At 51.6% G+C, this 62,116-nt stretch overlaps 1 protein-coding gene across 4 annotated transcripts; it reads right to left on the bottom strand.

Moving 5' to 3' along the window:
* Positions 1 to 9,031: 9,031 nt before the first annotated feature.
* On the bottom strand, positions 9,032 to 41,762 carry SYNGR1 (synaptogyrin 1). Of its 4 annotated transcripts, none has more exons than XM_033233906.1 (4): positions 41,552 to 41,762; positions 20,083 to 20,320; positions 18,475 to 18,620; positions 9,032 to 12,900 (listed from the first exon to the last, which is right to left on the bottom strand). In XM_033233906.1, exons 1-4 carry the CDS (start codon positions 41,648 to 41,650, stop codon positions 12,679 to 12,681), a joined length of 705 nt encoding a protein of 234 aa, XP_033089797.1. In that variant the 5' UTR covers positions 41,651 to 41,762; the 3' UTR covers positions 9,032 to 12,678. The 4 variants fall into 4 exon arrangements, with proteins under 4 accessions (XP_033089797.1, XP_033089798.1, XP_033089799.1 ...); XM_033233907.1 differs by having other exon boundaries at positions 9,032 to 12,834; positions 41,552 to 41,759; XM_033233908.1 differs by lacking the exon at positions 9,032 to 12,900 and adding an exon at positions 16,289 to 17,100 and having other exon boundaries at positions 41,552 to 41,756.
* Positions 41,763 to 62,116: the final 20,354 nt, after the last annotated feature.

The following is a 62,116-nucleotide window of genomic DNA, read 5'->3' on the forward strand; positions in this document are numbered from 1 at the left end:
GAGGCAGGAGATTTGTTTGAACCTGGGAGGTGGAGGTTGCAGTGAGCTGAGACTGCGCTACTGCACTCCAGCCTGGATTGCGCCATTGTACTCCAGCCTGGGTGACAGAGTGAGACTCTGTCTCAAAAAAACAATAAAAAAAAAAAAGAGAGAAAAGAAAAAAGAAAAGAAGTCAACTAGACAATGCTTTACAAAGTACACAGCATAGCTCGGGCCCATAGTCAAGTGTAGCTATCTAATTGACAAGGAGACTAAAAGGAGAAGAAAAAAGAGTCAGAATAAAATAAAGAGGAGATGGAGAGGAGCCAGAATTAGTGTGCTGAGCAGGACTGCACTCATGGGCGTGGGACCCGTGCAGTCGCACAGCGCCCTGCTCTCAGAATAGGCCTAGCGTTTGGTTGAATGCGCTGCATTAATTTCTGTTTGAATTTCGCCACCTTGAAATTCTTCATCATTTTATATTTGAACTTGTGTTTTATAAAGGAAGTCCAGTGAGACAAAGAAGTATATGTGCCAGCAGGCTCAGACCGGCAAGGATGACAGGCGGTGGGCAGCAGAGTTGCCTAGCAATTGGCCTGGCCACCCTGTGTGCACCCAAATGGCTGGACAGTTTGCGACACTGTGGCGCTGTGTGGGGACAGCGGGGGCCAGGATCTGTGCCCAGATTGGTGGCAGCAGCAGAAGAAACTGGTGGGGGTGTCACGGCTCCATGCCATCACGGGCTCCATGGTGGGAGAACAGAGTCCACATGGAACAGCCCGTGCCTGTAACATCTGCACAAATATAGCTCACAGCCTAAATGCTGGGACAAGTACTGCCAGCAGTCAGGCAGTAAACCTTGTCAGTGAGTTATTACAACATGGAAACATACACATGGACGTTGCATTAAAGCATGTCAGGGAGCTGTTAGGATTCTTCAAAGAGTTTAGAATTTTTGGTTTTCGCCCTGGCATCCATGGGGATGCTAGCAAAAAAAAAAAAAAAAAAAAAAGAATCTGTGGTTTTGAAAATTGCTGCACGCCGGGCACAGTGGCTCATGCCTGTAATCCCAGTACTTGGGAGGCTGAGAGATGACAGTTGCTTAAACCTGGGAAGTGGAGGTTACATGGAGGCGAGATCACATGACTTCACTCTAGCCTGGACAACAGAGCAAGATTCAGTCTCAACAAACAAACAAACAAACAAACAAAGACAAACAAACAAAAAAGCCTGCTACAATATTGCAAATATCCAGTCTTATAAATAGAAATTAAATGTATAGCTATCATATTCTACAGAAGACAATTCTATTTTATGTGAAGCTTACTCTGAAGACAGTTTTAAAATAAGTTTTCCTTTTAATCGAAGACCCAGCAATCAAATGTATAAACAGATCATTAAAAGTATATAGAAATAATAAAGTAACTTTCAGCTTCTTGTACAATCTTCACAAGTTATAGAAAATGTCAAAGAAAACATTAAAATATCGTTCTGTAAGTTTACATTTACAATTAAATCAGACACATATGAAACTGATTTATATGAATAGTTAAATCTTTTTTTTTTGAAACGGAGTCTCACTCTGTCGCCCAGGCTGGAGTGCAGTGGCACGATCTTGGCTCACTGCAACCTCTGCCTCCTGGGTTCAATCAATTCTCCTGCCTCAGTCTCCTGAGTAGCTGGGATCACAGGTGCGCACCACCATGGCTGGGTAATTTTTGTATTTTTAGCAGAGATGGGGTTTCACCTTGTTGGCCAGGCTGATCTGGAACTCCTGGTCTTAGGTGATCCGCCTGCCCCGGTTTCCTAAAGTGCTGGGATTACAGGTGCGAGCCACCGCACCTGGCCAATATGAAGAGTTAAATATTTTTTAAAAATTCTTTAAAATCATGAATTTTTTCTACTGTGACAGCATATAATACTCTCAGCAGCTACAGCAACAATCGCCTTGGCAGAAGGAGCCTTCCCAAAATAAAAAGTATAAAAAATTATTTGCAATCTTGCCTTTGCCAAAAGTGGCTGTTGTAGCTTTTAGTGGAAAATGAAGTTGTCCTAAGTATAAATTTCAATAACCTAATAAATGAACTCACAAAAAGAATGAGCCAAAAAAAATCACACGACCAATCAAGAAATCATATTAGTAAGGCATTATTTTTTGTATTATATAAAATGACACCAAAATATTATTATTATTATTATATATTTTGAGACGGAGTCTCGCCCTGTCACCCAGGCTGGAGTGCAGTGGTGCAATCTTGGCTCACTGCAACCTCCACCTCCTTGGTTCAAGCAATTCTCCTGCTTCAGCCTCCCAAGTAGCTGGGATTACAGGCGCATGCCACCAAGCTCAGCTAAAGTTTTTTTTTTTTTTTTTTTTGAGGCAGAGTCTCGCTCTGTCACCGGGACTGGAGTGCAGTGGCCGGATCTCAGCTCACTGCAAGCTCCGCCTCCCGGGTTCACACCATTCTCCTGCCTCAGCCTCCCGAGTAGCTGGGACTACAGGCGCCGCCACCTTGCCCGGCTAGATTTTGTATTTTTAGTAGAGACGGGGTTTCACCGTGTTAGCCAGGATGGTCTCGATCTCCTGACCTCGTGATCCGCCCGTCTCGGCCTCCCAAAGTGCTGGGATTACAGGCTTGAGCCACCGCGCCCGGCCAGTTTTTTTGTATTTTTAGCAGAGAGGAGGTTTCACCACGTTGGCCAGGCTGGTCTCGAACTCCTGACAATCCGCCCACCTCGGACTCCCAAAATGCTGGGATTACAGGCATGGCCACCATGCCCAGCCTATTATTATTATTATTATTATTATTATTTTTTTTTTTGAGTGGGAATCTCGCTTTTGTCGCCCAAGCTGGAGTGCAATGGCATGATCTTGGTTTCACTGCAACCTCTGCCTCCCAGGTTCAAGCGATTCTCCTGCCTCACCCTCCCGAGTAGCTGGGATTACAGGTGACTGCCACCACACCCGGCTGATTTTTATAATTTTAGTAGAGAAGGGGTTTCACTATGTTGGTCAGGCTTGTCTTGAACTCCTGACCTCAGGTGATCCGCTTGTCTCAGCCTCCCAAAGTGCTGGGATTACAGGTATGAGCCACCTCGCCCAGCCCCAAAATATCTTTTATAATCTTAAATTTATGCTGTTACTCATGTGTTAGTCTTACTCCTATTATATTTTATATGTAATATTTTGAAAGTAAAACGTTTTATATTTTAGTATTTTTATTTCTATTTCTATTTATTATTATTATTTTTTTGAGGCAGAGTCTCTCTCTGTCACCCAGGCTGGAGTACAGTAGTGTGATCTTGGCTCACTGCAACCTCCGCACCCCGGGTCTAAGCAATTCTCCTGCCTCAACCTCCCAAGTAGCTGGAATTATAGGCATGTGCCACCATGCCCTGCTAATTTTTTTTTTTTTTTTTTTTGGTATTTTTAGTAGAAATGGATTTGTGTCATGTTGGCCAGGCTCGTCTCAAACTCTGGGTCTCAAGTGATCTGCCCTCCGCAGTCTCCCAGAGTAGTGGGATTACAGGCGAGAGCCACTGCGCCCAGTCAAAAATTGTACTTTTTTTTTTTTGAGACAGAGTCTCGCTCTGTCGCCCAGGTTGGAGTGCAGTGGCATGATCTCGGCTCACTGCAAGCTCCGCCTCCCAGGTTCACACCATTCTCCTGCCTCAGTCTCCCGAGTAGCTGAGACTACAGGCGCCCGCCACCACGACCGGCTAACTTTTTGTACATATATATATATATATATATTTTTTTTTTTTAATTAGAGATGGGGTTTCACCGTGTTAGCCAGGATGGGCTCGATCTCCTGATCTCGTGATCTGCCCACCTCGGCCCTCCAAAGTGCTGGGATTACAGGTGTGAGCCACCGCACCTGACCAAATTACACTATTTTTTAACATTGCTTTTTGAACAAGAGGCCCTGAACTTTCATTTTGTACTGGGTCCTGCAAATCATGCAGCAGCCCTGATTCTGAAACCTAGTATTTCTTTGAAATAGTTTTCATATTTCTCCAAATTGTCCTGACTTAGTTAAAACCCTTTCAGGGTTTAATGACTTCCCTTAAGTCCAGTGAAGGCCATTCCATTACAACTTTTTTTTTTTTTTTTTTTTTTTTTGAGAAAGGGTCTTACTCTGTCACCCAGGCTGGATTGCAGTGGTGGTGATGATCACGGCTCACTACACCCTCAACTTCCTGGGCTCAGGAGATCCTCTCCACTCAGCCTCCCAAGTAGCTGGGACCACAGGCTCAGGTGTATTTTTAGTAAAGACGTTGTTCTCAAACTTCTAGCCTCATGTGATCCACCCACTTTGGCCTCCCAAAGTGCTGGGATTACAGGTGTGAGCCACCGTGCCCGGCCCTAACTTATTTATTAATTTATTTTTAGATGGAGTCTCGCTCCAGGCTGAGTGACTGCTCAGCCTGTCGCCCAGGCTGGAGTGCAGTGGCACCCTCTCTGCTCACTGCAACCTCCACCTCCTGGGTTCAAGCAATTCTCCTGCCTCAGACTCCCGAGTAGCTAGGAGAGCTGGGATTACAGGCACCTGACACCACGCCCAGCTAATTTTTTTTTTTTTTTTTTTTTTTTTTTTGAGACGGAGTCTCGCTCTGTCGCCCAGGCTGGAGTCCAGTGGCCGGATCTCAGCTCACTGCAAGCTCCGCCTCCCGGGTTTACGCCATTCTCCTGCCTCAGCCTCCCGAGTAGCTGGGACTACAGGCGCCGGCCACCTCGCCCGGCTAGTTTTTTGTATTTTTTAGTAGAGACGGGGTTTCACCGTGTTAGCCAGGATGGTCTCCATCTCCTGACCTCGTGATCCGCCCGTCTCGGCTTCCCAAAGTGCTGGGATTACAGGCTTGAGCCACCGCGCCCGGCCCAATTTTTGTATTTTTAGTAGAGATGCTGTTCTCAAGCTTTGGACTCTCAAAGTGTTGGGATTACAGGCATGAGCCACCGTGGTCGGCCCTAATTTCTCTCTCTCTTTTTTTTTTTTTTTTTTTTTTTGAGATGGAGTCTCTCTCTGTCACCCAGGCTGGAGTGCAGTGGTGTTCGATCTCCGCTCACTGCAATCTCCGCCTCCTGGGTTCAAGCAATTCTCCTACCTCAGACTCCTGAGTAGCTGGGATTACAGGCGCCTGCTACCATGCCCGGCTAATTTTTGTATTTTTAGTAGAGTCGGGATTTTACCATGTTGGCCAGGCTGGTCTCGAACTCCTGACTTCAGGTTATCCCCCCGCCTAGGCTCCCAAAGTACTTGGATTACAGGCGTGAGCCGCAGTGCCTAGCCCTAACTTCTTAAGGACCACATCGCAGCGTGGAGCGGGTCGCTGACATGCTCCACGGGACCGACTCCCCAGTCCATCCCCCATCCCTTTTGAGGTGCTGTTCTCTCCACCTGGGAGTGGTTCTTCAGCGTCGACAGGCGGCAAGTGCAGGTCCTTCGGATGAGTTTCGGTGTTTGGGGTGTCTGGGCAGGGGAGGCACGTGACGGGCCTGTGGTGCCGCAGAGTGGATCGAACACCTGAACCGCGACGGGAAGTGGACAGGGAGGCGGGCGTGGCCGCTAAGGGATGACAGCTACTCCGCACACACGGCCTGCCCTCTGCGGACCACAGTGACGTTTCGCCTCTTTGAGGACTGGGGAGGGGAATCATCAGGTGAGAGGGGTTAAGCAGGGCGGGCGGCCTGATCAGCCCCAGCAGCCCAGCTTGGAACCCGACCCCGCTGTCCCCCAAGGGTCGGCTCCTCTCGCTGGGCAGCGGCCTCGGGGTCGGCCTTCAGAGTCGCTCGGGCTCATCGGGTTGCAGGCAGCCACGGCCCTCCGGCCCTCCTAAAGGGGGGCCTCCTGGGTGTCCTGGAACGGACCCCGGAATCCCTCACCCGCCCCGCGGCGCTCCTTCCCCTCGGAACCCGCTGCTCCTTGGACCTCCTGCTGACTCCGCCCACCCCGATGACCACAATCCGATTGGCTTAGCATCTCTCTCTCCCGCCCCTCTCCAGGGCGTGGGCAGAGCCAGTACCTTGACCGACGGGCCATGTCGAGGCCACGCCCACTTGCTCCTCCCACCGGGCCTGGGCTCCAGAGCCTTTTCTCGTGGGATTTTTTTTTTTTTTTTTTTGGAGACAGAGCCTCTCTCTGTTGCAGGCTGGAGTGCAGTGGCGCGATCTCGGCTCACCGCAACCTCTTCCTCCTGGGTTCAAGCGATTCTTCTGTCTCGGCCTTCCGAGTACCTGGGACTCTAGGCGCCCACCACCACACCTGGCTAATTTTTTTTTTTTTTTTGAGACAGAGTTTCGCCCTTGTTGTCCAGCCTGGAGTGCAATGGCGCCATCTCGGCTTACCGCAACCTCCACCTCCCGGGTTCAAGCTATTCTCCTGCCTCAGCCTCCCGAGTAGCTGGGATTACAGGCATGCACGACCACGCCCGGCTAATTTTTGTATTTTTAGTAGAGACAGGGTTTCTCCATGTTGATCAGGCTGGTCTCGAACTCCTGACCTCAGGTGATCCACCTGCCTCAGCCTCCCAAAGTATTAAGATTATGGGCGTCAGCCACCGCGCCTGGCCTCCGTTCATTTTCAGATTTGTGCCTTCATCAAATACATCTGGACTTCTCCATTCTCCCACAGTCATGGTGACCTTTCTGTCTCTTGACTGCCATCTGACCAGCAGAGTGGCCTTTTGAGAGCACGCACTGTTGTGGTCACCCACCCTTCGTGGCTTTACAGAGGCCTCCAGGCCCTACACTGTGGGATCCATGAGTACCTTCTGGCCTGTCCTTCCTCATTCACCTCTCCCTTCTGTGCATGCACTACACCTGCCTTCCACTACTTCCAAGCTCTTTCTCAGCCGAGGACCCCTGAGTCCCATGTCCTACCTGCAGAACTCACCAGCTTGGGTAACTCACCAGCCTGCCTGCTCACCTCCAACCACTGCTCATGGAGAGTGCTCGAGTCGAGGGTCACCTGCTCGACCGGTGATGGTCAATTTAGTCGGGGTGGTCTAAATTACATCTCATAATCTCTCCAATCCACTCTAGCACTTAGCACAATTGATATTCTTGCTTGCATGTTTAGTTGACACCATTTCCCCCACTGTGTGATCATCTCCAGGAGGGCACTGCCTACCTCCTTTGGTGTTGGACTCCCAGTGCCTAGCAAGTTTCTGGTACTTTACAGGCTCCGGGTAAATTTTTTGCCAGCTCAGGGCCACTTTATTTATTTATTTATTTATTTATTTATTTATTTATTTATTTATTTTTTGAGACGGAGTCTTACTCTGTTGCCAGGCTGGAGTGCAGTGGTGTGATCTTGGCTCACTGCAACTTCTGCCTCTCGAGTTCAAATGATTCTCCTGCCTCAGCCTCTCCTGAGTAACTGGGACTAGAGGTGCTGGCCACCACACCCAGCTAATTTTTTTTTTTTTTTGAGATAGAGTTTCGCTCTTGTTGCCTAGGCCTGGAGTGCAATGGCATGATCTCGGCTCACCACAACCTCCGCCTCCTGGGTTCAAGCAATTCTCCTGGCTCAGTCTCCCAAGTAGCTGGGATCACAGGCGTGTACCACACAGCTGGCTAATTTTGTATTTTTAGTAGAGACGAGATTTTACCATGTTGGCCAAGATGGTCTCCATCTCTTGATCTCGTGATCTACCCACCTCGGCTGCCCAAAGTGCTGGGATTATATGCATGAGCCACTGTGCCCGGGTTAATTTTTTGTTTTGTTTTGTTTAGACATGGGGGTCTCACTATGTTGACCAGGCTAGTCTCGAACTCCTAGGCTCAAGCAACCCTCCCACCTTGGCCTCCCAAAGTGCTGGGATTACAGGTGTGAGCCATGACAGCCAGCTGAAGGCCAGTAAATTTAAAAACCATATCTTGTAAAACATGTGTATGTAAAAGTATGGAAATAAGTTTGGAAGGAATGAGGCCAATCACCTAATCCTGTTTACTTCTGGGGGGTTCGGGAAGGAACCAGGATAGGAAATGGTGATGGGGCATGTATGTGGACATGTGCACACGTAAGGTTGCAAGCTCCGCCTCCTGGGTTCACGCCATTCTCCTGTCTCAGCCTCCCGAGTAGCTGGGACTACAGGCGCCCGCCACCACACTCGGCTAATTTTTTTTGTTATTTTTTTTGTATTTTTAGTAGAGACGGGGTTTCACCGTGTTAGCCAGGATGGTCTCGATCGCCTGACCTCGTGATCCACCCGCCTCGGCCTCCCAAAGTGCTGGGATTACAGGCGTGAGCCACCGCACCCGGCCTCCTTTTTTTTTTTCAAGACAGATTTTTGCTCTTGATGCCCAGGCTGGAGTGCAATGGCGCGATCTCGGCTCACTGCAACCTCTGCCTCCTGGGTTCAAGTGATTCTCCTTCCTCAGCCTCCCAAGTAGCTGGAATTACAGGCATCCGCCACCAATGCCCGGCTAATTTTTTTTTTTTTTTTTGAGACGGAGTCTGGCTCTGTCTCCCAGGCTGGAGTGCAGTGGCCGGATCTCAGCTCACTGCAAGCTCCGCCTCCCGGGTTTACACCATTCTCCTGCCTCAGCCTCCGGAGTAGCTGGGACTACAGGTGCCCGCCATCTCGCCCGGCTAGTTTTTTGTATTTTTAGTAGAGACGGGGTTTCACCGTGTTAGCCAGGATGGTCTCGATCTCCTGACCTCGTGATCCGCCCATCTCGGCCTCCCAAAGTGTTGGGATTACAGGCTTGAGCCACCGTGCCCGGCCCTTTTTTTTTTTTTTGTATTTTTAGTAGAGACAGGTTTTCACCATGCCTGTCAGGCTGGTCTCGAACTCCTAATCTCAGGTGATCCACCGGGGTAGGAGTTCCCTGGGCCTCCCAAAGTGTTGGGATTACAGGCATGAGCCACAGCACCCGGCCAATTTTACTTTTTAAAAAGATAATACATTCACAGGTTCATTGTATAATGAAAACTTAACAAACAATAATAACTAAGTAAGACATGGCCTGTCTGGGGAGACAAACGGGATGGATCATCCAAGCCAAACGCAGAATGAAGAACAAAGAAACACGGTGACACGCTGGCAATCACTGGTGGGTTCTGAGTCTTCACTTTATTACTATGTCACCAGAAGTCACCACCTTCACTTGGTTCACCACAGATGGATGGATGTCATAAAGGAGGGTGCCACGGGGCCACTGGATTCACTCGAGACTTAACCAGGTGGTGGGGGGGCCTAGAGTGGGGGCCCAGGATGGGGGCCGCCCTTCACCGCACACACACGCACACACACACACAGATATATTTATGGAGCCTTATATTATACATCTTATATATAGAAAATATATATATTTATACTATACACAGGCAGTAACGCTGCGGGAGGGGCCAGGGCACCGACAAGGGCTGTGCGCACCAGGGCATGGGGAGTGTCAGGTCAAGTGCATCGCTAGGAGGCAGCCGGCCCAGTCCCTTCTCCCATAAACTCTTGGGAGGGGCATTCCCCCTTTCGTGCTCCTTAGAGAATCAAAGGGGTCTTGGGCCAAGGTTAGGGGTCCCCCAGGGCTAACAGGCAGGGGCTCTTGGTTACATGGGGAAACCTGGGATCCCCGAGGCTTCGAAGATCAAGAATCACCAGGGAAGGATGGAGTGGGGAACTAACGTCAGTCCCCTGGGAATTAGCCCCTCAACTGCAATACCCCAGGTGGATCAGGAGCCGTGCAGGCAGGACAGTCTGTGACTGCCCAGGATGAGCCAACTCAGAAGGCAGAAGACCTGGCTCCTGAACCTCTCCCTCTGTGCTTGACCTTGGACGAGTCGCTGTCTCCCTATCCCAGACTCTGCCAACTCTAAGGGTCCTTGCGACTCTACACTTACGCGAAACCTTTTTTTCCTGGGCCCTCTCTTGTGCTTGATGGGGAGGAGGGAGCCACCCTGCAGGGTCCAGCTGCAGCAGGGCCCTTCTCCAAGGAAAGCTTTGGGAGCAAGGGAGAAGCAGGGGAGGGCAGCTGGGAAGAAAAGGGATACCAGACAGAGTCGGGCCTGGGGTCCCCCAGGGGCTGTCCTCTGCCAACAGAAGGAGCGAGCTTCCCCATGAACCTTCCAGGGCAGAGTCAGGAGCCCTGGGTCCCATCCAGATCCCACCCTCCATCTCTCACCCTCTCTCATCTCCATCCTGGGCAGGTCCCTGTCAGAGTCCAGCCTGATGGGGAAGATCATGCCTGGGAGTGCTTCTGGGCTGAACCCAGGAAGAGTGAGGGATTCTTCGTGAGATGACTCAGCAACCCCCATTCTTGGCAGGAGTCTTGACAACTTTTCCTGCCTAGGGTGGCAGGCAGGGCCTGTAACAAACACCCAGGATGGAGTTAAGCTTACCTGGTACCCTGCCCTCCAGCTGAGGATCACCAGCAGCTGGCTGGCACCCAAGGAGAAACAGATGGGCAGCACCCTGAGGTCTCCTAGTGCCCATCAGCAGGGGAGGGTCAGAACATCTCACAGCCTCTTGTGGTGGGCACAGAACTTCACTCTGCCATAAACACTCCTGCACTCACTTACACCCTCGCCTATGGCCTGGTATAGGGTTCACTCTTCAGGCCAGCAGATAACCTGCCCCCATGCTTGTCCCATTTGGGCCACCTGGCAGGGGGGACTGTGGACAGAGCCCCTTCCCCAGATTAGAAAATGAAGTCAGCAACAACTAGCTGTCACTCAGCTGCCTGGGGTCCTCTCCATCACTGCTGTCCCTTGGGAGGACTTGGACAGACCTGAGTTTAGATCTGTGTTCCACTGCCAACTTGCCTATACTTGCCGAGCCTCAGTTTCCCTTCTGTTAAATGGGGACAATGGTACTACTTCTCTGCTTAGGACTTCCTCCTCTTTCCCTTAACTCTGGCCAGGCTTTAGGGCCATTGAAGCAGGGACCACCCGTGCCCTTGGTATCGCCAGCACAGGGGCTGGATAACTGCTGAATGAGTAAGCAGGTGAGGGATCGCCTGCCTCTTAGGATTCTTGGAGGGGGGATGGGGGGATGGTGGTGGAAACACCCAGCTCTGGGCCCGTCCACCACCTGCTCTACTCTGCTCCCTGAGGGATGGGCCAGTGGACACTGGGTGGACAGGGGGATGGGCCCCCAGTGCTCTCCTACACCTCCCTGTCCCTTACAGCTCAGTGAGGAGCCCACCTTGTTCAAGAATCGACCTGCCCCCACTCAGAAGAGATTATGACCTCCTCAGACCTCACAGCCCTTTTTTTGCCTTTGGGTCACCTGCCACCCTCTCCCCCACAGCCCGTGGTCTTCCCTGGGCCTCCCATGCCTCAGGGGCTCTTGCCTGTGTCATCCTGGGGGCAGTGTCTCTTCACAGCTGCAGCCCAGGAGCTGACTTGGCTGATTCCAAAACCACTGTCCTTGCTGCTCTGCCTCCCATAGGGAAGCTGGCTCTGCAGTGGGCCTTCTGGAAGGCCAAGGAAACACCTCTCATGCCCTTGGCTGCTACAGCCCCTGAACCCTGACTGACGCCAGATGAGAGGAGAGGTGACATAGCATCCCAGATCAGTTCTGTTTCCTGGGAGGTCATAAGGGCAGGGAATTGAGGCACCTGCTGGGCAGCTGGGGCCAAGAAACCCAGGCATTAGGCCCAGCTTTGCCACTCACTCACCGTGACCTTGGGCCAGTCACACCCTCATCTGTGCCTTGTTGACCACCCAGCCCGAGGTAAGGGCTTAGTGAGCCCTCCTAGAGGCAAGGACAGTGATCAGTCCTCTGAGAGACCACGAAGGGGTTTGCTGGAGCCCCCTGGAACAAGCGTCTGTGGGACATGCAGAGCACAGAGCAGCACCTGGGGCGAGCCCTCTCGGAGGAGGCCAAGGGCCAGGGGTAGTACCAGGGGGATGTGGGCGGAGGGACCTGGAGGTGGGGCTGTCCCCAGGGGAGGAGGAACAGCTGGGGCAGAATGGGCCCTTGACTTGCAGCAGAATCAGGGTGTCTCAAGGGGCTGAGGGCCCAAAGGCCTCCCAGAATGACAGTAACACTGAGCAGGGAAGCCCCAAGCGTGGGGATGGGGGGAGGTGGGTGGCCAGGGAAGAGCATGTGGTCTGCAGGTGGGCAGCCTGGCCTTGGCCCCACCTCTATCACTAGCTGCCTGAGTGACTCTGGGCAAGTAATCTTGACCTCTCTAGACTTCAGTTTCCTCAACCATAAAATGGAGACAGCCCTGACACTCTTAGTAGGGCTGCCAGAGCAGGGTGACAGCCCCCAGTGTCCTGTGGTTGTTCACACTCACCCTATGACCAAGCCACGGTGTAGCCACACTTCCCAGCATTATCTGGGTCTGTCTTTCCCACCATTCTGGCCTCTGGTACCACCAGGGCTTCCTCCACAGCTCACTGCTCCCTTTTCCAGAGGCCGTTTTGGTTAATTTCACCACCCATGCCCAGCACAGGCCGGATGCCCAGCAGGTGCTCAAGGAATGCTTGATGACACAATGTATGAATGCAAATACCCCGGCCCCCACCCTCTAGGCCCCTGGGGGGCACATGCCCTGGGATATACTTGCACACATGTAGACAGTCCCCAACACTGGACTGCCCCAGCCCTGCCCTGAGCTACCCTGGACCTCAGTGGGACACGGCAGAGGCTGATGAGGTGCTGGGCAGGGCAGCTTGGGAGGGAGCAGGGGCTGGCTGTGGAGGGAGCGGACAGATGGGAGAGGGGGCGGGGGCAGGTGGTCACTGTGGCTCAGTAGCCCTGCGACTGGTAGCCCTGGGGCTCGGTGTCGAAGGCGTTGGCCGGCTGCTGGTAGGTGCCGCCCATACCGGCGGGATCCGGCCCAGTGTTGGGCTCCACGTAGGGTGCGTAAGGCATGCTGGAGTCCTGGCTGGGGTCCATGTAGTCCTGGGAGAAGAGGGCCGAGTCGGCGCCAATCTGGTACCGCTGGAAGGCCAGCATGGCCTGGCCCGCCTAGGGACGAAGGCCGGCGGGGACAAGGACAGGCGGGAGGGGGTGGTTAGGGGAGAGACAGACAAGGGCACTGGGTTAGTGGTGGTTAGTTCACAGGACACAGGAAGGAGAGGATTAAAGATCTTCAAAGCACCAAACATGAGACCAAGCTTGGCTGTGGAGAAAGAAGGCTGTTCTCACAGCCATCCCCGGAAATGCCCAAAACCATATCGTCCAGCCAGAAAGTACCCCAGAAGTCACCTGCCCCTGTCTCCCAATCCCAGAGGTCTGTCTGGGCTACCAAAAGTTCTAGATCTCCATTATGGAGTGTTAAGATGGCTCAAAGGCTCACAACAGCCTCCTTAAAAAAAGCTTCTCAGCGGGACAAAGGACTGTTGGCATCTCCTAAGAGCCATTCTTTTGTCTCTCTTGCAGCTAGGCATGGCCATGTGACTACGTTTTGGCCAATGGGATACCCTCATGTTCTTTGTCCCACCCTCTGACCTGATGCCTGGAATGCAGATGTGATGGCTGTAACTCTAGTTGCTAAAAGGGACCACAAAGACCATGCACCAAGCCTGTAGGAATGAAAGATGCCTGGGGGCCAGGCACTGCGGCTCATGCCTGTAATCCCACAACTTTGACAGGCCAAGGTGGGAGGATCGCTTGAGGCCAGGCGATCAAGACCAGCCTGGGCTAAAATATGCATCTCTGGCATATTGACTATGTTGAGTTAAAGGCACTTGAAAAACAGCAGGCACAATAACAATCTGACCTCCTTCTTGAAAGCAGGAGAGGCCAGGCGCGAAGGCTCATGCCTGCAATCCCAGCACTTTGGGAGGCTGAGGTGGGTGGATCACTTGAGGTCAGGAGTTCGAGACCAGCCTGGCTAACATGGTGAAACCCCATCTCTACTAAAAATTAAAAAATGAGCCCGGTATGGTGGTGAGTGCCTGTAATCCCAGCTACTCGGGAGATGAGGCAGGAGAATGACTTGAACCCAGGAGGCGGAGATTGCAGTGTCCTGAGACAGCACCACTGCACTCCAGCCTGGGCGACAGAGTGAGACTTTCTCTCAAAAAAAAAAAAAAAAGAAAAAAAAAAGACCAGCTTGGGCAACATAGCAAGACCCCATCTCTACCAAAAAAATCCACAAAAAACAAATTAGCCGGGCATAGTGGTGCTCGCCTGTAGTCCCAGCTACTCAGGAGGCTGAGGTGGGAGGATTGCCTGAGCCTATGGGTTTGAGGCTGCAGTGAGCTATGATCCAGCCTGGGCAACAGAGTGAGACCCTGTCTCTGAAAAAAATAGGAAAGATGCCTGCGTCACTGAAGACCTCTGGAGCCACTATGCCAGCCTTGGGCCCCTTCCACAGTCTTGGACTTGGTTGAAATCACTGTTGTTTGGGATTTCTGTCACCTGCTGTTAAACCTAATTCTAAGTGAGAAACTGAGTTAAATAGAGTGAAACATGTTTCAGGATCATCCGACTTGGCAGAGCCCTGACTATTCAATGTGACTGCGCCTGGCCTGAAGCTCTCCCCGCCCCCTTTTTTTTGTCTCCACAGATCTCAGATTGGGAGAGACTTGTCTACAGCACACATGCATGGTTAGGAAGTTATTTTTCAATGAAAGCAATTAGGTTGTTATTAAGGACAATGACACTGACCACACTGAGCTAAGTCAAAGTTTAAGTAAATCAAACTTGTCATTAGAAAACCAGCTTAGAGGTTTATTGCAAAAGCCTTCTCCAGAAACTTTCCCGGCCCAGGGAATCTGCTTGTAATGGGAATGTGCTGATACTCTCCAGACCCCTGGAGGGCTGGGAAGATTGAGGCCTAGAAAAGGAAGCGTCGTGGCAGAGTTACTGCTAGAACCCATCCCTAAACATGGGGTCCTACCGCTTCCCCTTCCCAGGTCAGGGCACCCTCACCTCCTTCCCTTTGATTGGCCCCTGACAAGGAACTAAGTCAACCAACAACCTAAAAGAGTCACTTAGTGAAGAGGTAGAGAGTGAACATACCTAGTGTTTTATTCCACAAAGTTCCAGAAACCCAGTGACTGGGCATTTCCTTTTCTTTTCTTTCTTTTTTTTTTTTTTTTGAGACGGAGTCTCGCTCTGTCACCCAGGCTGGGGTGCAATGGCGCAATCTCGGCTCACTGCAACCTCTGCCTCCTGGGTTCAAGTGATTCTCCTACCTCAGCCTCCCGAATAGCTGGGATTACAGGCGCCCACCCACCACCCCAAGCTAATTTTTGTATTTTTAGTAGAGACGGGGTTTTGTCATGTTGGCCAGGCTGGTCTCGAACTCCTGACCTCAGGTGATCTGCCCGCCTTGGCCACCCAAAGTGCTGGGATCACAGGCATGAGCCACCACACCCAGCTAGGACATTACCTTTTGATTGTACTCATTGACCAAAGTTCTGAGGGGCAGCCCTTTCTGGGAGGTGGGTTTTTAAAGCAAAGTGCCAGTGCCTTGGGAAAGGCAGACCAGGTCTAAAGAAATTAGGCTAAGGTGCGGCCCTCTGGGGTTTCCCACTATGTTGGTATGAGGTCCTGGCTGCTGGGGGCTCAGATGCCAGAGCCTGAAGAAGCAGGGGAGGTGAAGAGCCCCCTGAGGGTACACTTGAGCCCTGGCCAGCCCACTGGGACAGAATGAATGAACCTTGAGAGCAATGTCTGTAGACTCGGTTCTTCCCGAGCTCCCTGGCTCTACTGTCCAGGCTGGTTTCCTGTACAGAGGCAGAGGGCTGGAGCAGATAACCCCTACTGACCCTTCTAGCGAGAAGCCTCTGGCCGTAGACACTCATACTGTCTCTGTGGTCAGCTCTCCGCCCTCACTAAGTCACAGCTTCATTTGGGCAACCAGTTTACGGGGCCACAAGACAGCAGCAAAGGAGAGGCCTGGGCCCCCGCTGGCCTGGGCTGCAGAGGGAGGATGGGAGTTCTGATGAGCCCAGGGACCTCATGGTCCCCTGGCCCCACTTTCTCAGTGCAGGTGCCCTCTCTGCAGCATCTCCAGTGTGCAACAGGCAGTTTGCGTCTGCACTGGGATGCCTCCAGTGCCAGGAAGCTCACTCTCGGTGTGCTCAGGCCCTGGCAGGGTTGAGGCATTGCTTTGGGGAACTGTCTGTGCTCCACCAACCTCCTCAACTCCTGCAGAGAGCGGAGGAATGGGTGAGCTCCTGCCCAGGCAGCCGGGGGCCCCCAGGAGGAAACCTGTGTAGAACCAGAAACCAAAATCCTTTGGAGGAACAAGGATTCATCACCTGAGAATTACTCTCAAAGTAGAGATTCTGGAGGTGCCCCTGACTCTCTGGAGAGAAGAATGAATGAATGAATGAACGAATGAATGAATGAATGAGTGAGTGAATGAATGAGTGAGTGAATGAATGAATGAGTGAATGAATGAACGAAAGAGCTTACATTTATTGAGCATGCTTGCCCTGTGCTGGCCTTTGTTTCGTTGGCACAACAGCCTTGAGAGGTTTGTCCATTATCACCCCTCATTTCAGGTAAGTGGACTAAGGCTTAGAAAGGGGCAGGGGTTTGTCAGGGTCACACAGCACATGAGGACAGAGCCAGACCAGGAGTCCTCTGACATCCTCGGCCAGGCCGCTCACCCTGAGGACAGTGAGGTCACTCTTCACACCACTGTGAAGGGAGAGGCTATTGCTCTGCACCCACAGCTCAGCAACGGAGGCCATGAATGCCTCCGGGTAGCCCACGTATGGGGCCACCGCCAACCTGGTAAATGCCCACGGCTGTCCACTTGGAAGAGATTTTGATGTGTTTGTTTTCTCCTCCCCAGCCTGTGGGCTCCTGGAGCCAAGGACCCCACCTAATTCATCACTAGGCACAAAACAGCTGCTCAATAAATGTTTACTGAATGAAAGAACGCATGAAGAATAAACGAAGGAGGCCGTGAAGGAATGAATGAGTCAGTGAAGAACCTGAATCCGTTCCTCAAGCCAGCCTTCCACTGCCCTGCATGCCCTGGCATCTTGGACATTTCTGGCACTAGGTTGCTCCTGCCACCTCACCGCCAGGGGTGATACAGGGATGCCGGCCTCTGCAAGCCAGGGAGGCCTACGGCTGTGCCGAGGCAGGGAACAGTGTGCTGTACTCCTCCTGGAAGCTTAGGTCCTTGAATCTCCGCACGGCCAGGGCTGCGGTCAGGCTCTGCCAGGAGAGAGCAGGGGTGAGGCCGGTGGGGAAGAGCTGGAGAGGTACCAAGGAGGGAGGGCTGGCTTCAGGGGGCCGGGCAGGCACCTGTCAGTCAGGTACTTCAGACCCATGGCTAGAAATCATCCACTACTCCTCTGTGAGGCCCGCCCCTAAGCTCCTCCCGTAGGCTGGGTGGTCCCCACTCCTGGGGCACCTTCTCTGGACTGAGATCCCCTGGGGTCACCAGGTTCTTCCTACCCAGTCCTGAGGACACCGAGGGCTGGAGCAGCCAAGGCTGGCCCACTAGGGCCTGAACCACGGGTCTCCTCCTCCAAACGCTTTTAATATTGTGGGGGAGATGGGTATACCCCCAAAACATGGATATCCAGGGGCCCTCAAAAAGAAAAAGAAGTCACCCCAGGGCAAGCCCAGGAGGATGGGGGAAACAGGGAGGGCTGGCGGCTTGTATGTAGCCTCCAGGGTCTCCTTGCAGGAGGCTGGGCCCAGAACTGCTGGCCAGCCCAGAGGGGAGGCAGCTGTGGGTTATGGGGAGGGCTCTTGGGATGGGACTATGGAGTTGAGGTGACCCTAGATCTCTGCAGAAGGGTGATTAGGAGAGAAGAAACAGAGATGAGCCAGACCAGCAGGAAAGAGGGGCCGGCCGAGCTGTTGTGCTGCCTGGCCTCCAGTCGGCCAGCCCACGGCCTGCTGGGCCTAGAGACATGCTTAGTTTGACACACACAATATATTGTTTAAACCTGAATAAATTTCCAACACTTCAAGATCAGATTTCATGTAAAAATTCAGACTTCTGCCTTGTCTATGTCCCTATTCCTGCTTGGCAGCCGAGCAGAGGTACCCTCTTAGAACAGGCACGCATGTGTCACCTGGCCCGCTCATGGCTCTCAGGTCCTGCCTGGCCCATGTGCATCTGATATCGACACCTGTTTTCCCCAAATCCTACCCCCTCGTTTTACGGACGGGAAGACAGAAGCTAGGAAAAATTAGAGGCAGCCCCAATGGGAACCTCCTAATTCCTAGGCAGGGCTTCCCTAGCCTCAAACCCTGCAAGCCTCACCTTCATGTCTAGGCCTCTGCTTTCTCATCTGTGAAAGGGGATAATAAACAACTCATCCACCCAGAGTGGTTTTGAGCGGGGGTGGTCCATGACTCCCAGGAAGGCTGCTCTGCACCACAGTGAGGGTCTGCCATCTCCAGTGACTGTGCTGCCCCCAAGGGCTGCAGCCTCCTTGCTGAGGGAGGCAGCACCACTGTGGGCGCCGCAGAGACAGGCAGGCAGAAGAGGGAGCGAGGGTGGTGTGGGTTCCCGGAGGCAGAGCGGGCTCGGGGCTAGCAAAAGGCCACCAGTCCAGGGGCTCAGTGGGGAAAGGGGGCGAGTGTGGGCTGGTGGGCGGTGGCTGTACTCACCCAGGTGAAGATGGAGAAAAAGGAGAAGGCGATGGCGGCCCGGGCTGCGTCCGTCCCTTCGTTCAGCGGATTGTCCTTGGGCTTGGAGACCTGCCACTGGTTGGCCAGGTAGCAGAAGCCCACGAACCAGAGGAAAGCCCAGAAGGCTGGGGGAGTCCCAGTGCCGGGCAGAACGGGCAGTGCCATACATGGGGTAGAGGGTGAGTGGGGAGAAAATGGGGAAGCCGAGGAACACGGGGACATTCAAGAGCGCATCTCCCATGCTCCCCCACCCCCAAAGGGAGAGGCAAGGGGGGCAGGGGAAGAAAGAGGGGAGCCAAGAGAAGATGCAGGCGAGAAGAGGGAAGCCAGCCAGATACAGTGGGGAGGAGGCCACAGACAGGGCAGGGTCAGGGCCAGACAGAGGAGAGCCACGGGCAGTGAGAGGGGAGGATGGAGGGAGAGACAGAGAGAGAAGGCAATCAACTCAGGCCGCATTTCTGCAGCCTCTGCCAAACCCCCATCTCCAGTCATACCCCTGATATGGGTCCCCCTGGTCCACCCCTGATGCCTGCAGCTCTGCAGGTAGGAAGACCCCAACCCCCAGGCTGCCAGACAAATGAGGTGTGGGGAGGAGGACGAGGCTGGGGCAAGGATGGCAGCTTGGCTGGGTGGGCTTCGACTTCTAACGTGCTAAGACCCGACAGAGCCCCAGGTTTAGTGAGGGGTCCACTGAGAGCCGAGCCTGGGGGCGTCAGCAGTGGGAGCCTCACGGCCACACAATCTCCTGTGAGTGCCCAGGTCTCCCCAGAGAAGCCCAGACCTGCTCAGGACAAGGGGTGCATCTGCCAAGCAGGTGGGGTACCCACCTGGGGCCCAGCCCACCTCCCAGAGGCACTGCCAGGGAACCCTGAGGCTCTGCGGAAGTTTGAGAACCATTCATTCAATTCTAGTTCCTTCTAAAACTAGGCCTCATGACCTGCCTTCAGCCTGGCTTATCCTGAGAGCTCCAGGCTTAGAACTAGGGCTTGGTCCCAGTCCAGAGACCCAAGCCTCAGAACAGCGAGGCTGAAGCCTGGGGTTCTGACCCCTGAAAGCATCCACCAATCAGATTCCTGGAACACACGGGGCAGAGGTCAGGGTGCCTCTGCCAAAGGCTGCTTCTGAAGGGCAAAGGGCAGCAGGTCAGGGTGGCTCTACAGGTCCAGGCCCTGGTCCTGCCAAGGTCGGGCTGGGAGGGGTGGGGAGGCTGAGGCTCCCCAGTCACCGCCTTGCTTAGTCCTCATGAGGCTGCCCCAGGGAGGTGGCACAGAAGAGGCCACTGAAACACGGGCCAAGCCAGGGGGGCTGGGACATTACAGTGGCATCCATGGGTCCCTTAGACTAGAAGGAACTAGAACCCCACCCACGCTCCCCTGCCTGTGGCAGCATGGGTTATTCTGGAGTCCCAGGCCCTGTCCTGGTCCCATCTTTCCTGCTGCCAGCCATGTGACCCTGAGTCTGTCCATTCACCCGCCTGCACCTCATTTCCTCATCTGGAAAATGGGAAGAAAGGTGGCAGCCACCTCCTATGGCCGGGACAGTCCTCTGCAGACTCTGTGCAGGGGGTACCCGCTGGGTGGGGCTCACCCGAGACACCGATGTCAGACAAGACGGCTTTCTTGCGGTCCTTGACGCTGCTGATCTGTGGGAAGTACACGTCCAGGGCCAGGTACAGCAGGCAGGTGAGGAAGGCGAGCACACCCACGGCCACGCCATAGCTGCAGGCGTTGGGGTTGCGGTTGTAGATGCAGAACTCCTCTCCCTCGGAGGCGCTGTTGAGGTAGCCCTCGTTCACGATGGAGCCGAACACCACTATGGAGAACAGCTGTCGGGGGCGGGGCCACACCTTAGACGTGGGCAGAGCCCTGCCTGACACCACCCAGGGAGGCTGCCACCCTCGCCTGCTGCCTGGCCCTCCATGAGCTACAAGGCCCAGGTGAAGCAGGCATTTCAGAGCGGGGTCCCCAGAGCAACTTCTGTGGATCACACAATGCAGGTGGGTGTCCATCACTTCCTTCCTCAGCCACAGGCACTGAGGACCCTCTGACCATAGATGTGGCCTCTTCCACCACCCCTCAGCCAGGTCTTAAAGGTCTTCCCGGGCACTGACACCAAGATATCCTGGGACTGGACCCACCCCAAATAACAAGGAGCCATAGGCCCTCCTGGGTTGTGAACCTGTCCAGCCCCCACCCCCAGGCTGACTCCTCCAGAAGCTGGCATGCGCTGGGCCCCATCTTGTGTTCCCCCTCCCTCTGCAGAGCTGTGGGCTGGTCTGGGGTCTCAGGCCCCTACCCAGACCCGGCAAGTGGATGGAGTGATGAATGAAAAAATAGGCCGGGCGCGGTGGCTCAAGCCTGTAATCCCAGCACTTTGGGAGGCCGAGACGGGCGGATCACGAGGTCAGGAGATCGAGACCATCCTGGCTAACACGGTGAAACCCCGTCTCTACTAAAAAATACAAAAAACTAGCCGGGCGACGTGGCGGGCGCCTGTAGTCCCAGCTACTCGGGAGGCTGAGGCAGGAGAATGGCGGGAACCCGGGAGGCGGAGCTTGCAGTGAGCTGAGATCCGGCCACTGCACTCCAGCCCGGGCGACAGAGCGAGACTCCGTCTCAAAAAAAAAAAAAAAAAAAAAAAAAAAAAAAAAAAAAAAAGAAAAAATATAGTGGGCTAGGGGCGGTGGCTCATGCCTGTAATCCCAGCACTTTGGGAGGCCAAAGCAGGAGGATCACTTGAGCTCAGCAGTTGGAGACCAGCCTGGGCAACATGGCAAAACCTCGCGTCTACTAAAAAATACAAAAATTACCCAGGTATGGTGGTGCATGTCTGCAGTCCCAGGTACCAGGGAAGATGAGAGGGAGGACCTCTTGAACCCAGGAGGCGGAGGTTTTAGTGAGCCATGATCATGCCACTACACTCCAGCCTGGGTGACAGAGAGAGTCTCTGTCTCAAAAACAAACAAACAAATAAAAAAAACAAAAACAAAAACAAAAACTCTCGGGCCAGGCATGGTGGCTCACGCCTATAATCCCAGCACTTTGGGAGGCAGAGGCAGGTGGATCATGAGGTCAGGAGTTTGAAACCCAGCCTAGCCAACATGGTGAAACCCCATCTTTACTAAAACACAAAAATTAGCCGGGCATGGTGGCAGGCGCCTGTAATCCCAGCTACTCGGGAGGCTGAGGCAGTGAACCTGGGAGGGGGAGGTTGCAGTGAGCCGAGATTGAGCCACTGCACTCTAGCCTGGGCAACAGAGCAAGGCTCTGTCTCAAAAAAAAAAAAAAAAAAAAAAAAAAAATCTATGTTTATGTGTGTATTATATAGAAAATAACAATGGACACAATTCTGCCAGATACAGGGCACCCTGCATGATCCCAAGGATATTACACATGCTATCTCACTGACCCTCCTACAAGATATGGCAAGAAGTGATGGGATATCACTTCTGGGAGTAAGTGACAAAGGATTTCTGCTTCCATCTTGCTCATCCTCTCCTCCCCCACTTCCTGGTTGCTCTGATGAAAGCTGTTGTGTTTTGGGCTACCCTTTGGAAAGATACGCATGGCAAGGAACTGAGGGAAGTCTTCAGCCAACTGCCCACAGGGAACTGGGCTCCTCAGTCCAACACCCACAAGGAATTGAATCCTGCCAATACCATGTCAGCGAGCTTAAGAATGGATCCACTCAGGCCAGGCACAGTGGCTCATGCCTGTAATCCCAGCACTTTGGGAGGTTTAGGTGGGCGGATCACCTGAGGTCAGGAGTTCGGGACCAGCCTGGCCAATACGGTGAAACCCTGTCTCTACTAAAAATACAAAAAGTAGCCGGGCATAGTAGCACATGCCCATCATCCAGTTACTTGGGAGGCTGAGGCAGGAGAATTGCTTGAGCCCAGGAGAATTGTTTGCTGGGCCTAGGCGGAGGTTGCAATGAGCCAAGATTGTGCCACTGCATTCCAATGTGGGTGAGAGAGCGAAACTCCATCTCAAAAAAAAAAAAAGGCCAGGCACGGTGTCTCTCACGCCTGTAATCCCAGCACTTTGGGAGGCCGAGGTGGGCAAATCACGAGGTCAGGAGATTGAGACCATCCTGGCTAATGTGGTGAAATCCCGCCTCTACTAAAAATACAAAACATTAGCTGGGTGTGATGGCACATGCCTGTGGTCCCAGCTACTTGGGAGGCTGAGGCAGGAGAATCACTTGAACCTGGGAAGTGGAGGTTGCAGTGAGCCAAGATCATGCCACTGCACTCCAGCTTGGGCAACAGAGGGAGACTCTGTCTCAAAAAAAAAAAAAAAAAAGGATCTACCCTCAGCTGAGCCTTCAGATGAAACCACAGCCCTACCTGATGCTGTGATTACAGCCTGTTAGAGACCCTGAGGCAGTGGCACCAGCTAAGCAGATTCCTCACCCACAGAAACTGTCAGATAACAAATATTTCTTGTTTTAAGCCTTATGTTGTAGGGCAATTTATTATGCAACAATAGCTTGCCAATACACCCTGCACCATCAGCATTTTGCAGATAAGACAGTTAAGGCTCAGCTATTGTTAACACACCCAAAGTCATACAATTGGTCAGTGACAGAGCTTGGCTTCAAATCCAGGGTACCTGACTCTAAAGTTCATGCTTTTTGGCTGGGCGTGGTGTCTCACGTGTGTAATCTCAGCACTTTGGGAGGCTGAGAAAGGAGGATCACTTGAGTCCAGGACTTCAAGACCAGCCTCAGCCTCCTGAGTAGCTGGGACTGTAGGTGTTCACCACCATGCCTGGCTAATTTTTTGTATTTTTAGTAGAGATGGAGTTTTGCCATATTGGCCAGGCTGGTTTTGAACTCCTAACTTCAAGTGATCCACCAGCCCCACCCTCCCAAAATGCTGGAATTACAGGCGTGAGCCACCATGCCCGGCCAGAAACTATAATTGCTTTTTTTTTTTTGAGATGGACTTTTGCTCTTGTTGCCCAGGCTGGAGTGCAATGGTGCAAACTCGGTTCACCACAACCTCTGCCTCCTGGATTCAAGTGATTCTCTTGCCTCAGCCTCCCAAGTAGCTGGGATTACAGGCATGCGCCACTACACCTGGCTAATTTTGTATTTGTAGTAGAGATGGGGCTTCTCCATGTTGGTCAGGCTGGTCTCAAACTCCCGACCTTAGGTGATCTGCCCACCTCAGCCTCCCAAAGTGCTGGGATTATAGGAGTCAGCCACCACGCCCGGCCTCAGAAACTACAATTTCAATGTGAGTTGAACACATTTTCTTCCATGGCTGATGCCCAGGATGGGTAATGATTCCAGGACGGGTATGGGAAAAATATGAGAAGCATTCTTAATATTATCTTATATCTTTAAGATGCCTATAGTTTACAGGGATTTTATAATGCACAGGATATATTAGTACAGTAGCAGCATATATAAAACCAATAAATCTATATTGAATGGGAGGATTGGTGCAAACATTTTTCCTGAAAGGAAGACATGATGAAAAGTTTAGAGACTGGTCGGGTGCCGTGGCTCACGTCCATAATCCCAGCACTTTGGGAGACCACGACGGGTAGATCACTTGAGGTCAGGAGTTTGAGACTAGCCTGGCCAACACAGTGAAATTCTATCTCTACTAAAAATACAAAAAATCAGCTGGGCATGGTAGCACACGCCTGTAATCCCAGCTACTTGGAAGCCTGTGACAGGAGAATGGCTTGAACCCGGGAGCTGGAGGTTGCAGTGAGCCAAGATCGTGTCATTGCACTCCAGCCTGGGTGACAGAGCGAGACACTGCCTAAAAAAAAAAAAAAAAAGGTTAGAGACCACTGGGTTAGGATGCTCTGTGTTAACGGGGATTCTGACCTGAACGTGCCCAGCAGATGAACGGGGGCACACAGTGTAGTACATCCATACATTGGACAATTTTCCAGCCATAAAAAGGAACAGCCAGCCTGGGCAACATTGTAAAACCACATCTCTACAAAAAATACCAAAATTAGCTGGGTATGGGCAGGGCGCAGTGGCTCACATCTGTAATCCCAGCACTTTGGGAGGCCAAGGCGGGCGGGTCATGAGGTCAGGGGATCGAGACCATCCTGGCTACCATGGTGAAACCCCATCTCCACTAAAAATACAGAAAATCAGCCGGGCGTGGTGGCACGTGCCTGTGGTCCCAGCTACTCAGGAGGCTGAGGCAGAGGAATTGCTTGAACCTGTGAGGCGGAGGCTGCAGTGAGCCGAGATTGCATCACTGCACTCCAGCCCTGCGCGACAGAGCGAGACTCCGTCTCAAAAAAAAAAAAAAAAAAAAATTAGTTGAGTATGGTGGCATGCACCTGTGGTCCCAGCTAGTCGGGGGACTGAGGTGGGAGGATTGCTTGAGCTTGGGAGTTTGAGACCAGCCTGGGCAATATAGCAAAACCCCATCTCTACAATAAATAAATTATAAATTATAAAAAAGAAAAAAATGTACACTGAATTATACAACATTAAAATGGTATGTTATGCTAATCTGGCCACAGTAAAAAAATGAAAGGATTCTGAAGCTGTGTTCTAATTCAGCCATGGGCACAGACGTGGGCAGCGGTGGCCCGTGAGCCACCATTTGCCAGTCCTGATTTGGGAAGACCCCATGACCATGAGACTTCAGACCCATGAGGGCATCGGGGCCCACAGCTCTGCCTCTTACAGGCTCTGCAGCCATCACCCCTCGAGTGGAGAGGGCTATTTATACTGTCCCCAATTGGCAGAGTAGAAAAACTAAGGCTCAGAAAGAGAAGGTGGCACTGTTGTCAGCAGCAGAGGCTGAAGTTGAACCCAGGTTTCCTGATTCCCAGACCTGTGTTCTTTTCCACCTGGCCAAGCTGAGTCTCAGCCTCAGGTGGGCCCTGAGGAAGGGGTGGAATTTACTCCCAGAGACCTAAGGGATCAGGCAGAGGGCCAGCAGGGAGAAAGGCTGGGAGGGTAGCCTCAGTGTGACTGGGGATCAGGTGGCTCGACTCAGTCTCAAGTCTGGTGCTCAGAGGCACAGTGGGGAGCGCCTTTGAAGTCAGGACTTCAGAGCCATTGTCAAAGGGGCTCCTGAGCTACTGACAAACCAAGACAAGCAAGGCAGACCCTGAACACTGGGAGATGTGCAGTACATGGCCAGCTGTCTGGGCCGTGGACTGCACAACTCCATGGACTGTTAGTCACACAACCCCTTGCACTGATGTACTGTAACAAGTCCAAGGCTCCTACCAGAAAACTGTCAGGTGGGGAATTTGAGGCCCAGTCCTGGATGTCACCAGATGCTACCAAACCAGAACAGAAAAGCCTCCCGATCAGAAAGAGACTTCAGACACTGAGGAATCATACAGACCTGCCAATTCAAATCCAAGGCCTGCTGCTTATACTGGGTAGCCTCAGGCAAGTGACTTAGCCTCTCCAAGCCTCAGATTGGTCCTCTGTAAAAATTAACATCCCCTCTGGGGCTGATGGGAGAATTAGAGCAAGTACCCAGAGCAGAGCTTTTCATAACGTTCATTTCCTCTCTAGAGGCCCCAGAAAAGAGGAATAACACCAGGAAGGCCCCTCTCGAACACTTACTAACAGACACGTGCTCCCAGGGGCTGGAGGATACCCCACTGCTGCCACCGCTGAAAATAACTGTGGATCTCCTTCCAAAACCAGAACAGTATCAGGCTCCCCAAAGACAGAGAGGAGGTGGGAGGGGAAACAGGCAGGCAGAAGCCTGGGCCCTCAGGACAGCAGAGGAGGAACCATTAAGACTGGGCTCTCCTGGGCGACAGAGGCAGGGAGTCCTCAGAGAGGCCAGGAGGAAAGTGCTGGAGAGGATGTGTCCCCAAGAGGGTGCAGAGCAAGAGCAAAACAGTGTCGGAGGGACCGGGTGGGGCCCCACGGTCCCAGCAGACACCTGCCTCGGTCAGGCATTCATCACAGGTCACAAGTTTCTCGGCTCCTGGCACTGCGCTGGGAGAGGCACCAGGCGGTAATTCAGTCCAACAGACCCTGCTGTGGGAGCCGATTGTGTGGGGAGCAGGACTCTGACTCAGATGACCTGGGCCCACTGAATCCCGGTGTGGCCACTTGACCAGTGGGGTGATCTGAGGCCACTTGAGCCTCAGTTTCTGCATCTGTCAAGTGGGGGCAACAATAGCACTGAAACCAACGATGCATTGTGAGGAATCAGTGAGGTCATTCATGCAAGGAAGGGCAAGGGCGCTTGAACCTGGGTTCAAGTGATTCTCCTGCCTCAGCCTCCCAAGCAGCTGGGACCACAGGCACACGCCACCACACCCGACTAATTTTCTGTATTTTTAGTGGAGATGGGGTTTCACCGTGTTAGCCAGGAGTAAGCAGCCCCAGAAGGCTAGACTGTCACTAAACTCTGGAACAGATCACAGAGGCAATGGCGGTCCCTGGCAAACGCCAGGAGGGAGCAATGGTGACCAGGGAAAAGGGCCCTGAAACAGGGCTTCTGGGTGGAGACAAGAATGATCCAGGCCTGCAAAGATCTGGGGGAAGCATGTTCCTGGCACAAGAACAGAAAGTGCAAAGGCCGAAGGCAGGAAAAGGTTTTGCACGGTGAGGCGAGAAGGAATGTGGCTGGAGCAGTGACCTGGGAACTAAGTACATGGGACAGGCAGCGGGACAAGGCCTGGTGGGCTGTGCTGGGGACATTTTTTTTTTTTTTTTTTTGAGACAGGGTATCTCTCTGTTGCGCAGGCTGGAGTGCAGTGGTGTGACCTTGGCTCACTGCAACCTTTGCCTCCCGGGTTCGAGCCATTCTCCTGCCTCAGCCTCTCAAGTAGCTGGGATTACAGGCACGCGTCACCATACCCAGCTAATTTTTGTATTTTTAGTAGAGACAGGGTTGTGCCATGTTGGCCAGGCTGGTCTTGAACTCCTGATCTCAGGTGATTCGCCCGCCTCGGCCTCCCAAAGTGCTAGGATTACAGGCGTGAGCCACCTCACACGGCCTACAACCCAAGCTTTTAGGGATGGGGTCAAGGCCCTTCATGCACTGGCCCTGCCCACAACTCCTGGGGTCTCACCTCCTTCCACTCCCCCTACCACCTGCCTCCCCACCTTTGCATGCCCCAGGCCCCTTTCTGTTTTCCTCCCTGGAAGACTGACTGTCCCTACCACATGCTACTGGCTGAGCTACAACCTATTTTGCTGTTTGTTTGCTGGAGTGGAGTGAGTGAGCTGCCTGCCCTGCCCTGGGGCCTGGGAGGCCTATTCTGGGGCTTGACATCAGCCGTTCGTTCACCCGACATTTCCTGAGCACCTAGTAGGTACCAGACCTGTGCAAGAGGCTGAGGACACAGTTGGGAACAAGATGTGTGAGGTCCCTGTTCTCATCGAGGGAGACAAGCGTCACGAAGAACGAAGCAGAGCAAGAGGAGGCGGACTGGTGGTCCAGGGAGGTCTCTGATGCAGCGACCTTTGAGCAGAAGCCCAACTCAGTGAGGGACCTGAGCCCAGGGAATAAGCAGTCACAGGTGCCAAGGCCCTGGGTGCGAATAAGCTGGGTGTGTTCAGGAGCGGCACAGAGGCCCGCATGGTGGGAGCTGAGCAAGTGAGGGAGACACCAAGAGGCGAGGCTGGCGAGGAAGATGGGCTGGCCTCGACAGGTGAGTTCAGGAGACACTGCAGGCTGAAGAGCAGCTGAGTGACTTGATGTGACTTAGGTTTGAGAAGAATCAGTCTGACATTCGGGCCAGCTGCTTCAGCCTCCTCCCAAAACTGTCAAGTCCCTCCACCCGGGGGCAGGCCACTGTCACCCCTCTCCAGGCAATGACAGCAGCCCATATGTCCACTTGCACTCCCACACTCTGTCCCCTCATAGCAGCCAGACAATCCCCTTAAACCCAGGACCAATTTACAAGTTCTCACAACTGGGCAGGAGTGGAGTTGAGGCTTGAACCTGAGTCTTTCTGGATCCAAAGCTGGTGCCCTGTGCCAGGCAGCATCCCTGGGTCACTTGCTAAGGCCAGATCTGCAGGGACAGCAAGGAGCACACAGAGCAGCCGCAAGGAGCCACTGGAGAACCGGAAATGAAACCAGAATGAAATTCCACACTGGCCACAGCAGCCGAGGCACCGGGGGAAATTCATTCAACAAGTGGATCTGCTGCAGGGAAAGGAGACAGGTCTTCAGAGGCAGAGCCTCTCCCAGAAACAGGAGAGGACGGAGGGTGATGGTCAAGGGAGGACCCAGGTCACCAGTAAGCAGAGGGAAAACAAGCTTCCCTCGAGCTAAAGCAAACGCTAAAAAAAGGCACCAAGGTAAACCTGCCAAGCCTCTTTGGTTTTTTTCCGCCCTCTTTAAAATCAAATCCTGAGTCTTTTTTAAAAACAGATTCCAGATGGCGCTTGGTGGAGATCTATGTCAAACTCAGAAAAACAAATCAGAAGGAATCTCAGAATCTTGGATTTCAGGATCCTTGGCTGCTGGATTCAGAGACACACTGAAACAGAGACCCCAGAAGCACCAAGCCCTTTGTGGTCTACCCTGGTCTCATCTGTCCCCCTTCCCACCCTATGTAGCCACCCCAGAGGGCTGAGGGTGGGTGGTGTCCTCAGGCTGTCTGACAACTCTGCAGCTGCCTTCCTACCTTCCCCATCTTCAATGGGAGTGAACTCCTCTTTGCCCTCTGAACGCTGCTGGGATATAGTGACTCCCAGACACCTGCAGGGACACCCCACTTTCCAGTCACTCTTTTCTACCCTGAGCCTTGGGGGCTCCTGACCAGGACCAATTTACAAGTCTGTCTCCACCCTGTGACTCTGAACCAGCCCACAGCCTCCTCGGAGCTGACGCCAGTGGAAGACGGCACCTAAATCATCTCTTTTAATCCTCATAAAAATCTGCAAAGAAAAAACAAACCTGAAATCATCCCCACAAAGCAGTCTTATACTTAGAGCATTTCACAGTCAGGGAGGCTAAGGCTCAGAGAGGCCCTGCCTCTGGCTGGCCCACAGCAGGTAAATGGGGAGCCTGCCTCACATCCGGGCCTGCTCCTCCAGCTCACCTACGACCTCTGTGTCCAGCTGCCTACCCATGAAGGATCGAATTCCAGAATCCCAAATTCTAAGGTCAACATGAGACCAAGGAGGCACACCTGCTGGTCCTGAGCCCTGTGTCCTGCAGTGCAAAAGGACACTGGGCTCACTTTACTTGAGGGGAGATGGTATCGCCCCTCTGCAGACAGACCACCCAGGGTGTGCCTAGGACCCACTGCAGGGCGTCGGCTAACGAAGGTTCAGGGCAAGCTGTGCCCAGCCAGCATGGGGGTGGCTGAGATCACTGTTACGTTGCCAGGAACCTCCTAGAGGCCTGGTTTTAAACGTCTTTAGACAAATGCTGGCTTTCCCCAGATAAGCTGCAGAGAGATGACATCTGGAGCCCATGGCACTCTGTCCTCCCAGCTCCAAATGGAACTGTCTACTTTGCCCTGCGCAGGAACATCCCTGAGCTGGGAGGCTCGGGGGAGCCCTGGTCCCTGCCCTGCGGCACAGGCAGCCAGGCAGCTGGCCCCTGCCTATGCCCAGGTGCTGACACCACCACAGCCTCCTCTCCAGCCTCCTTCAGGCAGTCCCCAGGCAGCAGCCAGAGGGATCTCACCCATTCCAAACTTCAACAGTCCTTCTGCAGGCTGAAGATAAAGTCCATCACCCTAGAACGGCCCTGAGGTCCCCCTGCTTGGGCCACAAGTCCTTCCTCCAGTGCCCCAGGCTCTCTCGGCCTCCTCAGCACCAGCTGCTGGGCCCTAGTCCTGGGCTCATACTCGACCCCTCCAACCAGTCTGACATTCGGGCCAGCTGCTTCAGCGTCCTCCCAAAACTGTCAAGTCCCTCCACCCGGGGGCAGGCCACTGTCACCCCTCTCCAGGCAATGACAGCAGCCCATATGTCCACTTGCACTCCCACACTCTGTCCCCTCATAGCAGCCAGACAATCCCCTTAAACCCAGGTCAGGACATGTCACCCTCCAGCTCTAGAATCTTGGATCGATGCTCACCCACCGCCCCCTGCCCAGGTAAAGACCTTCTCCCAGCACACCCCAGGGCTCCCGCCTGCCTCTGAAGCTTCCCAATACTTCCCTCCCAAGCCCTCCTGAGTTCATTCCTGCTTCAGGGCCTTCACACTCGGCTCTTTCCTCTGCCTGGGATGCCTGTATTTGTCCAGATCTTCCCTCAGCTGGCTCCTCAACATCCACATCTACAATGCAAAAGATACCTCCCTAGAGAAGCCTTCCAGACCAGACTCCAGATCTCAAGTATTCTCCAGTGCCTGAATGTTCTCGGTAACATCACTATGTAACTTCTCTGCTATTTGGTGGTTCAGTGGTTGGGTGTATGTCTCTCCCCCAGACCCAGGGGGAGGGTCAGGAAAGGCTTCGAGGGGAGTTCTGATTGAGAGGCCCAGGCGGCACATGGGGGGCAGGAGAATTATCCCCTCCTCAGCATCCTTGGCTGGCACCTCCGCTTGCACACCCCTGTGCACAGGGAGCTCACTCCCTGGAAAGGGGGCTGCCGAGTCTTCTCCCTACAAGCTGAACCCAGCCTTCCTGCCCTTGTCCTGGTGCAGGCATCCATCCTGCCTCCTGGGAAAGGCTGAGGGAAGAAAGGAGTGGTCATGCTTTGAGAAATGAGTCAGATTGCCAAGGGCCCCCCTTCAGAGGAACGGGGCCTTGCCTCCCCGCAGGGTCATGTGAGGAAAACGGCTTCAGCCGCACGGACACATGATGGGTGTTGAGCAGCCCCTTGGCTTCCTGAAGAGCCTCGCCCGGGGGAATAGGTGGGGGTGGGGAAGGTGGGGCTCCGGGCCCCTCCTCCACCCCTGCCTCACAGCGGGTTGTGCAGCCTTGGAAGTGACCCGCTGGGGATTAGGCATAATCTCTGCAAGCTGTCCCCTCGGAGTGCTCGATGGTGGGGGTGGAGTGGGCTCTGCTGGGCAGGGCCTGAGTGAGAAGCCCCCTGACTCCCCAAGGTGCTGAGGCTGGGCCTGGGTGATCTGCCCGGCCTTCCCTCTTTCCAGAATGCCCCATGTTCCTCTCCTCTGGCTGAGTAACCTCAAGGGGGCCTTAGCGCCTCATGAAAAAGGGGGAAATTGGCTGGGCACGGTGGCTCATGACTGTAATCCCAGCTATGCAGGAGGCCGAGGCAGGAGGATCACTTGAACCCAGGAGTTTGAGACCAGCCTAGGGAACAGAGTGAGACTTTGTCTCAAAAAAAAAAAAAAAAAAAAGAAAAAAAAAAGGGCAGGATTAACCCATCCAGTTCTGTCTGCTTTTCCTCATCCCAGTGCCTGCCTCCGCCCTGCCCGTCCCTGCATGCCTGATGTTCTTTGGTTTCTCTCCTGCTGTGCAAATTCCAGGTCAGCAGGGAAATAATCTGGTCCCAGGCCCTGCCTCACCTTCTAGCGAAGAAAGGCACAGAAGGGGAAGGCTCCCTGGTTTGAGATTTCTGTCAGTCATCCCCACAGAGCCCAAGGGAAGCAGGGAGGGGAGCGCAAGCGTGGGAGAATCCAGGAAGGCTTCACGGGGAGGCAGGGCCCTAAAGGCCAGTTGGGACACCTGAAGGAGAACAGTGGCTAGGAGGAAGACTGACCAGTGCAGTTCCCACCTCAACCATTCATAGGTGGGGCCCTTAGGAGATGCCTGGAACCAACCTAGCCCTGGGGCTATGACAGATGCAGTTCTTGCCCTCCAAGCATATACCCCAGCAGGGGCGACAGCCTTGTCCCTGCTCTGCCAGGCCTTTCAGCCTTTGCCCTCGCTATTCCTCCTTCCCCCTTCTCTGCCTGGCTGGCTCCTGCCCTCTCAACGCTGACTCAAGGCTGGTGTCACCTGCCTGTCCCTCTCTAAGGGTCTGTGCTCATCTCCATATTTTAACAGGTTTCTGTCACATTTCCCTCCACTAGACTGTCAGCCCTCCCTGCAGACCAGGCACCTCATCTGGCCCGTGCTCAGCATGTATATTAAAGAGAGGACAAGCGGGGTGAGGGTGTCCACATTCTGCGGCTGTTTGGATTCAAGGGAGGATGCATAAACCCCTCACGGCTGCCAGATGCTGCTGAGAGATCCATCAATAACAGTCGGCCGTGAGATTGGCAATGTGAAGGTCAGGAATGAGCCTGAGAAGATGGCGAGGAGGGGAGAGAGAGCCCGTGGGGAGTGCGTGTGGGAGACTGCAGAAGAAAACCTGGAGATGGTGACAACTCTTCTGAAGGACCAGAGAAATGGGTGAGGGAGTGTCTTCCTGAGATGGGGAATCACGCACATTTGCAAGCTGATGCGGAAGAGCCAAGAGTAGAGAGGGCGAAACTGAGGGTGGAGGAGAGAAAGAGGGAGAGAGAATTGATGGATGTGTGTCCACGAGTAGGTGAGAGAAACAGGCTCACTAGGCTGCAGCCAGACTGGCCTAGGCCACCAGAACAGGGGAGATAGTCTAGGAGGAGGTGGGCAGGTGTGAAGACGCCTAGGACTGAATTTAACCAGAGCTGTGCCAGGTGAGTGTGATGCACAGAAGGGCTGGAGCTGCAGCACGTGGCCACCAGGAGGTGGGAAGAGGGACAGCAGGGACCAAGGGGTGGTGAGGGCCAGTGCACGGGGGAAGATCAGCGGTTCAGAGGCCCCAGGCCCAAGGACCTAGGATCAGGGGAGGGAGAGGGAGGTGGAAAGGTAGGAGGGTTGGAGGAGACGCCTGGAAGAAGGATCAGGAAGTGCGAGAGGCTACTGGGAAGGCAAGGCCAGGCCTAGCTAGGGTCCAGCTTGTGACAGTGGCTGAGGCTGGTGGACAAGACCAAGCAGGGAGAGGAGGCAAGGGTGTGGGAAGGGTCACAGAAATAAACACTCCAATGACCAGGACTGGAGCAGGAGTAGTGCTGGAGAGGGCTGACACTGAGCTAGGGTGGGCATCTTTTTATTTTTATTTTATTTTATTTTTTTTGAAACAGAGTCTTGCTTTGTCGCGCAGGCTGGAGTGCAGTGGTGCGATCTTGGCTCACTGCAAGCTCTACCTCCTGGGTTCACGCCATTCTCCTGCCTCAGCTACCCGAGTAGCTGGGACTACAGGCGCCCGCCACCATGCCTGGCTAATTTTTTTGTATTTTTTTTTTGGTAGAGACAGGGTTTCACTGTGTTAGCCAGGATGGTCTCGATCTCCTGACCTCGTGATCCACCCGCGTCGGCCTCCCAAAGTGCTGGGATTACAGGCGTGAGCCACCGCGCCCGGCCTGGGTAGGCATCTTTGAAGAACGGGCAAAGTGGCCTGGAGCCGGCTCATCAGGAAGGGGAGTGGGCGACCCAGTGCTGGTGTGAGATTCAAAGCTGGGGGACAACGGCCTGGAAGTGGCCTCAGGACCCAGAAGGACCCTGTTGACCTCTAGGCCCAGCAGAGGGAGGGTCTGAGGGATAAAGCGGCCCCCACTGAGCAGGCTGCAGGAAGCAGGGTCTGGGGGAGGCCAGGTAACAGTGCAATTTACAAAAGGTGTCAGGGACATTCTGGAAGGGGCTGAAGGCTCAGGAACTCTTGCCCCCTGGACTGTGAGGTACTGGAGGAGCCCCAGCTTGTTAAAGTTCCTGCATGATTGCAGCTTGGGTCGGACAGCTTGGGGCTGTCCCAGCTACACAGCCACCCCTCCCTCCCAGTCCCCTTCACCTGGCCCCTGCTCCACCAGCAGCGGAGAGCTGAGCAAATCTCCATCCCTGGAAGGGAAGGTTCTCCCAAAACACAGGGCATCACTGCCCTTCCAGGCTCCAGCTGACGCCGTCTGCTCTGCTCCCATGGATAGACCTGGGGCCCAGGCTCCCCTCTGCTGCAGGCCCCCCCAAAGCATGAGGGGATGGCCCCAAACAATACTTTTTTTTTTTTTTTTTTTGAGACGGAGTCTTGCTCTGCCGCCCAGGCTGGAGTGCAGTGGCCGGCTCTCAGCTCACTGCAAGCTCCGCCTCCCGGGTTCACGCCATTCTCCTGTCTCAGCCTCCCGAGTAGCTGGGACTACAGGCGCCCGCCTCGTCGCCCGGCTAGTTTTTTGTATTTTTTAGTAGAGACGGGGTTTCACCATATTAGCCAGGATGGTCTCGATCTCCTGACCTCATGATCCGCCCGTCTCGGCCTCCCAAAGTGCTGGGATTACAGGCTTGAGCCACCGCGCCCGGCCATTTTTTTTTTTTTTTTGAAACAGAGTCTCACTCTGTTGCCCTGGCTGGAAAGCAGTGGCAGGATCTCAGCTCACTGCAACCTCCACCTCGCGGTTCAAGTGATTCTCGTGCCTCAGTCTCCAGAGTAGCTAGGATTACAAGCATAATCCTAGGCACCACCACACCCGGCTAATTTTTGTATTTTTAGTAAAGGCAGGGTTTCACCATGTTGGCCAGGCTGGTCTCAAACTCCTGATGTCAAGTGAGTCAACCGCCTTGGCCTCCCAAAGTGCTGGGATTACAAGCTTGAGCCACCGCGCCTGGCCCCAACATCACTTCTCTAAAGACTGACCAATCCAAAGTTCCCAACCTGGAGTCCACTAGGAGCAAGAGTGAGGTTCTTCAAGGGTGGAAAGGTTGGGAACCACCAGAGCAATCCAACTATCCCTTTCCCATTTGACAGATGGGTAAACTCAGGCCAGGACAGCATCGGCCTCTTGCTCCAGTCACACGGCCAATCACAGGCAGAGAGGGTGCAGAACGCAGCCTCAGGTCTCCAGGCCAAGGCACTCCCCAGCGCCTGCTCTGCCTCCCCTCCCACCTGACAGCTGGTTCTTCCGGTCTGGGTGCCAAGTGTGGCTCCCTCCAACAGCCCTGCCATCTGCCTCTCCCTTCCTCCCTCCCTCCCTCTCCTGGCTTCTCCTCCTCTCTTCCCTTCCTCTCCCAGCCTCTGTTTTTTCTCTCTGGGGCTCAGGCCCGCCCAACAGCTTTGCACGCGCTGCTCATGTGGGACTCCCCACAGGGCTGGGGATTCCCTGGAGCAGGGGCTATGGGTTCCGATCCCAGCGACTCCAATTAACCTTTCTGGGCCTCAGCTTCTCATCTAAGGAGGGGATAACAAAACCCTCCACAGCAGATGTATGGCAGGCCTTTTAAACTTGCGTTCAGGCCAGGTGAGGTGGCTCACACCTGTAACCCCAGCACTTTGGGAGGCTGGGGCAGGCGGATCACTTAAGGTCAGGAGTTCGAGACCAGCCTGGCCAACATGATGAAACCCTGTCTCTACTAAAAATACAAAAATTAGTCCAGTGCAGTGGCACACGCCTGTAATTCCATCTACCCTGGAGTCTGAGGCAGGAGAATTGCTTGAACTTGGGAGGCAGAGGCTGCAGTGAGCTAAGATTGTGCCACTGCACTCCAATCTGAAAAAAAAAAACACAAACCAAAAAAAACTTGCATTTTCTTTTCCTTTATTTTTATTTATTTATTTATTTATTTTGAAATGGAGTTTCACTCTTTTAGCCCAGGCTGGAGTGCAATGGCATGTTCTCGACTCACTGCAACTTCCGCCTCTAGGGCTTAAGTGATTCTCGTGCCTCAGCCTCCCAAGTAGCTAGGACTACAGGCGTGCGCCACCACGCCTGGCTAATTTTTTGTATTTTTAGTAGAGACAGGGTTTTACCATGTTGGCCAGGCTGGTGTTGAACTCCTGACCTCAGGTGATCCACCTGCCTCCGCCTCCCAAAGTGCTGGGATTACAGGCATGAGCCACCACATCCGGCCAAAATTAGAATTTTCATAAGCCCTCGCAGCCTCCCCAAACCCAGGCCCTTCAATCCCATGTTACAGATGAGGCAACTGAGGCTGAAAGAGGTAGGGATTTCCCAAGGTCCCACTCTGATGGCCCTGCTCCTGATGCCCCAGGCTTTCTCAGGCTCTCTAGGCTGCCCCTGGGCTGTCCCTGGACATGAGGAAGTGCCCAAGACATAGCAGAAATCTATCACCTCCTGGGGGTCTCCTTGCAGCTGACCCTGTCCTAGACCTGAGAGAGAAGAAGCAGCAGAGGAGCCCGCCACAGGAGGTGAAGAGGCGAGAAACACTCCAGGGTGGTCAGCAATAAATGCCAAATGAGGGCCACGGGTCCACCTTCCTGTCTAGGTGACAAGGCTGTGCCCGGTACTGGGAGAGGACAGGCTGGACGTGACCATACATTTCCAGCCACAGAGCCCTCTCCAAACCAAGTTTCTGCACAAGCTTCCAAAACACCCTTGATCTGCTCATAGCCCCTCTCTCCATCTCAAGTGGTCCGCCCGCCTTGGCCTCCCAAAGTGCTGGGATTATAAGCGTGAGGCACCTCACCTGGCCAAGTTCAGCTTTTTAAATTCAGTGTTCATTTGGGATGATGGGGGGTGGGGTGGGGGGGGTGGATAAAACCAGGGGTATAAAGCCGCCTCCCTCAGGCCACCCCTTGGTGTCATGGAGATCCAGGCAGGGAAGCCACAGGGAGTACTTAGAACATGGAACCCGGTAGGCCAGGTTCAAACCAAGGCTCTGACAAGCCCAGGCCTTGAGCTACCACAAGTCACTTCTCCAGGCTAAGCCATAATTCTGTCATCTGTAAAACAGGGGGGAAGATACCCACTTCACTTACAGAACCATGTGGTATTACAGCCAAAGCCCTTAAAAAATGAACCCTGAAAATGGCAACATTTCAAACATTTTATCATTTTCATTTTGTCAAAATGGAGAATTAAAGAAACATCGACTGGGCGCGGTGGCTCCTGCCTGGAATCCCAGCACTTCGGGAGGCTGAGGCAGGTGGATCACTAGGTCAGGAGTTTGAGACCAGCCTGGCCAAGATGGCGAAACCCTGTCTCTACTAAAAATAAAAAAAGTAGCTGGGCGTGGTGGCAGGTGCCTGTAATCGCAGCTACTCAGGAGGCTGAGGCAGGAGAATCACTTGAAACCGGGAGGCAGAGGTTGCAGTGAGCCAAAGCCTGGGCGACACAGAAAGACTCCACCTCAAAACAAAAACACAAACACAAACAAAAAACTCATCTACCAGCACTGATATTCATTCCCTATAGTCCATTTTAGCCCCCTGCAAAAAAGAATATAAACTCCAAATAAAAGGTGGTCCTTTCTATTAAATCAGTTTAGCTCCTTGCTGTAACTCCTTTTTTTCCCATCTGGCTTGAGAACAAAGAAATGAGTCACTGACAGGCTGCAGTCACAGCGCAACAGATCAGGCACTTCTGACCCAGCCCAGACCAGTTCGGGTGGGAAGACTGAGGCACAGACGGTGGGGAGGGGACGCTTACTGAAGGTCACAGCTGTGGCCTGGGGGTGCCAGGAGTGGCAGCTAATCTGCCACCGGGGCGATGACACCAAGAGGTGAGAAAGCCTTAGTCGAAAGACAAGCCATGCCGGATGCAGTGGCCCACGCCTCACCTCGCCTCATCATCCCAGCTACTCAGAAGGCTGAGGTGGGAGGATCACTTGAGCCCAGGAGTCTGAGACCAGCCTGGGCAACACAGCAAGATCCTGTCTCTAAAAAAATTAAAGAGACAAGCCAGGTCCTGGAGGCCCTGCTTCTGCGCAGGCTGACCCAGGGACTGGGAGGGCTTGGGTTCCAGGGTAGGTCCAGGTCGGTGAGGTCCTGAAGCTTACATGATTTGGAGGCCCTCTTTCGGAAAAGCAGAAGAAAAAAAAAAATCTTTCTCTTACAAGTTTTACAAAAATCCCAGGTCTAGGCAGGGTGTGGTGGCTCACGCCTATAATTCCAGCATGTTGGGAGGCCAAGGCGGGTGGATCACCTGAGGTCAGGAGTTCGAAACTAGCCTGGCCAACATGGTGAAACCCCATCTCTACTAAAAATACAAAAATTAGCCGGGCGTGGTGGTGTGTGCCTGTAATCCCAGCTACTTGGGAGGCTGAGGCAGGAGAGTTGCTTGAGCCTGGGAGGTGGAGGTTGTAATGAGCCGAGATCAAACCATTGCACTCCAGCCTGGAGGACAGAGCAAGACTCCGTCTCAAAAGAAGAAAAAAAAAAATCACAGGTCCACATGCACATACTGGTAGGGCCCCTCCAGGGCTGTGGTAGAGGTCTGGGTTTTCCAGGAGTCCTGGACAGGGTGACTAATTGTCCCTGTTTGTCTGGATTGAGGGCCTCTCGGAATGCTAAAGCCAGGAAGTTCCAGCACGCCAGGATAAACGGGTCACCCTAGTCCTGGAGGTCAGGCTTCACTTGCTCTGCCCTGTGTTGTGAGGCCCAAGAGCAGGCACCAGCTGCATCCCCCGCAGCTCCTGATGCGTTTAAATGGCTCAGCACACCAAACAGTTTTGAAAAGACCAGAAGGAAACAGCCCGATATTCACTGCAGCCCTCCCTAAGTGGTGGTATCATGTGATTACCACCCCCCACCAAACTTTTCCTGTTGTGGGAAAATACACGTAACATACAATTTGCCATCTTCACCATTTCAGTGGTGTTAAGTACATTCCTACCGTGCAACCATCACACGTGAATTTTAGACTTTCCAATAATTGGCAGGTGTTACTTTGATCAGGAAAAAAAGCTACTTTTTTTTTTTTTTTTTTTTTTTTGAGGCGGAGTCTCGCTCTGTCGCCGGGACTGGAGTGCAGTGGCCGGATCTCAGCTCACTGCAAGCTCCGTCTCCCAGGTTTACGCCATTCTCCTGCCTCAGCCTCCCGAGTAGCTGGGACTACAGGCGCCCGCCACCTCGCCCGGCTAGTTTTTGTATTTTTTTTAGTAGAGACAGGGTTTCACCGTGTTAGCCAGGATGGTCTCGATCTCCTGACCTCGTGATCCGCCCGTCTCGGCCTCCCAAAGTGCTGGGATTACAGGCTTGAGCCACCGCGCCCGGCCCAAAAAGCTACTTTTAAAGGTGTCAATCAGCCTATATCAGACACCTCTTGGTTCGACAAAAATAGTGAGTGCCTTGTATCCACGTGTGTGAGCGGGGCTGGGAGGTTGCAGCGTTGTTTGAGCATTGGTTGGCCCAAGTGACCTTTGTGTCCTTTCCAATCCTGACACTACAGGATTCTGGACTCTTCCCTGTCCCAGGGGGAGAACTACACTTTGGAGACAGGAAGACCTAGGCTCAAATGCTCATCTGCCACTGACATGCTTAGTGACCTTGGGCCAGGCACTTGGGCTTGCTGAGTCTCAGCTTCCTCTAGTGTTGGGGAACCAGCTGGGTGGCTATGTGTGGTCTTGCACCCCACGGATGTTCAGAGGGGCTGATCCTTCCTCCTGCTTTTCACGTCCTCGCCCCTGGATGTGCACACGTGTAAACTCTCATCCCACCAGGCCCAATCTGACATCACCTTCACTATGAAATTTGATTCCACAGCAGGAAGACCCCTCTCCTGGCTCTTGTGGCCTCTGCCTAGGGGCACCTGGCTCACTCCCCAGTGTGACTGTGGCTTCCTGAGAACAAGGGCTGCTTCTGAGTCACGCTGCCTTCCCTCAGGGCCCAGCAGATTCAATAAAGCTTTGCTAAATGAAGGTATCACAGGCAGAAATGACCCAAACAGACAGAATGCCCACGCCCCCTCACAAAGCCAGCGGCTTCGCCCTTCCAGGCCAGAGGCCCAGGGGCAGGCAGACTGAAGCAGTGAACACAGCCCACCCGCCTGATCCAGCAGGTGCCCCCAGGGCTCCCACCTTTGATAAGTGTCTGTCGGGCATCTGGGGAGCAGGAGACTGGCACAGATGAATGAATTCAGAGCCACAAACACTCGCAGATGTGCTGGGGTGCCGGGTTCTGTGCAGGTGCTGACATAAAGGCTAAAGGAATTAGGCTTTCCTGCCCTAAAAGAGCTCCCATCTGATGGCATTTGAGAAGAAAAGGCTTTAAATGGGGTCATCCTTGGCAGGCCAGGGATACATACCCAAGCCATCCTACCAACCAGACCCTGAAAACCAAGGAAACGAGGGAGCTTGAGCACCCTGAGGTCACAGTTGGCTTTGGGGTAGCCCCTGGGGTCCCTGACAGTGCCCCTGCCCAGCATCCCCAGTCCAAGCCCTTCTAGTCTGAGCCCATCAGGAATGGGCCCCAGGCCTGGAGAGGCCAGAACCTCGAGTGGGGGTTTCTGGGTTACAGCCAGCCAACCCCAGGGAGCCCCAGGAACCCCCTCTTCAGACCCCAGCAGGGCTTCTTTCCATGGGGTGACACTCAAGGCACCTGAACTCCTCCCTCTGTGCTCACTGTCTCTGACCCATCCTCCCCCTGACCACCCGACTGAACAAGAGTTCCACTCAGCCCTCCGCACTGAGGACCCTGCCCCTCGGCGAGGCTGGAGACCACCCTGGCCTCTTCACTGCGGGAGCAGACCTTTCTTCCAGACACCTGCCATGGGCATCCAGGTGCATGCTGAGTGGGAGGGGTGTTACCGGTTCATGAAATGTCAGAGCCCAAGGGGGCCTTAAGAAGGCTCCTCCCACCTTGTCTATAAATTGGGAAACTGAGGCATGAGAAAGGAGATGACACTCCCCACCTCGGAATTGAAGTCCTCATTTCTCGAGAACATTTCCTGGGTGGCTCCCAAGGTCACGCGAGAAGGAGAGGCAGTTCCCGGGTGGAAGAGAGGTACCCAGCTCCCGACTCATAGCTCCACACGGGCCAGGCTAGGCAATATGAGCCCAGTTCCCTACCCTCTCCTCCTCCAACGTCCATCGCAGACGCGGCGTGCACCCGAGCGAGATGGTCCACGCCCTGATCCACCCCCCAAAAAGGCCACCTTAAACCCCGGCTCCATCCCCGCGGTCCCCAGTCCGGCCTGGCGGCCGCGCACAATCCGAGCCTTTAGCTGCATAGCGGCGGCCTGGAGGTCACAGCAATCGGGGCGGGAAAGGGGGCGCACGAACCGGGGGCCCCCAGGAAACCAGGGCTCCGGGAGCGGCGTCTCCCGCGAGCGCCAGGGCTCCCGCCCGCCCGGGGCCCAGGAAGGAGGAGCGGCGGCAGCGGGCCCCGCAGGCAGGACAGCTCCTCGCCCGCCGCCGCGCCGCCGCGCCGCCGCTGGGGGCCCGGTGGGGTCCGGGTCTGTCCGGGCGCGCCGCCCTTGCCCACACCCCCACCCTGGCCTGGCGGAGCCGCCGGCCAGTCCGTCCTTACCCAAGACACGACGCGCAGGATGGTGTGCGGCTGCCGGACCAGGGTGTAGGGGTCGAAGGCGCCCCCGGCTTTGCCCGCTCCGTACGCACCCCCTTCCATCGTGGCTGCACCCGCGCGGTGCCCCCCGCTCGGCGCGCGCCGCCGGCCCGTGCGCGTGCGCGGCGCCCCCGCCCCCTCCCCTGAGCGCGCGGCCGGCGGCCCAGGACTCCCGCGAGGGGGCGTCGTGCGCGGCGGGCGCAGCTCACGGGGCGCGGGCGGGGGGCTGGGCGGGCGCGCGACCTCGGGCGCGGGGGCGCGCGTGCGGCGGCCCGGGGCGCAGGGCGCGCTCGCAGCCAGTGCGGTGACCTCTTTGCATGCAAAGTGTTGGGGGAGGGCGGTGCGTGTGCATAAAGTGCGGGCCGTGGCCCTGCTCCGTATCCCCGGTCCCCTGCCCCGGTCGCAGCCGCCCTCCGAGCCGTCGACTCTGCTGAAACCATCTTCATGCTTGATTTGTTTGGCTGTTTCCTGCCGGTTTGTCGGCCCCAAACATAATGAGAGGGCAGGAAACTTGTTCGTCCTTCTTAGAGGGTGCTTGGTACACAGTGGGCGCCGCATGAGTATTTCTCAAATGAATGAATGAACCACGAGTGAATGACCCTCTTAGAGTCCTCCAGAGCAGCCCCCACCTCCCAGGACCACCTTTTCCCTGCCTCTTACAATGACGTCATCTGTGTCCCTCTGCCCGCGCACCCTCCCACCCCCAGCCTGGAGGGGCCTGGCACAGAGGTGGCGGCTGAGACTTCCTCGTCCCCATCCCCTCCTACCCTAGAACGTTGCCCCTTTCCTGAATCCATCAATTAATTACGCAATCGTTTGTTCATGGCCTCTTCCTCTGCTAGTCTGTGAGCTCCCGAGGCCCAGGTGTTGTCTAACTTATTCAGTGCCTTACCCAAGGGCCTGGCATACAGTAGGTGCTCAGTAAACAGAGCCTAGTCCCCATCAGCCCATCACAGCTTGGGCTAGAACTCCAGGTTTCATGGAAACAGAGGCTAGATGGAGGAGTGCTCCCTGCAGGGGAAGGGCCACCTTCCGGGGCTGGCTCTCCTGCTGCCCTGTAGCTCTGTGGCCTCTCTATGTCTTCAGTGACCTTCACTGGTTCCAGGAGCAGGTTGGATGAGGATATGAGTAGAGGCTTTTGCTTCTCTGGCATCCTGCCATTCTGTGATGACAGGACACAACGTCTGTGTGGAGGAAATGTGTGCTGGGCCTGAGGGTCTTCCTTATAAACATTACATAGGCAATATCCATCTTAGGCTCAGCTGATTGTTTAGTCTTTACCAGGCCTTGTTCTAAGGGCTTTACATACATTTCTGCATTTAATCCAGCACACTTATAAGGTGGCTACTATGACTATCTACAACTTTTAGAAGAAAGCACAAGAGAAGGCCAGGCGCGGTGGCTCACGCCTGTAATCCCAGCACTTTGGGAGGCTCAGGCGGGCAGATCATGAGGTCAAGCGATCAAGACCATCCTGGCCAACATGGTGAAACTCCATCTCTACTAAAAATACAAAAATGAGCCTGGCATGGCAGCGCACTCCTGTAGTCCTAGCTACTCGGGAGGCTGAGGCAGGAGAATCGCTTGAACCCAGGAGGTGGAAGTTGCAGTGAGCCCTGGGGACAGAGTGAGACTCCATTTCAAAAAAAAAGCACATTGTGACCTTAGGTTAAGTAAAGAGTTCTTAGATACAACATGAAAAACATGATTCATAAAAGAAACAATTGATAAACTGGACTTTATCAAAATTAAGAACTTCTGCTCTTTAAAAGACATTGTTAAAAGAATGTATGAAAAGACAAACGATAGTCTGGGAGAAAATATTTGCAAAGCATAGATCTAAAGAACTTGCATCCCGCCAGGTGCGGTGGCTCAAGCCTGTAATCCCAGCACTTTGGGAGGCTGAGACGGGCGGATCACAAGGTCAGGAGATCGAGACCATCCTGGCTAACACAGTGAAACCCCGTCTCTACTAAAAATACAAAAAACTAGCCGGGCGAGGTGGCGGGCGCCTGTAGTCCCAGCTACTCCGGAGGCTGAGGCAGGAGAATGGTGTAAACCCGGGAGGCGGAGCTTGCAGTGAGCTGAGATCTGGCCACTGCACTCCAGCCTGGGCGACAGAGCGAGACTCCGTCTCAAAAAAAAAAAGAACTTGCATCCCAAATAAAGAATGTTCAAACTCAAAAATGATGAGAGGACCCACTTTTTAAAAAGTAGGCAAAAGATTTGAATAGTTATACACCTCACCAAAGAAGATACACACATGGCAGCTCAGCACATGAAAAGATGCCCAACATCCGCGGTGGCTCATGCCTGTAATCCCAGCACTTTGGGAGGCTGAGACTGGCGGATCATGAGGTCAGGAGATCGAGACCATGTACAGAAGTTTAATCCAGCACTATGGGAGGTACAGTGGTGCAATCTTGGCTCACTGCAACCTCCGCCTCCTGGGTTCAAGTGATTCTCCTGCCTCAGCCTCATGAGTAACTGGGATTACAGGTGCCCGCTGCTATGCCTGGCTAATTTTTGTATTTTTAGTAGAGATGGGATTTCACCATGTTGGCCAGGCTGGTCTTGAACTTCTGACCTCAGGTGATCTGCCCGCCTTGGCCTCCCAAAGTGTTGGGATTACAGGCATGAGCCACCAAGCCCAATCCTGAACAGAAATATTTGGAGCAGTTTTGTTTGTAATAACCCAAACCTGGAAACAACCCAAATGCTTCTCAAGTGGGGAGGGTACAAACTGTGGTACACTACTCCGGAATAAACGCTACTCAGGAATAAAAAGCAACGAACAGTGGATACACTCAACAATATGGGTGACCCTCGAATGTATTATGCAAAGTGAATGATGCCAGACTCAAATGTCTAGAGACTGCAGGATTCCCTTTATGTGACATTTTTGCAAAGGCAAAACTGTTAAGGACAGAAAAAAGATCAGTGGTTGCCAGGGGATTGGTGGGCAGACATTTAGTACTAAGAGGCATGGGGAAATTTAGAGGCATGGGGAAATAGTGTATAACTATTCAAATAAAACATGTTTTATTAATAAAATAAAAAAATGTTTGTCAGCTGGGCGCGGTGGCTCATGCCTGTAATCCCAGCACTTTGGGAGGCCAAGGTGGGCTGATCATGAGATCAGGAGATTGAGACCATCCTGGTTAACATGGTGAAACCCCGTCTCTACTGAAATACAAAAAATTAGTGTCCGAGCGTGGTGACTCAAGCCTGTAATCCCAACACTTTGGGAGGTCGAGGCAGGCGAATCACGAGGTCAGGAGTTCAAGACCAGCCTGTCCAATATGGTGAAACTCCGTCTCCACTAAAAATACAATACATTAGCTGGGCGTAGTGGCGGGTGCCTGTAATCTCAGCTACTCTGGAGGCTTGAGGCAGGAGAGTCGCTTGAACCCGGGAGGCGGAGGTTGCAGTGAGCCGAGATCAAGCCACTGCATTTCAGCCCAGGTGACAGAGTGAGATTCCGTCTCAAAAAAAAAAAAAAAATTAGCTGGGCGTGGCAGTGTACACCTGTAGTCCCAGCTACTCGGGAGGCTGAGGCAGGGGAATCACTTGAACCCGGGAGGCAGAGGTTGCAGTGAGCCGAGACGGGGCCACTGCACTCCTGCCTGGCAACAGTGTAAGACTCCATCTCAAAAAAAAAAAAAATTGTTTATCAAAACTTGCAGAATAGGCCAGGCGCAGTTGCTCACGCCTGTAATCCCAGCAATTTGGGAGGCCACAGCAGGTAAATCACTTGAGGCCAGGCGTTGGAGACTAGCCTCACCACCATGGTGAAACCCTATCTCTACAAAAAATACAGAAATTAGCCAGGCGTGTTGGTGTGTGCCTATAATTCCAGCTACTCAGGAGGCTGAGGCACAAGAATCACCTGAACTGACCTGAAGGCAGAGGTTGTAGTGAGCCGAGATCATGCCACTGCACTGCAGCCTGGGTGATTGAGTGAGATTCTGTCTCCAAACAAACAAACAAACAAACAAAAACCTTGCAGAGCTATCCATACAAGAGGTAATTTTCACTGCATTAAGTTACACCTTGTTTTTTGGAGACAGGGTCTTGCTCTGTTGTCCAGGCTGAAGTGCAGTGACGCAATCATAGCTCACTGAAGCCTTGAATCCTGGGGCTCAAGCCATCTTCCTGCCTCAGCTTCCCCAGTAGCTGGGACTACAGACTCGTGCCACTGAGCTTACTTAATTTTTTTTTTTTTTTGTAGAGATGAAATTTCACTATGTTGCTCAGGTTGGTCTTTCAGGGACAATATCACTTCATTTATTTATTTATTTATTTATTTTGAGATGGAGTCTCACACTGTCGCCCAGGCTGGAGTGCAATGGCACAATCTCAGCTCACTGCAACCTCCGCCTCCTGGGTTCACACGATTCTCCTGCTTCAGCCTCCCGAGTAGTTGGGATTACAGGTGCACACCATCATACCTGGCTAATTTTTTGTATTTTTAGTAGAGACAGGGTTTCACTATGTTGGCCAGACTGGTCTCAAACTCCTGACCTCATGATCTGCCTGCCTTGGCCTCCCAGTGTGCTGGGATTACAGGTGTGAGCCACCACGCCCAGCCTCCTTCATTTATTAATTCAATAAACCTTTATTTGAAGTCCACCCTGCATTAGGCTTTGTCTTAGCCATAGGGGTATATGGCTGAATAATTGGACTGTCCCTAACCCTCTGACCCTAAGATTTGATCATACTAATACATTAAATCTCAGAAAGCGTGGTGTTTAGCATCCTGAATTTCAGATTCAGATATTTTGGGGGGACAAATGGAAGCCTTGGCTTCCCCTCACTCACTGTGTAACCTTGGACAAACAGCTTCACTTTTCTGAGCCTGTTCCCTCATCTGGAAAATAGAAATAAGCATAGTACCTGCCTTGGAGGATAACTGCTGAGATTAAATGAGAGAATGCATAAGACATGCCTAGAATGGTGCCTGATACAAAGAATGGGCTCAGTAAATGTTATTAGCTGCACCGTCACGGTTGGTTTTCAAGGTGGGTATGTACTGACAAAGATTCTTTGCATTGCCAAACTTTAGTCAGGCTTCTGGATCTTCTGTTAAGCCCACCTATGCACTTCCTTGTAAAATCCAGTTGTAGCAAAGAACCCTCCTAAGTCAGTTTAGCCAGAACCCCTCATCCTCCATGTGGGATCACCTCCATATCTGATCAGGTTTCTCATCCTCCACTCCTGGTGATGTCTGATTACCCGGGCTTGTCTTCAGCAAGAATCCCGTTAGGTCAGTTTAGCCAGTATCCTCCTTACCGCTGATGCTTCCTCTTAGTAATTTTCCGTCCATTGGCCCACATACTTGGCCATGTTTGGAGTTAAGCCCAATCTCTCGATCCCATTGCAAGACTTCATTGCAGTGGTTCCTGTGTCTATAACGATGGTCTTGCGTAAAGTCTTTCTGATCATGCTTTAACACATATCGTTGAATACATTTTTCTTTAACAGAATAACAAGGTATGTAGGCATTTTCTTCAAAACACAAAGCTATGAATGGTGGATAGGTTCTCAGGCTCAACCATGAACCTCTACTTTATACCATTGCGAAGTATTTAAATATACTTTATGTCATTGCAAATTGTAGAAACATCCTCCTCTGCCATCTGGAATTATGTGTTCTGTGTTAATGTTGAGGCCAAAGGAGAAAGTCAGGCTGGTCTTCACAGGACAAGCTTTTACAAACACAGAGCTGCCTGTACCATGCCCGGTAGTTTGAATTCCCAGCCCCAGCCCAATTGCAGTGGGCCTTTGCTCCCTCTCTCCTGCCCTCTTGAGGCTATTTTGGCATCCAAGGTGCTAGTTCTGTTTTCTGTATGTGAGGTTGGAATTGCCTGAACAGGAGGGAGATGCATTCACCGTATTTGAGTGCATGAGCCACAGCATGATTATAATTTTTTCTTTCTTTCTTTCTTTTTTTTTTTTTTGAGACAGAATCTCAATGTCGCCCAGACTGGAGTGCAGTAGTGTGATCACGGCTCAATGGAGCCTCAACCTTCTGGGCTCAAGCGATCCTCCCACCTCTGTCTCCCAAGTAGCTGGGACTACCGGTGTGTGCCACTACACCTAGCTAATTTTTTTATTTCTATTTTTTGTAGAGACGGGGTCTTGCCATGTTGCCAGGGCTGGTCTTGAATTCCTGAGCTCAAGTGGTTCGACCTCTTCAGCCTCCCAAATTGCTGGGCCTAGAGGAGTAAGCCACCAGTCCCAGCATAATGATAATCTTCAAAATTGACCAGCAGGGCTGGGTGCGATGGCTCACGCCTGTAATCCCAACACTTTGGGAAGCCGAGGTGGGCGGATCACCTGAGGTCAGGAGTTCGAGACCTGCCTGGCCAACATGGCAAAACCTCGTCTCTACTAAAAATACAAAAATTAGCTGGGTGTGGTGGTGTGCACCCGTACTCCCAGCTACTTGGGAGGCTGAGGCAAGAGAATCACTTGAACCTGGGAGGTGGAGGTTGCAGTGAGCAGAGATTGTACCACTGCAGTCCAGCCTGGGCGACAGAGTGAGACTCCCTCTCAAAAAAACAAACAAATAATAATAATAATAATAATAATAATAATAAACATTGACCAGCGGTACCTAGTTGGAGAGCTGCTTGGTAGTGTGTTGCAATTGACTGAAGAATGTGCCATTTGACCCAGCAATCCTATTATTTTTTCAAAGAAGGGATGAAGGGAGTACACACAGGATCTAGTTGGTGGCAAGCCTATATCACTTGAGCCAGGTCATTGAAGACCCTTGGGATCCAACAGTGACATTACACATGGCCTCTGCCCTAAAGGATCTCAAAGTCCTGGGGGGAGGGGGGTGGATAATAATAAGCAAGGGTAGCAGGTGACATATGGCCACAAATTTCTTGAAACTCCTCCCTTTGACTATGGGGAGGTTTGTGATTGATTAACCGAGCAACATTGGGCCATTTTCCTGGCCCAGACATTAAGAAAATATTTGCTTTCAATTTTCATCTCTTGGTCATCAGAATGATGCCTTGAGACAGGTTACCATGAACCTCAGTCCTGAGCTGTCATGAAAGAAGTCTTGAGACCACCAAGACCTCATGTAAATACTCTGGCCAAGAGGCCCAGGGGATTCTAGCCTTCCAGCCATCAGCACCAGCATCTTGAGCTCCCGGGACTAACTTGTGTAACCAACTGAATCCAAAAAGTGACCTCAGTTGATTCCACTTTGAAGAGAAGAATCACCCAGCTGAACCTTGCCCAAATGAAGCACATCATGACTATAATAGAATAGAATATCATATAATATAATATACAGGCAGGGCACAGTGGCTCATGCCTGTAATCCCACACTTTGGGAGGCTGAGGCCGGTGGATGATTTGAGGTCAGGAGTTTGAGACCAGCCTGGCCAATATGGTGAAACTCCTTCTCTACTAAGAACACAAACAATTAGCTAGGCATAGTGGCAGGACCTGTAGTCCCAGCTACTTAGGAGGCTGAGACAGGAGAATTGCTAGAACCTGGGAGGTGGAGGTTACAGTGAGCCGAGGTCATGACACTGCACTCCAGCCTGGGTGACAGAGTGAGACTCTGCCTTAGATATATATATATGTGTGTGTGTGTGTGTGTGTGTGTGTATATAATGACTGTTGTTTTGAGCCACTAAGTGTTAAAGTAATTTGTCATTTGCAATGGAATACATAACAAGCCTAATAAGTCAACAGAAACTTCTGCATCTTACCCAAAGCAATTGCAGATAAAACATAAGGCAAAACTAAACAGACGAAGCCATGCTCAAAAATGAGCAACTCTATGGAGATGAAAGCAGGGAAATGGCTGAAGCCATGGACACTTGGGCACTGGGTCCACACAGCCACCAAATCTTCAGCTTTTTTAGGGTGATGAGATTTAAATGCTCCACAAGAGACAGAAACCAAGTCAGCCTCCTGCCTGAAGCCAGCAACAGGGGTGGCGCTCCACTATCGGGAATGGAAGCAAAAAATAAAACTGCAGGGGATCTCCGCCTGGGACTCTGACTTAGACAAAGTGCTTGGTTCAGCGAGAAAAGGACAGATTTCAACAGCCCACAGGATGCTGAAACAAACCTCCCTCTGAATCTGCCACTGAGGCTGCAGTGTCCCCAATGTGCCCATGGGAAGGGACCATAGACATCATTGTGAGATGGGTTTCCGGAAGCCTGGTGGAAGCAGGAATAACTCTGCTGGAGAGGGAGGGTGAGCACACAGGGAAGGGAAAGGATAAAGAAAAACAAAACCCTACCATTGCAAATGAGGCTGCAACCCAAACTTCAGAAGCATTGTTGAAATTGAGAGGCAGCAAATTCACCAATCACAACAAGCAGAAAATGAAGTAACTGCAGGCCTGGCATGGTGGCTCACGTCTGTAATCCTAGCACTTTGGGAGGCCAAGGTGGGCGGATCACCTGGGGTCAGGAGTTTGAGACCAGCCTGGCCAACGTGATGAAACCCCATTTCTACTAAAAATACAAAAATTAGCTGGGTGTGGTGGCGGGCACCTGTAGTCCCAGCTACTCAGAAGCCTGAGGCAGGAGAATTGCTTGAACCCAGGAGATGGAGGTTGCAGTGAGCCGAGACCATCCCCCTGGACTCTAGCCTGGGCAACAGAGTAAAACTCCACCTCAAAAAAAGAAAAAAGAAAAAGAAAATGAAGTAACTGCAGATGAGATGAATTTATAGAAAGATAAAAGACTAAAATAAATGTTTGGAATCCTCAAAGAAATAATCTTTATGAAGAAAAAAAAAAGAACAAGACTAGCCATATGGAAGTCTAGATAGCTGAAAACTTTAAATGCTAGGGGAAAAAAAATGAATGGACAAGAAAAAGCACAAAAAGGCAGGAAGGCATGAACCCAGAGAAATGAATGCGTCCTGAAGGCACAGCTTCCCTAACAACTGTTGCTCCCTAGTACCTTGAAATTTTAATAGTCTCGGCATGGCACGGTGGATGCCTGTAATCCCAGCACTTTGGGAGGCTAAGGCGGGAGGATCAGTTGAGCCCAAGAGTTTGAAATCAGCCTAAACAACAAAGTGTCTCAAAAAAAAAAAAAAAAAAAAAGGAATATTTTCCTAGTTTTATCCTAGTTTAAGAAAAAGTTCAGGCCGGCGCGGTGGCTCACGCCTGTAATCCCAGCACTTTGGAGGCCGAGACGGGCAGATCACGAGGTCAGGAGATCGAGACCATCCTGGCTAACATGGTGAAACCCCGTCTCTACTAAAAATACAAAAAACTAGCCGGCGAGGTGGCGGACGCCTGTAGTCCCAGCTACTCGGGAGGCTGAGGCAGGAGAATGGCGTGAACCCGGGAGGCGGAGCTTGCAGTGAGCCGAGATTGCACCACTGCACTCCAGTCTGGGCGACAGAGCGAGACTCCGCCTCAAAAAAAAAAAAAAAAAAAAGAGGAAAAGAAAAAGTTCAAACCAATCTCACTCATGAATGTCACTGCAAACAATGCTAAGGAAATATTAACAAACTTAATCCTGGAATGTATAAAATATAATACATTATAAACAAATTGAGTTTATCCTAGAAATGCATTTTGGTTCAATATTAGAAAATCTAGGGCCGGGCGCGGTGGCTCAAGCCTGTAATCCCAGCACTTTAGGAGGCCGAGATGGGCGGATCATGAGGTCAGGAGATCGAGACCATCCTGGCTAACACGGTGAAACCTCGTCTCTACTAAAAATACAAAAACTAGGCCGGGCGCAGTGGCTCAAGCCTGTAATCCCAGCACTTTGGGAGGCCGAGATGGGCGGATCACGAGGTCAGGAGATCGAGACCATCCTGGCTAACACGGTGAAACCCCGTCTCTACTAAAAATACAAAAAACTAGCCGGGCGAGGTGGCGGGCGCCTGTAGTCCCAGCTACTTAGGAGGCTCAGGCAAGAGAATGGCGTAAACCTGGGAGGCAGAGCTTGCATTGAGCTGAGATCCGGCCACTGCACTCCAGCCTGGGCGACAGAGCAAGACTCCGTCTCAACACACACACACACACACACACACACACACACACACACACAAATACAAAAACTAGCTGGGCGAGGAGGCGGGCGCCTGTAGTCCCAGCTACTTGGGAGGCTGAGGCAGGAGAATGGCGTAAACCTGGGAGGCGGAGCTTGCAGTGAGCTGAGATCTGGCCATTGCACACCAGACTGGGCGACAGGGCGAGACTCCGTCTCAAAAAAAAAAAAAAGAAAATCTATAAATATAATTTATCATATGGATAGATTCGAAGGGAAAAACTATATGATCATCTTAGTAAATGCAGTAAAAGTACTTAGTAAAATCGGTTACACTCAATGTAAAAGCTCTTACTAAGCTAAAAATAATCCTCAACTTAATAAAGATTATCTACAAAATTCCTGCAGAATGAGTATACTCAATGGAAACATTAAAAACATTCCTTTAAAAAAAATAGAGAAGGCCCGGCAAGGTGGTTAACGCCTGTAATCCCAGCACTCTGGGAGGCTGAGGCGGGCAGATTACCTGAAGTCAGGAGTTTGAGACTAGCCTGGCCAACATGGTGAAACCCCATCGCTACTAAAAACACAAAAAATTAGCCGGACATGGTGGCACGCACCTGTAATCCCAGCTACTCGGGAGGCTGAGGCAGGAGAATCGCTTGAACCCGGGAGGCAGAGGTTGCAGTGAGCCAAGATCGTGCCACTGCACTCCAGCCTGGGCAACAGAGTGAGACTTTGTCTCAAAAAAAAAAAAAAATTAGCTGGGCATGGGGGCGGGCACCTGTAGTCCCAGCTACTCGGGAGGCTGAGGCAGGAGAATTGCTTGAACCCAGGAGATGGAGGTTGCAGTGAGCCGAGACCATACCACTGCACTGCAGCCTGGGCAACAGAGCAAGACTCTGTCTCTAAATAAATTAATAAATAAATAAAAGAACATGAAATAATAAAAGAGAATCAAGTAGAAATATTAAGAATGGAAAATATAAACATTGAAATAAAGAATGCAATAGGAGGAGAAAACAGTGAGATGGATAGAGCTGAAGAATGAGCTGGGTAATCAGAATGATGTAATGCCTTCAGACAGGTTACTGTGAACAAAGAAAGAGAGAAAGGAAAGAAGAGAGAGGAGAGGGAATGATAGAATATTTTTATGATTTGGGGATAAGGAAGGGTCATGTGATAGAGAATAGAGAAGACATAAAATTGAGTGCAAATCTTTTTTTTTTTTTTTTTTTTTTGACAGGCTCTTGCTCTGTTGCCCAGGTTGGAGTGCAGTGGCATGATCTTGGCTCACTACAACCTCTGCCTCTGGGTTCAAGCATTTCTCCTGTCTCAGCCTCCTGATTAGCTGGGACTACAGGCTACAGGCACACGCCACTATGCCCAGTTAATTTTTGTATTTTTTTTTCCTTTTTAGTAGAGACAGGGTATCATCAGGCTGGTCAGGCTGGTCTCAAACTCCAGACCTCAAGTAATCCGCCTGCCTCGGCCTCCCAAAGTGCTAGGATGACAGGCACGAGCCACTGTGCCTGGCCAATGAACAGGCATTTCAGAAGACAGGGCCTAAGAATGGCCAGTAAACACATGACAAAGTGTTCAATCTTATTAGTAGTCAGGCAAATAAAAAATAAAACCATCATGAGATACCATTTTCTACCCACCATATGGGTGAAAATGTTAGATTCTGAGGCTGTAGAGCAAGAGGAACTTTCTAACTCTGCTGGTGGAAAAGAACGGAGACCACTTTTTTTTTTTGAAATGGAGCCTTACTCTGTCACCCAAGCTGGAGTGCAGTGGTGCGATCTTGGCTCACTGCAACCTCCACCTCCCGCGTTCCAACGATTCTCCTGCCTCAGCCTCCTGAGTAGCTGGGACTACAGGCACATGACACCACACCCGGCTAATTTTTGTATTTTTAGTAGAGACAGGGTTTCACCGTGTTGGCCAGGATGGTCTTGAACTCCTGACCTTGTCATCCACCCGCCTTGGCCTCCCAAAGTGCTGGGATTACAGGCATGAGCCACCACGCCCGGCCAGAAGATTTATTTACTACAGTTTCATTCTTAGGTATATACCCTGGAGAAACTCTTATCTGTGTATAAAAATGTCCATGAAAAATTATGAACAAATGTTCATGAATGTTCATTAATAGGAGAATTGTTATTGTGATATTTTCATCTTCAGGAATAATGGAATATTGAACAGTAGAACGAGTTTGAGGTCCATGTATCACAATGGATAAAACCCAAAATATAATTCTTTATTCATTCAATTAGTATTTATTGAACACCCACTATGTCCAGGCATTGTTCTAGGGACTTAGTTTCCACAATGAATAAAACAAAAAGAAAAACCTCTGCCTCATGGAGCTTATGCTCTGTGTCAAATTTTTTTTAAAGTAGTTTTGAAATAATATAAATGGTTTGATATCATTTATGTATTTAAAGCAGTGGTTCTTGAGCTTGTTGGTCTCTGGACATTTTTATACCCTAAAAAATTATTGCCGGGCATGGTGGCTCACATCTGTAATCCCAGGACTTTGGGAGGCTGAGGCAGGCGGATCATGAGGTCAGGAGTTCGAGACCGGGTAGTGAAACCCTGTCTCTACTAAAAATACAAAAAATTAGCCAGGTGTGGTGGCAGGCACCTGTAATCCCAGCTACTCATGAGGCTGAGGGAGGAGAATCTCTTGAACCCAGGAGGCGGAGGTTGCAGTGAGCCGAAATCATGCCCTTGTACTCCAGCCTGGCAACAGTGTGAGACCGCATCTCAAAAAAAAAGAAAAAAAAAATTATTGAACAACCCCAAAGAGCTATCAATACTTACCATATTAGAAATTAAGGCTGGCTACGGTGGTCACACCTCTAATCCCACAACTTTGGGAGGCCGAGGCAGGAGGATTGCTTAAACCCAGGAATTCAAGACTAGCCTAAGCAATATAGTAAGACTTCCATTTCTTTTTTTTTTTTTTTTTTTTTGAGACAGAGTCTCGCTCTGCCCCCAGGCTGGAGTTCAGTGGCCGGATCTCAGCTCACTGCAAGCTCTGCCTCCCGGGTTCACGCCATTCTCCTGCCTCAGCCTCCAGAGTAGCTGGGACTACAGGCGCCCGCCACCTCGCCCAGCTAATTTTTTTGTATTTTTAGTAGAGACGGGGTTTCACCGTGTTAGCCAGGATGGTCTCGATCTCCTGACCTCGTGATCCGCCCGTCTCGGCCTCCCAAAGTGCTGGGATTACAGGCTTGAGCCACCGCGCCCGGCCAAGACTTCCATTTCTACAAAAGAATTTTAAAAACTAAAAAAAAAAAAAAAAAAAAAAAAAAAATTAGCTGGGCATGGTGTCACACGCCTGTAGTCCCAGCTTCTTGAGAAGCTGAGGTGGAAGGATTGCTTGAACCCAGGGTTTGAGGCTGCTGTGAGCCATGTTTGCGCCGCTGCACTCCAGCCTGGGCAACAAAGCAAGGCCCTGCGTGTTAAAAAAAATAAAAAATTAAAAGTAAAAATTAAATGGAGGTGATGTCCTTGATATAACGATAAAACTTATTAGTTAAACCTCAACCTTGGGAACAGGTCTTTTTTTTTTTTTTTTTTGTGATGGATCTTGCTCTGTCTCCCAGACTAGAGTGCAGTGGCACAATCTCGACTCACTGCAACCTCCACCTTCTGAGTTCAAGCGATTCTCCTGCCTCAGCCTCCTGAGTAGCTGGGATTACAGGTACGTGCCACCATGCCCGGTTAATTTTTTTTTTTTTAAGACAAGAGTCTCACTCTATTGCCCAGGCTGGAGTGCAGTGGCATGGTCTCGGCTCACTGCAACCTCTGCCCTCCCAGGTTCAAGCCATTCTCCTGCCTCAGCCTCCCGAGTAGCTGGGATTACAGGTGCCCACCACCATGCCTGGGTAATTTTTGTATTTTTAGTAGAGACGGGGTTTCACCATGTTGGCCAGGCTGGTCTCCAACTCCTGACCTCAGGTGATCTGCCCGCCTTGGCTGCCAAAGTGCTGGGATTACAGGCGTGTGCCACTCCGCCTGGCCAGGAACAGGACTTTTTAACATCTGTGTTACAAAATGGGAAACACACATATGCCTCCTTGGATGGCATACTGAATGGTTGATGAGAACTTGATTATCCACTGATGCAATTGTTTGATTTTTGAGCTGAACTAGTTGGGTTTTTCATAATTTTGGGTTTTCATAAAGTTGGGTTTTAACATAATTTTGTTGTTTTGTTTTTGAGACAGGGTCTCACTCTGTTGCCCAGGCTGGAGTGCAGTGGCACAATCACAGCTAACTGTAGCCACAACCTCCCTGGGCTCAAGCGATCCTCCTGCCTCAGCCTCTTGAGTATCTGGGACCACAGGCACAGTCTCTGGGATTACAGGTGTGAACCATTGCGCCCAGCCAAATGTAGCATCATTTTTATTTGAAAGAACAGCTGATAGCCAAACTGTGGTTTTAAAATTTTCTCCATTTTAGCTTGTTTTTTTCTTTTTGTTCTTAGAGTCAGGTCTCGTTCTGTCACCCAAGCTGGAGTGCAGTGGTGCTATCACAGCTCACTGCAGCCTCAACATCCTGGGCTCAATCGATCCTCTAGCCTCAGCCACCTGAGTAGCTGGGACCACAGGCACGTGCCACTGTGCCTGGTTAATTTTTAAATTTTTATTTCTTAATTTTTTTTGTAGAGGCAGGGTCTTGCTATGTTGGCCAGACTGGTATCCTGCCCTTAAGTGAGCCTTCCGCCTTGGCCTCCCCATGGATTGGGATTACAGATTACAGGTGTGACCCACTGCACCTGGCCTCAAGGACACTCTTAAGTAAAACTGTCTTTTTTTTTTTTTTTACTTTTAGAGCAGGGAGGTGAAGCATATAATGACCACATACGGAGTTTGTGCCACTGCCTTGTCATAGTACGGAGCCAGAAATTTTATCTACAATTATTTTTCATCATTAGTTTAAATGTCAACTCAGGGAAAAAGGCAAATAATATCTTGCTATTATTGTGAGGATAATTTTGACTTTGCGGTTTGCTTGAAAGTATCTCAGGAACCCTAGGAGTCTGCAACCCACACTCTGATAACTGGTGCTTTCACATTTGGTAGGAAGACATTATTTATATATTTTCAGTTATTTTAAATTTGTTGCCTGGGCCCAGTGGCTCATGCCTGTAATCCCAGCACTTTGGGAGGCAGAGGTGGGTAGATCAGCTGAGGTCAGGAGTTCAAGGCCAGCCTGGCCAACATGGTAAAACCCTGTCTCTAATGAAAATCCAAAAATTAGCCTAGCATGGTGGCATGCACCTGTAATCCCAGCTACTTGGGAGGCAGAGACAGGAGAATGGCTTGAACCTGGGAGGCAGACGTTGCAGTGAGGTGAGATCACGCCACTGTACTCCAGCCTGGGTGACAGGGTGAGACTCTGTCTCCAAAAAAAACCACAAAAATAAATAAATAAATAAATTAGTTGAAGTTTGTTTTATGAGGCAGGACATGGTCCATTTTTGGTGAATATTGCATATGCACATAAAAACAATGTATATTCTGCTTTGCTTGTGCACTTGAAAGTAATGTGTATTCTACTTACTGTAGAGTGTTCTGTAAATGCCCATCAGATCCAGCTGGTAGCTGGTGGTGTTCAGTTTTTCTATATTCTTGCTAATATTTTTCTCTACTTTTCTATCAATTGCTATAAAAGGAGTGTTGTCATCTCATTGTAACTGTGGATTTGTGCATTTTTCCTTTTAAATCTGTCAGTGTTTTGCTTTATATATCTTGAAGCTCTATTGTTAGCGCATACACATTTAGGATTGTTATGTCTTCATGGTGAATTGACCCTTTTGTTGGTAGGCAGTGTCCCTGTTTATGCCTGCTAATTTGACTTGTTCTGAGACCTAGTTGGCCTGATATTAATATAGCCACTCTTTCTTCCTTATTTTTTAGAAGGATTAAAAAATAAAATAAGGTTGGGTACAGTGGCTCAAGCCTGTAATCCCAGCACTTTGGGAGGCTGAGACAGGCGGAGCACGAGGTCAGGAGATGGAGACCATCCTGGCTAACACGGTGAAATCCCGTCTCTACTAAAAAATACAAAAAAATAGCTGGGCGAGGTGGCGGGCGCCTGTAGTCCCAGCTACTCGGGAGGCTGAGGCAGGAGAATGGCGTAAACCCAGGAGGCAGAGCCGGGAGAATGGCGTAAACCCAGGAGGTGGAGCTTGCAGTGAGCTGAGATCCGGCCACTGCACTCCAGCCTGGGTGACAGAGCGAGACTCCGTCTCAAAAAAAAAAAAAAAAAAAAAAAAAAAATATATATATATATATAAATGAACCAGGTGTGGTGGTGCACACATGTAATCCCAGCTACTTGGGAAGGTGAGGCGCGAGAATCACTTGAACCCAGGAAGTGGAGGTTGCAGTGAGCAGAGATCACGACCACTGCACTCCAGCCTGGGTGACAGAGTGAGACCCGGTCTAGAAATAAATAAATAAAATAAAATAGATGAGGTCCTACTGTGTTGTCCAGGCTGGTCTCCAGTTCCTGGACTCAAGCAATCCTGACTTGGCTTCCCAAAGTGATTGGGTTATAGGCGTGAGCCCATGTCCAGCCACACTCTTAAAAAGAGTGTGATACTTTTTAAAACTAGTAAACACTTTTGTAAAACTAGTGTTTTCACGATATTTCTTTTTCCACCCTTTCACATTTAACCTACCTCCATCATTATATTTAAAGTGAGAATTTTCTCCCCATGTCCAACTTTGACTTTAAAAGTGATTTTTTTTTTTTTTTTGAGATGGAGTCTCGCTCTCGCCCGGGTTGGAGTGCAGTGGCCGGATCTCAGCTCACTGCAAGCTCCGCCTCCCGGGTTTACGCCATTCTCCCGCCTCAGCCTCCGGAGTAGCTGGGACTACAGGCGCCCGCCACCTCGCCCGGCTAGTTTTTTGTATTTTTTAGTAGAGACGGGGTTTCACCGTGTTAGCCAGGATGGTCTCAATCTCCTGACCTCGTGATCCGCCCGTCTCGGCCTCCCAAAGTGCTGGGATTACAGGCTTGAGCCACCGCACCCGGCCTAAAAGTGATTTTTTTTTTTTTTTTTTAATAGACAACGTCTCACTCTGTTGCCCAGGCTGGTGTGCAATGGCATGATTATAGCTCACTGTAACTTCAGATTCCTGGGCTCAAAAAATCTTCTCACCTCAATCTCCTCAGTAGATAGGACTACAGGTGCACACCACCACACCTGGGTCATTTTTTGTATTTTTTGTGTTTTTTTGTAGAAACAGGGCCTTCTATGTTACCTAGGCTGGTTTGGAATTCCTGGCTTCAAATAATCCTTCTGCTTTGGGCTTCCAAAGTGTTGGGATTATAAAGAGTATTGACCGGGCATGGTGGTTAATGCCTGTATTTCACTCAGTGGTTTTAGCATCTCTCGGTAATCCTCAACTGACTCAATTGGAGATTACAAAGGGATGAGTTTCTGCTTTTCCTGTGTGTTTATCAGGAGGGCAGTCACTGGTGTCTTGTTTTTAATAACAATCTTATTCCGTGTGGGTTGCTATAACAAAATACTATAGACTGGGTGGGTTCTAAGCAACAAAAATGTGTTTCTTGCAGGTCTGGAGGCTGGGAAGTCAAAGATCAAGTGCCAGCAGACTCAACATCTAGTAAGGCCCATTTCCTAATTCCCACCTGGTGCCTTCCCACTGTATCCTCACATGGTAGAAGCGAGCAAGGCAGCTCTCTCTGGGGCACTAATTACATACACAAGGGCCTCCCAAAGGCTCCACCTTCCAAAGGCAATACTGTCAGAGGGGTGCCAACCAGAGCAACTGCATCTTGAGTGGGGGCTGGGTAAAATGAGGCTGGGACCTACTGGGCTGCATTCCCAGATGATTAAGGCATTCTAAGTCATAGGATGAGATAGGAGGACAGCAAAGATACAGGTCATAAAGAACTTGCTGATAAAACAAGTTGCAGTAAAGAAGCTGGCTAAATCCCACCAAAACCAAGATGGCAAGTAACCTCTGGTGGTCCTCACTGCTATACTCCCACCAACGCTATAAAAGTTTACAAATGCCATGGCAACGACAGGAAGTTACCCTATATGGTATGTAAAAAGGGGAGGCATGGCCAGGCATGGTGATTCACACCTGTAATTCCAGCACTTTGGGAGGCCGAGGCGGGCAGATTACCTGAGGTCAGGAGTTCGAGGCCAGCCTGGCCAAAATGGTGAAACTCTGTCTCTAGTAAGAATACAAAATTAGACTGGTGTGGTGGCATACACCTGTAATCTCAGCTACTTGGGAGGCTGAGACAGAAGAATTGCTTAAACCAGGGAGGCGGATGTTGCAGTGAGCCAAGATTGCACCATTGTACTCCAGCCTGGGTGACAACAGTGAAACTCCATCTCAAAAAAAAAAAAATAGGCTGGGCACAGTGCCTCACGCCTGTAATCTTAGCACTTTGGGAGGTGGGTGGATCACCTGAGGTCAGGGGTTCAAGATCAGCTTGGCCAGCATGGCAAAAACCCGTCTCTACTAAAAATACAAAAATTGGCCAGGCTTGGTGGCTCATGCCTGTATTCCCAGCACTTTGGGAGGCCGAGGCAGGCAGATCACTTGAGGTCAGGAGTTCGAGTCCAGCCTGGCCAACATGGAGAAACCCTATCTGTACTAAAAATACAAAAATTAGCCAGGCGTGGTGGTGCATGCTTGTAATCGCAGCTACTCAGGAGGCTGAGGCAGGAGAATAGCTTGAACCCAGGAGGTGGAGGTTGCGGTGAGCTGAGATCGCACCACTGCACTCCAGCCTGGGGAAAAAGAGTGAAATTCTGTCTCGAAAAGAACAAATAAATAAAAATACAAAAATTAGCCGGGCATGGCGACAGGTGCCTATAATCCCAGTTACTCGGGAGGCTGAGGCAGCAGAATCGCTTGAACCAAGAGGGTGGAGGTCGCAGTGAGCCGAGATTGTGCCATTTTTTTTTTTTTTTTTTTTTTTTTTTGAGACGGAGTCTCGCTCTGTCGCCAGGGCTGGAGTGCAGTGGCCGGATCTCAGCTCACTGCAAGCTCCGCCTCCCGGGTGCACGCCATTCTCCTGCCTCAGCCTCCCGAGTAGCTGGGACTACAGGCGCCCGCCACCTCGCCCGGCTAGTTTTTTGTATTTTTTTAGTAGAGACGGGGTTTCACAGTGTTAGCCAGGATGGTCTCGATCTCCTGACCTCGTGATCCGCCCGTCTCGGCCTCCCAAAGTGCTGGGATTACAGGCTTGAGCCACCGCGCCCGGCCGATTGTGCCATTTCACTCCAGCCTGGGTGAAAGAGCAAAACTCCATCTTAAATAAATAAATAAATAAAAGGTAAAAAAAAAAAATTTTAAAAAGGGAGGTATGAATAATCTACCCCTTGTTTAACATATAATCAAGAAATCACCATAAAAATGGGCAATTAGCAGCCCTTGGGGCTGCTCTGTCTATGGTGTAGCTCTTCTTTTATTCCTCTATTTTCTTTTCTTTTCCTTTTTTTTTTTTTGAGACAGAGTCTCGCTCTGTCGCCCAGGCTGGAGTGCAGTGACGCGATCTCGGCTCACTGCAAGCTCCGCCTCCCAGGTTCACACCATTCTCCTGCCTCAGCCTCCGGAGCAGCTGGGACTACAAGCGCCCGCCACCTCACCCGGCTAGTTTTTTGTATTTTTTAGGAGAGACGGGGTTTCACCATGTTAGCCAGGATGGTCTCGATCTCCTGACCTCGTGATCTGCCCGTCTCAGCCTCCCAAAGTGCTGGGATTACAGGCTTGAGCCACCGCGCCTGGCCTATTCCTCTATTTTCTTAATAACCTTGCTTTCACCTTACTCTGTGGACTCACCCTGGATTCTTCCTTGCGCAAGATCCAAGAACCCTCTCTTGGGGCCTGGATCTGGACTGAACCCCTTTTCCATAACAATACCATTGAGGCAGAAATTTAAAAACAAATATGCATTCATTCACTCTAAGAAAAGTAACAGGCAAGGCAAGGGTTAAAAGAAAAATAACAAGTTTTCCTCTGCCTAGGAAAGGAAAGAACAGCAGGCTCACTTCAAGGACAGTTATATGATAACACTGTTTGAGAAGCCAAGGCCAGAGGAGTGTGCTCCAGACACCTCCCCTCCAGGGTAAGGTTGAAGGAAAAAAAAGAGAAAGACAAATTTTTTTTTACTGTTACTCCTTTCCCTGGTTTCTTAAGCATGATTATGTTTTACAAATGTCTGTATTTAGCCAGTTCATGTTTTTCTTTCAATGCAGCTACAAGGCCACCGGCTATGCAAGGCCACAAGTTACGCTATGCTATAGATTATGTGACCTATCGTATGATTGGCTGCTTTTGTTTTACTTTTGTAAGCTAGCTTGTAAAAACCCCGCTGTGTCTTTGATCTAGGCTCTGCCTTATTGGATGTGAGCCCACTGAGCTGGTGCACCTAAAATAAACAATCCTCCTGTACTCTTATATCGGTCTGGGCAGATCCCCTGAGGTCAGGAGTTCAAGACCAGCCTGGCCAACATGGTGAA

This window comes from Trachypithecus francoisi, unplaced genomic scaffold (genome assembly GCF_009764315.1).
Source record: "Trachypithecus francoisi isolate TF-2019V2 unplaced genomic scaffold, Tfra_2.0 Lachesis_group14, whole genome shotgun sequence".
Classification (NCBI taxonomy): Eukaryota; Metazoa; Chordata; class Mammalia; order Primates; family Cercopithecidae; genus Trachypithecus; species Trachypithecus francoisi.

Coding starts and splice junctions, on each gene's coding strand:
- SYNGR1 (XM_033233906.1), bottom strand. CDS start 41,650: ATGGAAGGGGGTGCGTACGGAGCGGGCAAAGCCGGGGGCGCCTTCGAC. Junction 20,321..41,551: donor TCCTGCGCGTCGTGTCTTGG/GTAAGGACGGAC, acceptor CGCCCCCGACAG/CTGTTCTCCATAGTGGTGTT. Junction 18,621..20,082: donor GTCTGACATCGGTGTCTCGG/GTGAGCCCCACC, acceptor GGACTCCCCCAG/CCTTCTGGGCTTTCCTCTGG.